Source organism: Molothrus aeneus, chromosome 11 (assembly GCF_037042795.1).
Source record: "Molothrus aeneus isolate 106 chromosome 11, BPBGC_Maene_1.0, whole genome shotgun sequence".
NCBI classification, from domain to species: Eukaryota; Metazoa; Chordata; class Aves; order Passeriformes; family Icteridae; genus Molothrus; species Molothrus aeneus.
In genome coordinates, this window is record NC_089656.1 from 1,491,102 (window position 1) to 1,563,190 (window position 72,089).

At 45.1% G+C, this 72,089-nt stretch overlaps 1 protein-coding gene and 1 pseudogene across 1 annotated transcript; one reads left to right on the plus strand and one right to left on the minus strand.

Annotated features, from left to right (window-relative positions):
• The first annotated feature begins 10,042 nt into the window (after positions 1–10,042).
• On the plus strand, positions 10,043–39,207 carry CDH5 (cadherin 5). Its single transcript, XM_066557652.1, has 12 exons — positions 10,043–10,154; positions 26,040–26,241; positions 28,455–28,743; positions 28,831–28,947; positions 29,628–29,792; positions 30,180–30,367; positions 32,072–32,325; positions 32,908–33,050; positions 33,599–33,723; positions 35,160–35,268; positions 35,546–35,791; positions 36,566–39,207. The coding sequence occupies exons 1-12, from the start codon at positions 10,129–10,131 to the stop codon at positions 37,057–37,059; spliced, it is 2,358 nt and encodes a 785-aa protein (XP_066413749.1). The 5' UTR covers positions 10,043–10,128; the 3' UTR covers positions 37,060–39,207.
• Positions 39,208–55,978: 16,771 nt separating this feature from the next.
• On the minus strand, positions 55,979–58,872 carry LOC136561414 (pre-mRNA-splicing factor SLU7 pseudogene; annotated as a pseudogene).
• Positions 58,873–72,089: the final 13,217 nt, after the last annotated feature.

The following is a 72,089-nucleotide window of genomic DNA, read 5'->3' on the forward strand; positions in this document are numbered from 1 at the left end:
GTGGCTACAGTTGCTCTTCATTTTCCTTTACTTCCAGGCTGTCAAATCAAAATATTACTACTCCTAATAGTAGTAGTAATAATAACAATAATAATAATAAAAACTTTCACATATAATTCAAGACACCTGCACGGGTCAATTACCACTAAAGAAGTACAATTATATGTTGAATAATAATAATAATAATAATAATAATAATAATAATAATAATAATAATAATAATAATAATAATAATAATAATAATAATAATAATTAATAATAATAATAATAATAATAATGATAATAATGATAATAATAATAGTAAAGTGTAAGATTTGCACAACTGTTGTTGACAGCTTTGGTGAAAGCTGTTTATATTTGCATGTGTATAATAATCAGAGATCAAGTCTGCTCCAATGAAGTGATTTATCATAAGAAACCTGACTTTGTTACAAGCTTTCCTGTAGTGTATTAAATACCTCAGCCTGCCCACAAATGCAGCCATTGGATACCCATCCTGTTAGTCTCAATGGGACTGTGAAAACAAATCCCCTTTTTGTAATGATTGCAATTTTTTTTTCCCCTCCAGGTAAGACAGGACAGAAAATCTTTGCTGTGACAGGCAGAGAGTGCTTGTGAAACAAACACACCCTGATGTGAACACACACGGATGTGCTCCTCTATTTTAGCAGCAGAAAAGCTGTCCCTTGTTGGGCATCCTCCAGACAGTGAAATCCCACTGCACTGACACTCTCTGGGCCCACACTCTGGATTTTCTCCCCACACCCAGTTGGAAGAGCCACCAAAGAGCATCCCCCAGCCAAGAGCACATTCCAGGCTGCTGATTCACAGCATCCTCTGCCATTTTGAAATGTGCTGGGGTTTAACGCTCATATTTCAGCCCTCATGTGCTCTCGTTTGCTGTGTGCAGCCCTGGCTGTGCTACACCCCACAGGGTGGTGGGAATGTCTCCTTTTCCATGCCAGCCTCCCCAGGGCAGCCTCTGAAGATGTGAGGGAAGCACGTAGAAGGCATTTCCCATTGTGTTGCCGCGCACCTGCAGTTGCCGGCCAAGGTCACGAGAGGAAACAACAAAATCCTTCCAGAGAGCCCCTTCCTTTGTCATCTGAACACGGGCAGGAAACACTGGAAGTGTCTTAAGAAAGTTTTTCTAATGAGCTCTCAGCCCAGCCTTGCAGAGGCCAAAGCCAGACGATCCTTGCAGGTCCCTTCCAGCTGAAATCGCCTATTCTACCCTGGCCTGCTTTGAGGAAAAAGAGCACCAGGACCTGGTATTTCACACCAAAATCCACATCCTCATGTTCACAGGGATTCCTGAGCTTCAGAGCACAGGAACAGCCACAAAACCTGGGTTTGAGGGAAGGGCAGGGCCAAGGTCTGGGCAGAGCTGCTCTGGCTGAGCCGCCCCATCCGCCTGAACTCAGGTCCTGCTGCTCTGGTTTAACCTCAGGAGCCCTTCAGAGGAGGCTCAGAGTTATTCTGCAGTATAAATAGTATTAATTACCACTCCTTTTATTTCATAGGTACTCAAAGCCCATTAAAAATACTGCAGTCAGTGTGCAAATAATATATAAAAGGTGGGGGGTTTTGAAAAGCAAGTGTTTTAAAATAATGCTTTCTCTTCAAAACAGAATATTAAAGTTAAATCAGCATCATTTCCTGCTGCATTAAGCTGGGGACAAGTCAAAATGGCTGCAAGTCTGTTTGAAGTAATTCATAAACATTTCTCTTTCCTCTTTTTTACTGTAAATACATCATTATAGAATAAGTTAATTTTGCTACATACTTTTTCAGGAGCAGTCAGGAAGACAGATCCTAACAGAACTGTTCATGCACAATCCTTGCAAACTAGCAAGATCAATCATTTTCCTTTTCTCTGAATTTCCAAAATTAATGTAAATCCTGAGAAGTCAAGGCAAGGATTTAACTGCATTAAATTTTTCATTGTGCTTTTAAATATACATGTTCTCTCCTTTGAGATCCTGTTTGGATGTAAGGAACCAGCTCTCATTCTTTTTAATCTCTGTGAAAGTGCACAGGGATGGGCACAGCATAAGCATTTGTACGGTCAAGATGAAATATCAGCAAAAGAAAACTGTCCAGGGCAGATATATTTCAGTATGAATCATTAGTTCCTAAAGCTTGCATTTTTTCATTATTCATTCCCCCTTTTTCATCCTCTATAACTCCCTCAGTTTGCAGAGCTGCAGTGAGATCCTCACAGCTCTCAGTGCTGGGGGTAGCAGCCCCCACACCTCAAACTGAGCAATTCACAGGTAAACAGAAGATTAAAAATTATTTTTCCAATGCACTGCAAAGATCAGTCACTGAAATTTGGCATTTTATAGACTGAACCCTCCAAGGTCTGTGACTGCTTTCCCTATTTGCAGGGTACGTCCTCATGCCAAAATTCCAAACTACAATACCCAAACCCAAACACTCAGATTTCCATCTGATTTGCACTGCCCCTGTGCTTGAAAGCTAGGAAGCTATTGATGCAATTATAAACACAGCACTAAAAATCAAATGCTTTTTTATCAGTTCTGGGGAAAGCCTGAAACTTTTATATTCTGCATTCCAGTGCAACAGCTAAATTCAGAGCAGCACAAATCAGAGCAGCCTCACTGCAGAGGAGCCATCAGAGCCTGCAGAGTTTAAATAAAGGCAAAGCCTGCCTGCTGTAGCCTGCACACAGATGGCTGGGGGCAGAAATCCATCCTGACTGGTTTCCAAGCCATTAGGAGCTCTCTCTCACATCCACTCAGTGGCTAAAGAGGCACAGAGCCCACTGCAGCACAGGGACAACGCACAGGGGGTGGCACTGGGACTCCTAAACCATCTGCACTTGCACAGGGCTTGGCAGCAGGAGCAGGACTGGCAGCCTGGGCCTGGGGTGTGATAAAGGGAGGGTAATAAATGAGTAAAAGTCACTGAACCAATTTACAAGACATTAGTGCCTTGGCTCTCACACTGCAGCCCTCGGCAAGGATTCATCCAGAGCAGCTCTCTCCACTCTGCTTTTGGCAAGTGCTCAGCTCCTCCAACAGCTCTGGAGAAGGCACATGGCCTCCAACAGCTGTGGAGAAGGCACATGGCCTCCTTCCCTCACCCCATGGGCCTTTGGGCAACACAAACCCAACTGGAAGCCCCTGGGATGGGGTGGCAGCAGCCTGGGAGTGGGGCCTGTGTGAGGCTGTGCAGCCTCACGGGGTCTGTGCCCAGCCCAGCCCAGCTCCCAGGTGGGTCACAGGGCATCCCTGCCACTCCCAGCCAGGAAACATCGGGAGCACAGGGCAGAGAGAGCTGGGCACAGCCAGGGGACACCGGCTGGGCTGGCACAGCGGGCAGGCAGGGCCATGGCTGTGGCACAGGAGAGACTGAGTGTGAGTGAGAGTGTGAGTGTGAGTGAGTGTGTGAGTGAGTGTGTGAGTGTGTGTGTGTGTGTGTGTGTGTGTGTGTGTGTGTGTGTGTGTGTGTGAGTGTGTGTGTGTGAGTGTGAGTGTGTGGGTGTGAGTGTGAGTGTGTGTGTGAGTGTGTGTGTGAGTGTGTGTGTGAGTGTGTGTTAGTGTGTGTGCGAGTGAGTGTCTGTGTGTGTGTGTGTGTTTTTGTGTGCTTGTGTTTTTGTGTTTGTATATTTGTGTGTGTTTGTGTTTTGTGTGTTTTGTGTGTTTTGTGTGTTTGTGTGTTTGTGTGTTTGTGTGTGTTTGTGTGTTTGTGCGTTTGTGTGTTTGTGTTTGTTTGTGTGGTTTTGTGTGTTTGTGTGTTTTTGTGTGGTTCTGTGTTTGTGTTTGTATGTTTGTGTGTGTTTGTGCGTTTGTGTGGTTTTGTGTGTTTGTGGTTTTGTGTTTGTATGTTTGTGTGGGTTTTGTGTTTGTGTGTTTGTGTTTTGTGTGGTTCTGTGTGTTTGTGTGTTTGTGTGTTTGTGTGTTTGTATGTTTGTGTGTGTTTGTGTTTTGTGTGGTTCTGTGTGTTTTGTGTGTTTGTGTGTGTTTGTGTGTGTTTGTGTGTTTGTGTGTGTTTGTGTTTGTGTGTTTTTGTGGTTTTGTGCGTTTGTGTGGTTTTGTGTGTTTGTGGTTTTGTGTTTGTATGTTTGTGTGGGTTTTGTGTTTGTGTGTTTGTGTTTTGTGTGGTTCTGTGCGTTTGTGTGTTTGTGTGTTTGTGTGTTTGTATGTTTGTGTGTGTTTTGTGTGTTTGTGTGTTTGTGTGTTTGTGTGTTCTGTGTTCCCCAGCACAGCCAGAGAGCTCCAGCCCCGTATGGCCACACCAGGGGAGGAGGGAGAGCTGTGAGCAGGACACACCAGGGTCGGTGCCATGACTTCCCTTGCAATGCACACATGGAGATTGGATCACCTGGGCTGGGGCAGCTCACAGTGAGGAAAACCCTGAGACTTGAGGGGCATCAAGGAAAGCGTTTGAGATATGGGTCATGTCACATCCTGTAAACACCACTTCCCTTCAGGAACTGTTCATGGGCACTCACTGAGCAAAGCCCCAGCAAGCCACGTCCCTTCTCTGGCCCTTTACAAGGGGACACAGCTCAGAGGGAGGGACAGTGGGGTGAGCAACAGCCCTGACAGCAAACCCAGCAAAGTGTGTGACCTGCCTGTTGTGGCACCCTGCTCTTTTCACCCCACTACTGTAAAATCTTCCTCTCAAGATAAAACTGCCTCTGCACTTGAGTAGCCACATGAATCCCAGCACAGCAGAGCTATTTGTGTGCCACAGCTTTTGGGATGACAGCTCTCCTCTGCCTGGAATTGTTATTTACTATATAGGTTGCAGTTCAAGCAATAATCTGACTTTTTATGTCCCCTGAAACTCTCATAGAACAGTGAGAGGCATAAAAATTAGGTCTCAGACTTCTTTGAAAGAAAAATCAACATTATTTCAACCAGTTAAAAATCTTTTTCTGTTTTAGAGCTCTCTAGCAGACATTTAGCAGCAGGACAATCAAAGAGCCAAAACTGCTGAGTGCAGGGACCTCTGCCCCTGCTCACCCCAGTGCTGAAGCCAGGAGCTTGCAGGCTGAGCCATGGATGGGCAGAATGCCATGGGAAAGCCAGGGCCAGGATGGGCAAACAGTTGTGTGAACAGTGCAGGAAGCAAAGGGAAGAGGCCATCAAACTCCTGGTTCTGTCTGATCCCCCACAGCCAGGACATGAACTCAGGGTTTGGAGCAGCCCCAGGTGGGGCTCACAGAGGGAAACCTCAGCAGCTCCTGCTGCCCCAGGAGCTCCACACCATCCCCTGCACACTCTGACTCTGGGGCAATTCAAATTAATGCCACAGACAGAAGAATGTTTGCACTGCAGACTTCACCAAAAATTAAGATGGATGGATGTTCCTCTGCTTTCAGATCTTGTATAGCAGAGAGAACCTCTTCTACACCAAAAGATGAGCCTCCCATTTCCACCAGCAGTCAGAGCTGAAAGCTGGGCTGCTTCAACAACCAAACAACAGAGTTCATGAATGGAAGGTGACAATTTTCATTTAGGAACAGATTGCCATGGTTTGGGTTTCTATTTTAAGGGCCATTCCAATTAAAGCAGGAATATTCTTCAGATGAAGAAAAAAATCACTGAAATGAAGATTGTTTATCAAAAACATTTGTGGAAAACTTTTTATCAGTTTCACATCTCTACACTTGACCTGCCCTTCCCACTGGAATCCTGTGTAAAGGTTGGTGTTATCCAGTGTGAGCCTGCAGCCCTGTTGTTCCAACCCCCTGAGGATTGTGCCTTCAGTGAGCACATCAAAGGGATCCCTGATTCCTTCCTTCAGTTCAGGGCTGACACAGTTCCATTTTATGGCTCCTGCTCAGGCTGTTACACAGTGTTAGTGCAATATGGGTGCATTCTGTACCATCTATCCTTTCCTGGCATTTCCAAACAAGGCAACAACATCATTTGGGACCATTCTCTGCTGACCATTTTCAGAAAAACCCCTGTAGTCATTAGTCTTTATGAAGCCAGAGGTCTCATTAAGGAGCAGGGGACTGACCCTTCCAGGAGAGATCTGCTGCAGTGAAATGATTGTGTTACAGCCAGAACAGTGCTCTGGAAAACAGCTCAGCAGATGCTATCATGCCTCCCCAGCAAGCACCCAATTCCACCAGCTTTAACTGAAATTCCTCAGCAGTTTTTGTTTTGTTTTGTGGGGTTTTTTTTTTCAATACACTTTAAATTAAAAACAAATCAGAGCTACATTGTTTTTTTTTAATAAACCTGACAAGAGGAAGCTGAGTCAGAGTGGCTCCAGGATGCACACCTCAGGCTGTGACAGAAAGGAAACCAGTGACCAAGTGGAAATGACTAAGAGCACACTGCACTGCCCTGATTAAAGGCCCAGAAATAATAACACAACGTGCTGCAGAGATTATGCCTTCCACACAGAGCAGGAATTGTTCTTTTTTAACCTTCAGGTAATGGTCCTTCCAGAGAGGCTGCAGACAACCATCAGATAGAATTGCACATTTCAGATGGGAGGGATTTTGCACTGATTAGCTGTGCTGCTGGAAATTAGCATTTGGGGTTTGTTTTTATAACTGAAGGAAAGCCTCTGCTCTCCCCTACCCTATCTCCTGGTCTAACTGGTCAGAAAAATCCTGGCACAGTGTCACAGTGGGCCTGCATTCCCAGCCTTGGCACAGCTTCCCTTGCACAGTGCCTGTAGCATTTGGGTTTAGCAGGACAGACTACTAAACCTAACTTTTATAAACTGTTACAAAAGCATTCTTGGGCTGTACTGGCAAGGGTAAAGCCCTTCCCTAGTGAGAGTCAGATAGAAGGATGAGAATTAAAATATTATTAGTTGCAGCTGTTTCAATAGCTGTCTCTGCTTTTGATGATTGTGCTTATCAAGAAGGGCTTATTTATCGTATGGAATTTCACCATAACTGCAATTACTGGTGAAGAAAAGGAAACCTCTCACTTAGTGAAAAGTACAGGGCTGCTTTATCCACTTTGCTGGGACTCATGCTGGTTAGGAAAGCAATGAACTTGTTCCTACAACTATGTTTTCCATGAATTCTTTGAGGAGAACTTTCCAGAGCACTGATCAGATGAGACAGTGAACAAACAACACAGCACAGAGCTGAAACCAGCTGCAGCCACCAGTCAGCCTGCCCTGCTGGGAACACAGCAGGCAGAGGAACTGGAGCTCCTGATCACCAGATCAACCTCCTCAGCAACAGATGAAATCTAATTCTGAAGAAAGGTGCTTTAATCTCACATTCATTCTGTGCACTTACCAACCCAGTAACTTACACCAACCCCCCGGGTGCCTGTGCACAGTGAGCACAGTCAGACTGAGCAGATTTCATGTGCTGAGTGAGGGCTGTGTTTCTGCCCATTATAACACATTATTCCTCTCAGCAGTAGCAAGATGACAGTTATTACTTCAGATTCCCAGGAATGTCAAATTCAAACTATGCACAAGCACCTGTAAAGCAAAGTTGAGCTCTACCCCATCATTCAAGAGAGGAAGGACTATTTTAAACTTTACTAGTCTGGCAAATTGCTCAGACTGCATTTCAATAACACAGGCTGAACTCAAGAGTTTCACAGAAAGAGATGCTGATCTGAACCAGACATATCTGACCCAGGTGCCACAGAGCCCCAGAGCAGCAGCTAATGAACAACTGTGGGAAAAGCACTGGAAAGAAGCAAATGATCCAGTCAGGGCAGCTGGATATAACATGGAAGAAAACTCATCCAGCAGAGCTGAACAGAAAAGGGCCTGATGTCATTTGGAGACAGGAAAGGCAGGAAAACACCATGAAATGACAAGTAAAAAATTGCCACTCCTTTTGCTCTGCCACCATCTCCATCCACGAGGCACACAGACATTGCCTGCTAATTCATTTTTCACCTGTTGCCTTCTATTCCACCAGCTGGATTGTTAAATAATATTTCATACCCAAAATGACACAACTAAAAGGTAATTATACCTGCCAATGTGGTCTGATCATGCAAAGGATTTTTCTCATTAGCAGAACTGAGTGTGAATTAATAATATTTTTGAAACATTACCCTCTGGATTGCAAAAACATGAGCCACCAAGGAATTGTTCCAGTCTTATGATTTGGCCACAATGATAAAGTCTGAAAGTCTAAGATCTACAAGAAATCCTGTTTGCCAGCATTTAAAACTTTCACATGGGGCCTTTCACTGCCTGAGAGGGACAGCAGGGCAAATGTGTGGGACCAAGCAGGGGGCACAGGGCACTCTGAACCATCAGCTCTGCTGCTGGTGGGAGAGGGCTGCAAGAATTGGCTCTGCTTTCCATGAAATCTCAGTGGACCTTTCCTCATAGCCAGAAAGGAAACCTAAAGAGCCAGTTCAGCACAGATGAGATCTATAAAGCATCATGGGAAGGTTAGAGATGGTAAATCAGGTCTCTAAAATTTCAGTGGAAGAATCTTCCTCTTAAACTTACAAAAGGTTTTCAGTTTTCTATCAGGCTCTGGAGCAGAGCACTTGAAAAGTCCTTCAGAAACTTTCTCTCTTCTTACCTTGAACTTTTTGGGGGAGATGAAGCAAATCAGATAATAGGAAGGTAATTTAGCAGGCATTGAAACAGACCTTGACAACCTGAGCTGGGGCCTCAGGGCACACAGAGAGAACCCTGGGGTCTCCTCTTTTCCCTCTGAGCAGGGGGATGAGTCCCTTCCCTCCTCCTTTCCTGAATGTCCCCTCAGTCCCAGCCCCACACGGGGACAGCAGAGGCACAAGGGGCTGGAAATGCAGCTGGAGCCACTTGCAAGGGCAAATCCTTAATCTGGACCCCCTGTCTGCTGTGGGCACCAGGTTATCAGGGAGCTGCATCCTGACCAGAGAGCTAAAAACCCCTATCAGCATCTCCTCTCCCAGCAGTGGAGCACAGCTCCTATCAGCTCCTCTCCCAGCAGTGACACAGCTTCTTTAACAGCTCATTTTCCTGCAAGGAAACTGGACTCTCTGAGCTCCTTGCATAAGAATTTGAAAAATGTCTCCTTTTTTTAAAATAATTAAAGTAACAAATTCCTTCAGGAGCCATTCATCTTCACTGCTGTACACCATGACAAAGTGAGACAATCTGACCAACCTCAGCCTTCTGGCAAGGCAGGAAATCAATCCCACCACCTGTGCTGGACTGTAATGACAAATAGGGGCAAGAGAGTATTTAACTGTGGAATGATATTAAAAATTTAATTCAATAATTAAAATTATTGAAGTCATACTTAAGATACATTGAACATTTGCCTACATTTATTATAAGTGGTTCCAAAGAGTGTGTTTTGAGTAAGCCCTGCACTTCTCAGTTTTCTTCTGCATTATTTAGTGAAAAAAATCCTCTTTCATTTGTAGTGCACAATGCCAAGAGCTACACCCTTGTGCTCAGTTTAACACTGCAGCTTCCCCTCCTGAGTGCCCTGAGTGGTCTCCAGACTTAGAACTCAGCATAATCAAGATGCTATGAACATTTTCTCCTTCTGAAAGGCCTACCTACACTGCCTTGCTCCTCAGGTCTTCACTTTACCTGTGAAAAACACTGTGACATTTCATCTTTACACCCAGCATGGGCAGAGCTTAGCAGGAGCCCAGTCTCATTAACAGGAGGGCTCTACCCTTTTTTGGTTTCCAGGTATAAAAATTCTTCTAGGTAGGACACTTCCAAACAGCTTTGATAGTCCTGTTTGTGCAAAGCAGGCATAGTCTGTGCTGATCAAGTGTCAGTCACCAAAAGTTCCTCTCAGATATCTTCTAGCTGCTAAAACACTCTCTAAAACAACAGCAAATAACAGACCAACACTGGTGTTTCTCTCATAGCCAGTTTCCTTTTATTCAGTTCCCTCATAGAGTCAGCAACAAATAAGTAGATAGAGCAATAATAATGCTAAGTTTATCTTGTTTCCTCCACTCCCTCTTCTCCCTGGGTTACTAAGGCTTGGAACAATAACAGGATGCCGGGATGCAGGATGGGAAAGGCTGACTCCCAGCTGGAAAACCTTGGAGACTGGAGAGCTGAACACTCCCAGTATTGCTTCACAAAAAGAGAACTGGATTTTTCTATTTGATTTTCATTTTTTGTATTGTGCTTCACATTTTGGGATTCTGTTGGGTTCAGTTTGCCTGATTTGGTACCAGAATGAAGCTTGGCCACCTTGGACTCGGGTAAGAGACAAATGTTATTTTCTGTCCTTCAGCCATCAAGTTCATTTCAAAGGGTTTTTTACCTCCACCCAGATTATTTTCTAATGTCTTAAATAAGTTAAGAAATATCAGCAAATGGGCTATGAATTTTATACATATCCACCAAATCCTTTGGGTCTTACACAGATGGCACCCACGCCAAGTTAAGTACAAACAGCAGAGCTGTTACCAATTGACACTGGAAGAGGAAAATCTCTGGCTTTGTTGGGCTATACCATAATATTCCCAGATTATTTAAAATATATATATATATATATATACACATTTCATGGGGTTTTGGGTATTGCTTTGTACTATTGAGATCACGTTGCCAATGTTCATCCATAATGGAAAAGAGGTGGAGATTGTGCTGCCAATTGCACCTGTGAAGGCTTTAGGAAGGCATTTCCCTCCTGGTGTGGACAGGTGCAGCTCCAGGGCTGCTTGCAGTGAGCAGAGGTGCACTGGGCTGGGATTTGATGCAAATGTTTTATTGAAGTGGATTTGGGGTCTGTCTGTAAGGTGGGTGGCTTTCCTGTGCCCAGGGCCAAGAGGCGACAGCCACCGTGTGCTCTGGCCAGCTCTGGCATATCTGTTTAAAACTGAGAGGGGAGTTCATGCAAACCCAGATGCAGATGTGGTCTCCTAATTCCCAAGTTTAAAGTGTCCCAGGTACTTGAACACCCTAACTCTGGAGTGCCAGGTTTTACAGACCTTGTTCTAAAAGACCAGCAATTCTTATTCCAGAGGTTCCTTGATCTCAGTGGTTCAAAAAGACCCATCTTTTTTCTGATGGGTTATTTTATGAGCAGTGGCTCGACAGAAAAAGTTGTTTGAAAAGGCTTTTATCTTGTCCTAGAGCAGGTGTAGCAGGTCCCTGAACTAACAAGCTCGCTGTGCAGCTTGCAGAGACAAAGCATTTATGCATAAGAGATGAAGTGATAGTGGTTTTTCTGTAAGAAATCCATTCTGCAATAGTGGGACTGTCAGTGTGCACAGCACCTCACCATGCTGGCTGTCACACTGTAATAAAGATTAAAGAAGGAAAGAGATGCAAGGAAAAGAAATACGGAAGAAGATGAATTTCTGTGAGAAAATCTCTTCCATTCTTAGCTCCCAAAACCATTCCCAGCTGGCTGTTTCTGCAGTTAACAAAGGTAGAGTTAATCAATGTGTCCCTGCCTCCTGTGAATATAAATCATTAGATCAGCATTTGTAAAAGCACACAGTATTATAGATGTTCATGCAGGAAAATATATTAGACAAAAGCAAGGATGCTCCAAAGATTTACAAAAGCTTCTCATCTTAGGTTAATTGGTGCCTGGTAACAACAACCCATATACCAGAAACAAATCACAGAAATGCTGACTTGAAATTTATCTCTGGTATCTCCAGGAGCTGTTTTATCCTTAAACAAAGGGTGACCCACAGGAGAAAAGGACACAGGATGCATTTAGCATAGGAAAACCTTAGAATGGTACAGTGTGCTAGAGAGAAAAATGGGAATTTACAAGTAATAAAACAAATTAATTTGAAAGCAAAGCATAAACTCAATTAAAAAATCATTCCTGCATTGCCCACAAAGCCACAAACCTGGGTTATTTTTCAGACTGCTACAGCTGCACTGCAATGCAAGAGGAAGCATTTCCCAAAGCCCTGCTCTTTAACAGAAGACCATAAGAGTGTTCTTTAAGCATTTTTAAAAACTGAAATTGAGTCCCTGAGCAAGGTGCAGCTCACAAGATGTGGGGCACACAGGCAGGGCAGAGTTAACAGCTCTGCTGCCAGCTTTGCCTCACATCCTGCCTTGCTGAGGAAACTGCTCTAAAAACAGGATAGAGGTAAAAATCACAGGGCATGGCTCAGAAACTGCTCTGATTTACAGCACTGGTGGAAAAAAGGACTTCACCGTCCCTCCATAAATTAATTAATTCAATTAATATTTCCAACTCAAAATAGAAAAAAATTTCATAAAACTCTCTTTTCTTGTCCGGATATGTGTCTACAGAACTACAGGCTTAAATCAGGCCAGAAAATAATTTTTGTTTTTTAAAAGAGCAAAGGTTCACATAATCAAGATAACTGATGATTTCTGGCAGCTGAGCTTTCTGTAAGGAATCTTCATTGCATTTCCATCATAGTTGCAGGTTTTGCTCAGATTCTACAAGTTTAATTCAGAGGTTCCAATGTTAGTGCCAAGAAGAAAATAAGAGCTTCCCTTTGTGAGGAATTTGTTGGGTATGAAATTACTTTGGTGTCTTTTTCTTTTATTTTTTTTTTTACAAATGGGTTTCCCTTGTTATCCTTGTGAGTTTACAAACTGAAATCCCTCCGAGTTCTGGGGTGAGTGCTTTCCCCTGCTCCCCTGAGCACAGCAGACAGGGATTGTTGGAGCTTGGCTGGCACAGAGGCGCCCAGCTCACGCTCACCAGAGCAGCTCCCACAGGCCCTGGGGAGCTGCAGGAGAGCAGAGCCTGGGCAGCAGAGCTGGGCACTCCTTTGGGCCATGATAAAAGGCTTTTGTGGGCTTCCCCTCAGGGCTCTGCTCTGCCCAGGGCCGTGCAGGTGTAGCAAACACAGAAACCCAGCACTGGTGTCCCTGTCACGGCCAGGAGCCACCAGCTGTGCTGCTGAGGAGCTTCCAGGGACCCCTGCAAACCAGGGGTCTCACCAAGAAATGCTGGGGATAAACCTGTGCAAAATGCAGGCATGGTTTGGAGATGAAGGCACTGCCACCACTCCAGGACAGTGCTCCAGGAGGGACCCAGGCAGCCCCACTGCCACCCCAGGCTGTCCCTGCTGGGGCTGCAGCCCCTCCCCAGCTCCAGGACCCAACAGCACCCACCACACACCCTGTGCCAGAGCAGGATTCCTTCCCAGCCCCAGCCCAGCTCTGCCAGGGCAGTCTCATTCCATAAAGCCATTTATTCCCATGCAGGAGCACAGAACAGCCCCAGCTGCTGCCTCCAGGAGGGATCCCAGCCAAGGAACCCCAGGGCTTTATCCCCTCCCAGTCCAAGGGTGCCCAAGCCTGGCTGTGCCTGCTGAGCCCTGGGCTCCTGCTGCCTCAGCTCCCTGTGCCCTCTGCTGGGGCTCCCACATCCCCAGGGCTCCACCTGAGCTACCCCAGAGGCTGCACAGAATGAATTCCTCACCACACCCCTCACCACTGCACCTCCTGAATGCTGCAGCGAGCCTGGCCTTGGAATATGAAAAATCAATAATAAATTGTGAAGAAGCTGTTTGCAGTTCTTGAGTGCAGGAATACAAATTAGCCCCTTTCATTTGATTTTCACTCATCTGCATCAGAATTTCAGATCTGTCAAGAATAGAACTGGCTGTATTTTGAATACAAGCTTTTGCTGAATATGTTAAGTTCTGTCATCTCCTGGAAGGGAAGTTGTTTGTGCCATGATCTGTGCCTGTGCTGCTGCACACATCTGTTGGGCAGGCAGGGGGATTTGGGGCCCAGCCCTCCCATTCACAGGACCTGGAGCAGCTCAAGACCTGGGATTTCCAGGGCTGGCAAAGACAGGAGAAGGGCACAAGGGAAACCTATCCCTCCATGGCACTGCCCACACTCCAGTTTTGGTGCTCTGAGAATAGACCAGGGGTCAAGAGGTGAGCAGACTCTGGAAGACTTTTCTCCAGACAAGTATTTTTGCGTGAGAGCAAAACTCTTACAATAGATTAGCAGCTGCATTTGAAACCTTTATCACGTATTAGCCACAAAAGTCCAGAAGTTATAGTGAAAAATGACAGATATTTTAAAGAAAAGCCAGCACAAACTAGGGAATTGGCACAGGTACTTTCCCAAAGAGCAGCAGAGAGAAAAGAGTGTTCTGCCCCAGCATTGCTACCTGAACTGCAAGGACTTACAGAGCACCATTGTAGTTAGAGGTAGACAAAAAGGCAAAAATGTTTTCAATTCCTCATTTTCAAAACCCAAAGAGGTCACTTTTATTGTCCCCTTCTGTTCCTGTGCACTTTCCCCAGCATCCTGTGGCACAGCTCGAGGCAGCAGAGGCCTCTGTTTGTGCCAGATCTGTTACAAAGGCACAAAGCAGCAGTGCCACCTCTGCCTTTGTCCTTTCCCTGCATCCCCTCCCTCCCAGCCCCACCTGCAGGGTGTCCCTGACCCCTGGCAGAGCTCAGCAGGGCCAGGGGGGCTCTTGCAGCACACAGGGCCCTTGGCCTCATTGTGCAGGACAGTGGGAAGGGAAATTCCACTTCCACCAAATTCCTTCTCCTGCCTTTGTCCACGTTTCTAATCCATGCTCTGGTAGCTCCAGTCTTCCTGTTCCCCTTCCTTTGGTGATGCTATCTGCTGTGAATCTGTGCCCTGGGAACCCTCAAGGAGCACAAAGCCTCCTTCCAGGGTCTGGCCTGAGGAGACCAAGGGCTGCTGCTGCTGTCCTGCCAGTGATAGGAAATCCTGCCATTGATGGGAAAGGCTCCTGGGATGGGCTCAGCTCCCTCAGCAGAATCCCCCTGGCACAGGACTTTAGTTGGCTTCTCCATTCTGTTATGGGATGGTCCCTGCCTCTACCTCCAGCCCTAGACCTGAATTCATTCCTTGTTTTCTCTTTCTGGCTTTTGCTGTCATTACCCTTCAGATATAAATGGTCTGCAAGAGAATCAGTTTACTCGTGACTTGGTGAGCTTAAAGGCCTTTTCCAACTTTAACAATTCTGTGATTCTATGTCAGGATTAGGCCAAGCAATCAATATTAATAATAATGTATCAGAGTTTTCAACACCCCCTCTAGGAGCCCAAAGCTACAATGGATTTGTGTATATTGGCTGCTTGCTCAGTGCTGGTAATTTGGGGGGTTAGGCTCTCATTAAAGCTTAAACAATGATGGCACATTTTAGTTCCATTCAGACCTTACCCAGCACACAAATGAACAAGGGAGGGCAGAGAGCTGGAATGCTTTTTGCTGGGGGTTCATTTTACAAAGAGAGAAATGGGAACTCCACAGGGACAGAGCTATCCCAGAGCTCCATCCTCTGCAGCCCCATCTCACAAACACCTTTGCTTTGCACCCTGGGTTTGCCAGCAGCAGCTTTGCTAAAAGCTTAGGATTAGAACAGATCCTGAATTACTGAGCTGCACTTGGACATGACTTCAGTCCCAAACAGGAAGGAAGGGACACATTTCTCTGTGGAATATATTTTCTCTTTTCCCTGCTGTAAAGTGATGAGCTGCATCACCTGCCAAATTTGGACTGACCTGCAGCTTCTTCAGATGAGGAGAAAGGGTTTATTCACTCCAGAAGGGCTTTCCAGTGGCTGTGATCAGAACGTGAGCTGTGGCAGAAATAAATGTTCCACTTACACAGCCTCTGAAAAGTTCCACCTCAGCTTAAGAAAAATCTCTGTTAAATCATAACCACTCCCACATAGAAACAAATCCACACAGAAGAGAGTCACACAACTTACAACAGCTTTCCTCACCTCTTTAAGCTTCCCTGTGTCTGGGGCCTGTATTTTCAGGCTCTCCAGCTTTCTTTTATCAGCACATTAAAGAGGAAATTTGCTGCCCCAGCTTTATTTTGATTTAAAGATGGAATTTTCCTGACAAGAGCTAAGCTGTAACTAAAACTATTGGAAGACTCATTGTAAATTCCCAAAAGCAGTAAAAATATCATTTGCATCATCTCATAACACATGGAGATAATACAATGGAAGTGTTCCAGGAAAGGACTGTAACTATAGGGATGGACATAAAAGGTCTCAAAGTTAATTAAGCCTGGTCTACAATCTGCTGGATCTGCTGGATAAGGACAGGAAATTGAGAAGAATGAACTGACATTTGAATGAGACATTCTAAAAAGGGAGAAAAATACAGAACACTAAACAAAATCTATCCAGACACACCCTGTTTTTTTGGCCTCTTGCCCAGACAGAAAACAAGAGATTTATGTATATGTGCATGCTTTCTTTATCTGCCACAATGCTAATTTTCAGAGGAAATACTGATGCATTCAGCTACCCCAGAGAACACTCTGGACAAAGGAATGAGCACACACAGGCAGCTGAGCAGGGTTTCTCTGCTGCAGATTAGGGCAGTGAATGTCACTTATGGACCTGGGGACGATGCTCCTGTGCCACACAGCTACTCCTGCTCCTGAGCTTTTGTTAAAGAAAAACAGGGGAAAAAATCTTACCTGCTCTTAACACAGCTACATTGTACTTTCTAAAACATCGTATTTATTGCAAGTGGTTCCTCAAAGGAGAGGGACTTTTCCTTAATGAGGGAGGCTCAGCTGGAGATCTCTGCTAGGAGGCCTCTCTGATATTAAGGATTTATGTGGAAGCAAAGGGGAAATGGAGAAAGCTCTTCAATACATTATTCTTATTTGTACCTTGTATTCTTTCAGCTTGGCCAAACTCTGGAACACCCAGTGGCAGCTTCAGCCAAGCTCTGTAGAGCTGAGCCAAGCAGGGGAAGCACCAAAGCAGAGCCAGTCTGAAAGGTGCACACCATTAATGTAGGGAGCAAAGCTGGTCAGAGAGGCTGGAGAAATCTTTGCAGTGATCCCAAACACCTCCAAGATGCCCAAACTATTCCATTTCTGCACTGGAATGAGCAAATAATTTTTGGAGGATTCTCTTGTCCTCCTGCTCCCCCAAAATCAAACAGCATCAGAGGGGGGATGCTGGGGATGAGGGGGGCTCAGGGAGACTCCTCCACCTTCATCCCACTGAGCCACCTCAGTTTGGGATGAGCGAGAGGAAATTGGCTCAGAGGAAGCAAGGGAAGAACTGGATCTACAGCCAGGGAAATGTGTCAGTGAGCCTGGAGCCCCTGCCCAGGGGGAGTAAACCTGAGCACCCCTGGAATCTGCTCTGGGATGCAAGGGAGGGAATGAGTTCTTTGCCTGTCTGCAACACTGGCACTTCATCACTGTTTTCAACATCTGCCTTTATCAATAATTCATCCAGATGGGAGGTATCTTCCTCTTTATCTTGGAGGAGGAATTCAGAGGGGGAAATGTCTGCAGTTCCAAACTATGCATGCAGGGTGATCCCACCCATCTTATCAGCTCACTTCAGAGCAGAAGGGCTGCACTTAACCCAGAGTTAACCCCCACAATGGCTCTGGCTTCAAAAGCACTTGACAACTGTCACCACAAGACATGCGGCCAAGAGCAAATTTTCTGTCATTTGATTGTTTGTTTCACCCTTGCAACATCTGCCAAGTAAATAAATCAGAGCAGTCATAGGTATTGTGGGATTTCTGATTGTGATAAATGGAATGCTCTAAGCCAGAGAGCACAGAATGTGAGTGACAGTGATGATGAGGTGAGAACATTCTGTGCCAAGCCCCAGACTCTGCCTGTGGGTTTGAGCACATCCCCTAACACCAGAACACCCCTGCTCTCACTCAGCCCTCACAAACCTGCTCCCAGGGACCAGAGGCTGTAAAAAGCTACAGCAGAGTAGGTTGGGACCTTAAACTCCATGGGATTAATGCTGTCAACAACTGAGGGAAAGCCAAAATTTTCTGTTTATGATGATGTTTTTATTTGCTATGAAACAAAATCAAAAATTGGTTTAATAATTTAATCACAAATATTTCAGCAGCTGTGTTTATACTGGGCACTGTGCTTAAGCACATTTTACCTCTTGTGACATATTTGTAATGAAGTAAAAGGCTTTGTGCATGGGCAGACTGGACAATACCACTTCTTTAAAGGACTCTAATCCATTTTGGGAGTACTTCAGGGAAAGTAAAGCATTATGTGCCTATAGGAGAAAGAGTCAGAAGCCTCAAGCAGCCCCAGAACATTTCAGTGCTTCATGCTTTGTATGTGCTCCCTTTCAAACTGGTTCTCATCAGCTCTCAAGTGTCTCTACAGCTTCTGTGCTGACATCCAACATGATCATGGACAATGAGCAAAGCAGGGATTCTGCCCCTGCAGGAGACAGACCTGCCTGGAGTGGGGAGTGAGGAAGGCTGTGAGTTGCTAAAGCTCCCCTCAGACTGAGTGTGCCTCTGACACACCCTCACCTCTGCTTCTCTTCTGGCCACAAGGTCAGCAGATTTACCAAGATGGGATTTCTTGCTGGACATACCAGGATGGTCACAGAAAAACAGTCATTCCCTAAAACAACAATTAGCTGCATCACCAATCTGATGAGAAGGAAATCTGTACTGTCACTGCTCATTTTAGTGACTCCAAAGCATTGTTTTATCTCCATCACATCTGTCATCCACAGCAAACAACCCTCAGTTCAAGAGAGCACTGTTCAATAATAGAAGTCATTCAAGAATTATTAATTTATCCAGTCCAAAAATAGTCCCTCCTTAAGGTCCATGAACAGTCCAGTAACTGAAACATTAACATATATTTAATTTGCTTCTCAGTTACCAGGTTTACAAGAAAGAAACTCAGCTAAAAACCAGATTACTACAGATTGACAGGAAAATTATTTGATTCAAAATGAGAATAGGAATCAAAGCTTGTGCACGTGACCTGGAGGAGCAGCCCCTGTGGGGTGGCTCATTTTCCTGGGTAAGATTTTTGACATAACACAGAAAGATAAGTCCTAGATTTTCTTGACCTATGTGGAAGTTGCACAATTTTGTACAGATTCTCCAGGTCTTCTTTTATTAGATCATGTAAGGGATCCATTTCCACAAACAGAAGAGTTTCAGATCCCCAGACATATTTAAATTAACACTATCCACAAAAGGCTACAGGTACCAAAACAATGCAGGACAAGCAAGCACAATCTATCAGCCCATCTCTCCCAAATATCCCCAGGAACAGAGATTCTTTGAGGTTTTCTTGAATTCTAACAGAAGCCAATTTCAGAGCTGACTCTGAGCTGTGCAGGTGTTATGTAAAGGAAATCAAGATCTAAGCCAAGCAAATGTGTGTTTGTGAACAGGAAACTGAATCTGGACCTACACCAGAAACACACATTCAATAAATAATTGTTTCCATTCTTTATCAGATACAAATCAGACAGGAGCACAGACAGCATTTTTCTCTCAAAAAACTGCAAAATATGCTTTTGAAAGTTTTTAATGAAAGTTTTAATTTTAAGAAAATGCATATTAAGACAAAGTTAGCTAGAAATTGAGAGAAACCAGCAGAGGTTAAAAATCCTTGCACCTTTGAGATTTTGGGCCTTGGTGCTTCACTGTCTGGCAGGACCCTCCCAACTCACTCAGATTTATCAGCAAGGAGCAAAAGGGATCTTCCTCCCTCACTCTTTCTGTTTACCACCAAAATCTTCCTGGACCATGCATTTCTGATCCTCAGCTCTCACTCTGCCTCCTCTCAGGATTCCCTGCAGCACTTTGGACCAGCAGTCACTCACTGAATGCAGGCAGGGCTGTCAGGATCTCTGGAAGGGCTCCTGGGAAGATCCATTTTTGCTGCTCACCCATCTTTGGGGCTGTCACTCACTAACTTGGAGAGTGGCTTTGCTTCTTTGAAAAGAAAAAGAAAAGAAAAAGAAAAAAGAAAAGGAGGATAAAAATAAGAGGAAAAAGTTGAAAAAAACCCACCAAACCAGGGTCTTGCCTCCCTCATTTTCTTCCCAGTTCTGTATTTGAGCTAACAGAAAGACTTGGAGCACAATTTGACTGCCTGCTGTCCACCAAGACAATAAACATTCAATGTATACAAAGCAAATATTTACAGGTCTTTTATAGTCAAATTTCTTCATTTCCAAAAGAGAAATCTGTCTTAGCTGAGGACTCCATCCACCCAATGAGGTGAAGTTGTATTTTGCATCATCCAGGAGAAACTTTCTGGTGAACAGACAGGGAAAAACAATCATTAATAAATTCCCCCCAGGCCTACCAGAAACTTGAAGCTCAAATCACAAAGCCATTTCAGATTAGAATTAATTCTCCTTTTGCCTGGAAAGAAAACATGAGGAGCCCAAAGGAGAAGTGCTGAATTATGTCCTCACCTGTGTTTATACCCTGCTGCAGCACCAACACCAAGAACTGAGCAGCGCCAAATGCAGCACGAGTGCTCTCACAACACTGATATTTTTAAAGAAACAAGTTTGCTTAAGATATTGCTCAAGTGTCTGTTCATTCAAAGGTACTATCCCAAGTAGAAAATGTCATTTTTCCAATCAGTTTTCAGGCAGGCATTTGCACTCCAGATTGTTTAGTCATCACAGTGGCTGTTTACTTCAAGGTACCATCATTGCATACAAAATGGCATTTTAGAACCAGTTCCAGGCAGGCATTTGCATTCCAGGCTGTTTAATCATCAGTGGAAATCACTTCTCACATGCACAGAATCGACACAAGGACAATCAAAACTCAGCCCCAGGTAGTCAGGCACTGCTGAAATCAGCTCAAGAACCTGGAAAGGAACAAGCAGCAGAGTGTTCCCAGGAAAGAGCACTGCTGTGCCTTGCTGGGACATGTGACAGACACAGAAACACCGAGTTCTGCCCCGCCACACGGTACAGCCAAAAATGGGAAAAAAACCAAACAAACCAACCAAAAAAAAAAAACAACTAAAAAAAACTAAAAAAAGAGATTCCTCTGAGTCAAAACTGCACAATTTCCTTAGGCAGCTGTTCTCAGTGTCACTGGGGTTTGAGGACCTCCCCAGTTCCTGCTGTCACCGGGTGCCCTCAGCTCCTGTCCCACAGGAGCCCCAGCAGCAGCAGCACAGAGGGGAACGGGAGCAGAGGTAACAACACAGGGGGGACACAGTGGGGACACAGTGGGGACACAGTGGGGACACAGTGGGGATACAGCGGGGATACAGCTGGGGACACAGTGGGGACACAGGTGGGGACACAGTGGGGACACAGTGGGGATACAGCGGGGATACAGCAGGGGACACAGTGGGGACACAGGTGGGGACACAGTGGGGACACAGTGGGGATACAGTGGGGATGCAGTGGGGACACAGTGGGGATACAGCTGGGACACAGTGGGGATACAGTGGGGATACAGCTGGGACACAGTGGGGACACAGTGGGGATACAGCTGGGACACAGTGGGGATGCAGTGGGGACACAGCTGGGACACAGCTGGGAAACAGTGGGGATGCAGTGGGGATACAGTGGGGATGCAGTGGGGACACAGTGGGGATACAGTGGGGATACAGCTGGGACACAGTGGGGATACAGTGGGGATACAGTGGGGACACAGTGGGGATACAGTGGGGATACAGCTGGGACACAGTGGGGACACAGTGGGGACACAGTGGGGATACAGTGGGGATGCAGTGGGGACACAGTGGGGTCACATCTGAGGGCACAGCTGGGAACACGTCCTGCTGCTGCCCTGGGAGCTGGGCAGAGCCATGGGCAGCAGTTCTGAGCTGAGGGACAGCAGAACCTGAGGGCGTTGTCACTCTGGTCCCTGCCAGGACACCCCAAACACATCTCAGTGCTCTGGGCTCCAGTGCCCTTCTGGAGCAGACAATGGTTTGTATCTGCCTGCAGGGCTGTCAGAGACATGAGGAGCTTTATCAGCCCAGGTTTGCACAGCCCTCTGTGGCCCCTGAGAGGCTGCATTAAGTATTGCTCAGGCTATTTTCTTTGAATGATGTTCTGTCTGCTCACCAAAACTACAGCACTGCAATGGAAAAAGATAATTTATCCCCTCCTGTGTTTGGTGTGTTTACTTTCTGTTCCTTAGGTCTTGCTGCAGTCACATATTTACTTTTAGTCTTACCCATCCTATAGATGAGAAATTGAAGTTCAAATGGATTCTGTAGGGCCAGGCTATTCAGAGTCATTCTATTCCCTGAGACCAGGCCAGGTTCTGCTCTCTGTATCTGCCATGGTTTCATTGAGCACAGCAATTTTAGAGGTGTTTAGATAGTGTATCAAAGTATATTTTTTCCATCTGAAAAATAATTTTTCAGTGCCGTTTGCTCCAAGAAAAACTAATTTTTTTTGTATGGGGTTTTTCATTTTCATTTAGATGAATCATTTAGATTCTTACTGGAATCATTCAGATTCCAGTAAGAATCTAAATCATTCAGATTCAAGTAAGAGAAAATAAGCTTTTGTTTCCAGCCTTTCTCGCAATCAGTAATGCAAATTATCTCAACAACACAGACATGACCCTTTTAAAATGTGTTGGATTTCTTGTGTATTCGTATATCTCGTGCCACTTTTAGCAAATTTCTCTCTCAGAATGTTCATTATCACCACTCTGCCTTATCCATTTGGGGTTTTTTGGATGCTGAAAAATTCTCAAAGATAAGCATAAGGTTTTAGTATGATTGACCAGGAAAATAAATAATTTCAGAGGCAACTGTCCCTCATGTCCTAAAATCTCTGAACAGAAACTGATTTAACTTTTGTTTAACATACAAGCATAGAACAAATTTATTTGCCAGCTAAACTACTAACCTTGCATAAGGATTGATACACACTTTTAGAGTTAGAAGTAAACTAGGTGAGAGGCAAGTAGCTGAAAAAAAACCCACAAATGTTCATAAGAATATTTCATCCAATGTGTTTTCATTATGTGGAGACTGTATTTATATCAGCTGTTCATCACCTTTACAGTTGATTACTTGCCAAAACAACCTGTAAAATGCAAACTTTTAATTAGTACAGTATTGTCTGTATCTCCACCCAACATTTTTAAATAATTACTCCCAGTCGGGAAGAAGAAACTGCACTATATGAGTCATGTGTCACACAAATCACTTTGAATACCAGAATTTCTCAGTTAACTGTCTATAGTACCCTGCAGACCAAGAGTTATTTGTTAAAATAATTCAACACATAAAATGAATAATATGGGTGGGAGAACTCATCATTTGCTGGAAGAAAATTTAAGAGCACAGCAAGAAACTCAGCTGCTTGAATAAACCACTCCCTGCTAACTTTTAGGAACATTTATGGTGCCTGATTAGACTAAAAGAAGCTGGAGCTGTTGGGCTAATGAGCCAGGGACAGAGGGATAAGGGGGCTGTGGGGGCAGAGCAGGGCAGGGACTCTGCAGCATCCCAGACATCCACCTGCATCCCCACCCGGCTGCAGACTGGGGGGTCCTTGCTGCCAGGGGTGCACCTGATCCCCATCCCTCAGTCCTGGCTGCCCAGCAGACACAGAAGAAAGGAAAAGCTGATCCCTACAGGAAAAAAAAAAAAAAAAGGGAAAGCTGATCCTACCTGTTAACAACCCCTGTTATCCCTCAGAAATGTTCTTGCTGCTGGCTCCGTGGGAATGCTCAGGCATGGCAATGTCCCCTTCTGCTGCTGCCTCTGCACTCTGGGTGAGAGCTGCTGGGAAGGGAAACTGTCACGGCCAGAAAAGAGCATTTAGCACAGCTTGTCAGGAGCTGCAGCCAGGGAAAGTGCCCTTCCCACAGGAGTGAGCCCCATGGCAGCACTGCCCACACTGCCCTGTGTGTGCTGCCAGCGAAGGGCATTCCTGAGCATGGTGAGGGACTCAGGGACAACAGCAAGGGCTGCCACGTGGAAAATGGGCATGGTGCCCTGGGGAAGGTGTGCTCAGGGTCACCTGTCCTGGGGAAGGTGTCCTCAGGGTCAGCCTGTCCTGGGGAAGGTGTGCTCAGGGTCACCTGTCCTGGGGAAAGTGTCCTCAGGGTCAGCCTGTCCTGGGGAAGGTGTGCTCAGGGTCACCTGTCCTGGGGAAGGTGTGCTCAGGGTCACCTGTCCTGGGGAAAGTATCCTCAGGGTCACCTGTCCTGGGGAAAGTATCCTCAGGGTCACCTGTCCTGGGGAAGGTGTCCTCAGGGTCAGCCTGTCCTGGGGAAGGTGTGCTCAGGGTCACCTGTCCTGGGGAAGGTGTGCTCAGGGTCACCTGTCCTGGGGAAGGTGTCCTCAGGGTCAGCCTGTCCTGGGGAAGGTGTGCTCAGGGTCAGCCTGTCCTGGGGAAAGTGTCCTCAGGGTCAGCCTGTCCTATGGGGCAAGGCACTCCCATGTCCCTGGAGAAGAGCAAGCAAAGAGCTCCAGAGTGCGCTGTCATTTTCCCAAAATGAGCAGCTTCAAAGTTGCCAAAGGTGAAGCAGAGGTCAGTTTTTGCAAGAGGCTCTCCCACCTCAGTCTGTGTTTGAGCTGCAGTGCCAGAGGGCAGCCAGGGACCTCCACACCGCTGCCAAAGGAACAATCCACTTCCCAGGGGGGTTGACAAATATGAACAAGGAATCCATTAATCAGGAGTTAAAGGAATTGAAGCCTCCTTAAAATCTACAAACACAAAGATGGACATGCTGAGTGAAAGGGGCAGCTAAATTTCAGCTGAAATGCACATTCATGTAAAGAGATTCAGTCAGCACTTTCTGTTTTAAAACTTCCAGGCAGCAGCTCAGCACTACAGGAGAGCTCCACTCAGCAGAGGAACCAGAGAAAAAGGCTCTTTAAACACTTCAGTCTGCTCTTTGGCCAAACTACAGCCTGTGCTGGTTGGCATTGGCCAATGGCTTCCTTTGGTTATTGTGTTTTGTAATTTTATGGCTAGAAGTCAGACTTACACAATCACAGCAGAATCATATCGCTGCCTTCCAGTTTCCTGTTGTAAAATGTCCATCTACACAAATAAAGTATAGAAAAACTACTAAATTATACTCATTTTTTCTAAAAATATTCAAAGTCAAGCTAAGGGCATAGAATAGAAAAAACTAGCTAAATCAAAAGGCTTTGTTTGAATCCAGAAAACTGTATCAAACACAGCTTATCTACCAAAAAGCAAATTCAAAGGCTCCTTCTTCACTTCCTACCCAGCCACAAAGGAGGAACATTCCTCAGGTTATGTACAACAATGTGAGGGAGAGAAAAGTACAGCAGAGAAACATTTCATGATAAATAAAATCTTTTTAACTGACATTGATGCTGCACCATGGGATAACACTGATTGCCTGGTTACCAGAGAGTAATTTTGGAAACGTCTCAGCACCTTCCTGATGAAAATATTAATTTAATCTCACATCCAGCAGCCTGTGTGATGTCAACTTCTCATCACAATTAGTGGGTTTATTTTTGATGTGCATGCTGACAGCTCCTAAAAGCTAATGGAAAGTCATTTACGTGCAATTTAAAGTCTGATTACTTGAGTGTTAAAGTTCCCTGACAGTCCTTTATATTGGGAATGGGAAATTTAGGAAGAAAATGAATCAGCTTTGAATCAGATAACATTAAAATAATTCCTCTGATTTGAAAGTCAGGCCTAAAGTTTGCTAATATTAACACAGGATGCAAAAATTTGGTTTCACCTGAAAATCATTTCACAAATTATCATTTTGCAGATGTTAAAGTCAGGGAATAGGGGATAAAGGAACTTTATGTGAGTCTCCAAAAGCTTCAGAAGACAAGGAGTTGAATCAATAGATGAGCCCTTAAAGAAAGATAATTTGCTGTATTGTACTTGGAATTGATTGAAAATTTCACACTAATAACGTTTTCCACCAAAAGAAACCCCAGATTTTATTCTAAATCAATCTTTTCCATAGGAACATATTGACTACAGCATATTTTGTCTCGGGGCATGTCAAAACACTGCATTTGGGTTTGTCAGGCCTGAACACTCCATTTCCAGTGGAGCTGAGCTGTGGTGCCAGGCTGGCCTGGCCCTGGGCACCATGGGGAGCTCAGCCCTGAATGTGCTCTCAGAGCAATGACAGTCACCAGGGGGATGCTGCCTCTGACACCAGCATTCAAAGCTCACTTTCTATTTAATTGAAATACTTTGTGTTGTTTTTTTACAGTTTTCATCCAGCTAAAACTATTTTATAGAAGGAAGAAGCCTTCAAATTTTGGTGCTGAGGCAAATGAACAGAAACAAAGTGATCAGACAGAAGGAATGTCCATTTGCACTTCCACGTGTGCTCCCTCTACTGACTCTGATTCTGTTGTAATTTATATTTTTGCATTTCTATGTTACTTTCTAGGCTACAGAAGAAGATGAGCCACCTTATTCTACTTTTCTCATTGTTCTTGGCCCCAGCATTTGCTGATGGAAGAAGTCAGAAATCGACCCAAAACCTTTGTTCAAATGATGTCAGCCACAAACGCCAGAAGAGAGACTGGATATGGAACCAATTGCACATCCAAGAAGAGCTTGATACACCTTTGCCACACCATGTTGGCAAGGTAAGCAGCAACCTGTGAGCAATTACTAAAAATAGCAAATGAGGATCTTGAAAAGCAGTATTTGTTTGCAGTCTAGGCAGGAGAAATGAAAAGGAAATAGAAATGGGACTTAATACTTACATATTAACATGTTAAAATCTTCAAAATGTGGGCAAAGAGTAAGTGAAGAACAGTGCCATAGGAATTTTAATTCCTTTGAAAAATACAAGTAAATGTAAGGGAATAGCAGGTCTGGAGATTCCAAATGCAGGAACAGCCACATCACCTGCAGGTGCAGAGTTGGGAAGGAAGTCTGCTGACTGATGTATGTCAGGATTTTCCTGGCAGCACAAGATTCTTTCAGGAACCTCAGAGATCAGCAAATAAAAATAAAAATCAGCAAATAAAAAAAGCCAACAGTTTACATCTCTCAGCTTGTACTCAAAACACGAGTGCTACGTTTCGAAATACCGTTACACAATCAAAAATGTTGTTGCACAAAGCGAAAGCAAAGAATTTTTAAAAATACTCACGAGCATTGACCTGGTTGCAAACTCATGTTCCTCAGGGCAGTGCTCATAAAAGCCAATCATCCCCTGCACAAGCCCAGGGAAGGTTCTCCCATGCAGCCTCTCAAAGGGATGCACAGTGGCACTGCAGATGGATGCAGCTGAGCGTTCCCTGCCCTGTGCAGCACTCACATCTGTCAGGGCTGTCCCAGCAGCGTCCAACAGGCCCTGCTGGCTGCTCTGGGCTGCCAAAAAAGCACCACAGAGAAAGCACAGAGCCACAGGGTCCTCTCAGCTCCCACGGGGCATCTCTGCCTCCTTTCAGACCAACTCAGCCCCAGACTGAGGAGCAGCTTCTATTCCTGGAGCTGTCCTAAATGAGAGTAATTCTCTCATTTTGTCCAGCTCTGGGGTGTTTCAGCAGCACAATCTCCTGAAGGCTCCTGCAGCACTGAGCCCTTGATTAACCCTTCAAAGAAAGGTCCCAGCAGCAGCGAGGCAGGGCTGAGGGACAGCTGCAGGAGTTTGCTGGCACATCTGGATTTTATCTTGCACCACTCAGTGCTTTCCTTTTGTCCTCAGCACCAGAAAAGGCATTCTGAGAGGTTTATGCTTTTTACACTGAATAGGTACAAAAAAATCAAGAAAGAAGGCACAGACTATCCCATCTTTGAGACAAGGGTGGGGTTATCTCTCACGTGGCATCTCCAGAGTTGTGAGCTGCTCTCCAGCAGTCCCAGCTGCCAGAAGCATGATTAAGGAATGAGGGGTGGAAATATTAATGACACATTTCAAAAGAGAAAACTGAAATTCAAACAACGCTCAACAGTAAATGACAACTACAGGATAAATCAAATCCTGAACACCCAACAGGTGACATTTATAATAACATCAGTAACAAAAGGATGGAAATACTTGGTCAAACCCAGCAATCCTTGATAATTAGCTGGCTGAAATAAGAATACTGAAATAGTGCATGGAAAATTGGGATTTAAATCTTCTAGCAGTGTCCCTGTATGTGTGAGGGTATAGAAAGGGAAGTATCATTATGTTATCTGCAGATCAACTAGCGTGCAAAAGCATTTAGAATTGGATTAAATTATATTTTAAAACTGATTAATGCTCATTCCTCTTCTCTGCTTATGACCTTAAATTTTTAAATCTACAGGGTAGAAATGTAACCTTCCTATCATACCATGAGCCTAAAAACTGCCTATTAAGGGATTGTATGTGACTGAGCACAAGAAAGCTGTCAGCTGTGGCAGGAATTCTGCTAAATGCTAAGGAATAGAGGCTAATGCTGAATAATGTCAGGAGCTGTGAATACAGATTTCATCCTGTAATCCTGTGAAACTGAGCAAAAAACCCTGGCAGGTCCAGAAAGTTGCAAACAAAAGTAACTCAGACTGAAGGTGTCTCATGTTATTTCAGACATAATGCAGTTAATTATTTGTAAGTGTTGGCTGCATGAACAATTTAGACCTTTAGGAAATATGAGGTATGATTTAAAAAAAGATTTGTTTTGTATAAGCAAGGAAGTGTGGGTGCAAGGGTGCAAGTGTCATCCCACAAGCCCAGCTGCTGCTGTGGTGCTGCTCAGTGCTGTCCCAGCTGACGGCAAACGTCCTGAGGGTTCCCAGGGGTGAGGAATTCCTGGCTGTGTGAATCCTCCAGGACACTCTGCTGCACCCAGCTTTATCCCCCTGAATGACTCTTTGCTCCCAGATCACATCCAGCGTGAGGAACAAGAACGCCAAGTACATCATCGAGGGCGAATTCGCCAACACCATCTTCAAGGTGGAGGAGACCAGCGGGGACGTGTACGCCTTCGAGAGGCTGGACAGGGAGAAGAAGGCAGAGTATGAGCTGACAGCCCTGATCATCGACAGGACAAACAACAGGTCCCTGGAGCGCCCCTCCAGATTCATCATCAAGGTGTACGACATCAACGACAACGCCCCCGTGTTCGTACACAAGGTGTTCAATGGCTCTGTCCCAGAAATGTCACCAGTGGGTATGTCCTCCAGCACTCACCTCCCCTCACGGCTGGCCTTGAAAAGCACCACTTATATTAATATGCACCTTGACAATCCTTCTCTAGGAACCTCAGTCACCAAAGTGACAGCTGTAGATGCTGACGACCCCACAGTGTCGGGTCATGCCACCGTGACCTACGAAGTCACCAGAGGAGGGGAATATTTCACCATTGATGACTCTGGTAAGTCAGACACATGAATGTCCTTACACTTTGTCTATACCCTACCCTTTGAAGAAAACACATGTTTAAGGCTTTCTCATTCTGGAAAAGAGGAATAATCATTCAAAAATATCATTTTAAACACGATTAAAAAGGTTTTTCATTCACACTCCACAATGCCACTGTCTGCATCCAGAAATGAACTCATAAAACCAGGATATCAGCTGCCATGAACACAATAAGGAGATAAAGATCATTTTTTCCCACCTTTGGAAAGATTAACCAGGAGCTGAGTTCATGTTTTCAGTTTAGCATAGATACTGTTCCAGTGACCAAACATGAAAAGGGAATACACAAATTCCAAAGCAGCATTCAGTAACCAATAATCATTTGCTTTCCTAAACTTCCTTGCTTAAATTTCCCAGTTTTAAAACCAATGTCCGTATCTCTTGTAACCACACTAGAGCAAAGAAAGCAGGTAAAAAGGTTAAAGATCCATTAAAAGGAATATTCTGCATGAGCTCTCCTAAACCTTCCATCTCGAAGAAAAATTTCTAACATTTCTTGAAAAATACCACTGTAAGATTGGTACTTAAAGCTGAATGTGTGGAGATAAAAAAAGATAAAAATTTGCCACCAAAATTGAAGAGATGTTGGACGTGCTGCAAAATCTAATTGTATCCAATATTATTTTTTCACAGGTGTGATTTATACAAAAGAGCCTAATTTAGACAGAGAGACCAAATCCACGTATGAGATTGTTGTTCAAGCCAAAGATGCACCGGGTTTCTCTGGGGATTCCAGCACAGCCACGGTGATCATCGCTTTGTCCGACATCAACGACAACTCCCCAGAGTTCAAACACTGTGAGTGCCCCCAGCCCTGAGCCACCCTGCAGCCAAAGGCTGCCACAGCACAGCCAGCTCAGCTCACGGTCCTGCACAACTCAGCTTTCCTTAAAAATGGCCAAAACACCTTTACATGTTCAGAAGCTCTTCTGTGTTTCAGCCAGAGCCACTTTTCCTGGGGAATGCACACCTAGAGCTGAAAACAAAAATCAGTATTAATTTCATCCCTTTGCTAAAGATCTTGACAATTTGGGGTATTATTTATGCTTTCACATGTCTTAGAGATATACAATGCTAAATTCTCAATGAAATATTTTTATGTGCATCTGTCAAGTAAGAACAATTTTAACTGAGTCCTAACTTCCATGTACACACTCCTTATGTATTTCTCTTTTTTTTTAACAGCATCATTTCACTTTAAAGTTCCTGAAAACGTTTCAGTAGGAGGAGAAGTTGGCAGAGTCAAAGTAGAAGATATTGACGAACCACAGCACAGAAATACAAGATACAGCTTTATCCAAGGAGAGTTCAGGGACACCTTTGACATTGTAGCAAATCCATACACAAATGAAGGAATCATTAGGCCGAAGAAGGTACTTTTCCCCATAACAAAGATGATTCTTGTGGTTTTCCATGTGTAACAAGTGATATTTTTGGTTTAGGACTAGCAGCAGGAAAAAACAGAAACACATGAAAGTCAGCATGAAATATATTGATCCTGAGCACCAGCTCTCTGAGCTCTGGATGAAGAAGAGCTGGTGATTTCAAGTCCTTTTCAACCTCCAGACCTGAAAAACTCCAGAATTACTGCAGAGGGCAGTGGGGGCTGTGTCAGATATTTAGGTTAGGTGCTTTGGGTTCCTCTCAAACTTCAGGCGGTTGGATGCTTCAAAGAAACAGGGATTTAAGAGTTGAACCAAATGGCCAAGTCAAAGAATCCTTCCCTTCTGAAGCCCACCTGAAACCAAAGCAGAAAATGTGATCTCCTTTCTAAAGTCTCTTTGCAGTTTGGCATTTGCTCCAATTCGAGCCACAGATCCCTCGCTTTCCTCAGGGTGAGGAAAAAGCTTTTTTTTAAAGAGCTTCCCCACTAATTTCTTATGTCTTTAAGACTCTCCAAAGCCTTTATTAGGGTCTGTTCTTTGTTTTTTTAAATTCTGAAACCCACATGATTTGTACCGAGGGACTGCTGCAGAGCATTGCCAAACCAAGACTTCATTGATTTCATTGACTTGCTGCTTAAAAAAAAAAGAGGAGAAAGGACTATAAATCAGCTCCTGTAATCCTCAGATCGACAGGAATGTGTTTTTCCCTTCCAAATGCCTCTCTGTAACTGCTAAGACTAGAAATGTCATTAAGAAGAGAAAACTTTCAGGAAAAACAGTACCAAGGATTTCAAGACTGGCAGTAAAATCCTTGGCTGCAGTCACACTGGGTATGAGCAGCTCTCCTTCACCAGGTGCAGCTCTTCCCCAGCTTCCCAGGAGCTGGGGAATGCAGTGCCTGCCCAGAGGAGGAGCAGTCACAGACCCCACACACCCTCCCTGAGGGATTTGGAACCAGCTTTTCCTCCAGCACAAGTGGGCAAAGTTCACCCTGTTTCCAATGTGATTTTGGCTGTGCACACATCATAATTTTAAATACACAGCTATGTGAGATAAAATGTCAGCTGCTGGATAAGTCCCATCACTTCCCCTTGCAATGTCTGCCCAAAAAGGAAAACAAGAGTCACCATAACTGCTGTGAGAATCTCAGGTGGTAGAACAAAGGAAACTTTGAAAGGATCATTTCTTACTGCCCAAGCTCCTGGCCTTCCTCCCATTGTGTGATTCCTTTTTTAGTCTCAGGCAACTGGAAAAACAGGGAAGAGGATGTCATTTCTCACTGAATGCCTCAGCTGTCAGCCAGTGCAGATCTGCAGTCTGCCTTGAGTGTCTTCAGAACACAAAGCACAGCCAAGAGGAGAATCTCTTCCCCAGCCTTTGGGGGACAGGAGCTCACCAAGTTTGGTGGTTACAGCATTATAAAAAGACAATTTTTATAGAACGAAAGAACATTATTTTGCTGAACTTAAACTACTGGATGAATCTGTCCCACAGCAGAGGTACCTTGAGCCACGCTATGATAGAGAAGTTCAGCTGGGAAATGCTCTCCCATGGGTCCAGCCAAGATAAAATTTGGTAACATTGCCAAACATGAATGAAAGCACAGATCTTAAAACTGCACAGAGAGCCAGTGGAAAGTTTGCTTAGACATCACCAGTGAAAGAATATCTGTAACTGTCTTTTTGTTTTTAGCCCCTGGACTTCGAAGCAGTGTCAGAGTACAGGTTTAGCATCGAGGCCACCGACCCCACCGTGAACCTGCGGCACTTCAAGCCCGGCAATCCCCGGAGCGTCGCGAGCGTCGTCATCGAGGTGACGGACGTGGACGAGCCCCCTGTCTTCAGGAGACTCCCCTACGAGTTCAAGGTGAGGGAAAACCACGCAGAGGTGAAAACTCTCGGCTCAGTTCACGCCGAGGACCCCGACGCAGCTAAACGGAAAATCAGGTAAGACAACGCCAGCTTTAGCAATTCTACTTGAAAGTGCAGAATCCATTAAGAGCACCAAGAATTTGACAAAGAACCCAGACTTTGGCCCTATGTTTTTAGAATCTGCCTGCCAAACAAAACAAAAGATAATCCAATTTAATTTTTCCAGCACTGCAGCCATGGATATATATGCTCACCAAAAGTTGAACATAAATTTCATCTACCCATGTCATTACCACATGGACTTACTGATAAAACATTTGCACATTTAGAGAAAAAAATATAAACTTGGATATTTTTCCATGGTTATAATTTATTGTTTGTTTTTTTTTTTTATTGCAAGAGCTCTCTCAATCATATGTTTAGAGAAGAAAATAGACTTCTGAAAGAGCAAATTACAATAATACAGAAACTCTTCCCACAGATGTATTTCACTCTCAGAGCTTGCATAGTTTTAGGGCAATATTGTCAGCCCTCCTGTTCAAGATATTAATGTAATTTGTCACACAAGAAATCTCTGACCTTCCTCTGAGAAGAAATGAAATGAAACACAGCATTACCAGCTATGCATTGACATATCTTGTTTTAAACAAAATCCAGATATATTCAGCGTAGAGCAAATCCTAATGGAGACTACGTCAGGGTATCCAATACCGGAGTTATTCAACTTCCCAAGCCTCTGGACAGAGAATTCAGCTCCTCATACAACATCACTGTGGCAGCTGTGGAGATCCTTGAAGATGGTGAGTGCCACCCATTTCCCAGTCTGAAAGAAACCCGGGTACACCTTTCCAGCAGGGCTGTCAAAAAGGAAAGGCACAACCTGATAGCATGTTCCTGCTGAGCCAGGAATGAAAGGAGTGCTTCAGGGTTTGCATCATCATCTTCCCAATCAAACAAGTCCCTACAAATAGGTCAGACATCATTTTAAGATTTGACCCCTGGCTTTGCTCAGCTCCAGGGAGTGGGGCAGGCCAGTCCCAGCTTGGTTTGATATTTCACAATATAGACATGTTCTGTGCCTGCTGCTTTAGTGCCAGAGAACAATGCTCAGTCCATCAGCATGCAGTGGGAAGAACCAGGAAAGCCATAATCTACTGTCATTTTCCTCCTGAAAAATCCTTGATGATTTAACCACTACAAGAGGTTTTAGGAAAATATCTAAATCTCACAGGGAAAGTTTCAGTTATGATGGAGCTAGAAAATGTTCATTATGTGGGAGGCACAGAAGGAGGCACAAGGTGTGGTGTGGGGACTCTGGGCTGTGAGCTGTGCCCTGCTGTCATTCCAGGCCGCCTTTCTGACAGAGAGTCCCATGCCCACGTGCACGTCATCGTGGATGATGTCAATGACAATGCTCCAGAGCTTGTTTCTCCTGAGGAACCCCGAGTGTGTGAAAATGCTGCACCTGGAAAGGTGAGACAGGGAGAGCATTTCCCTGAAACCTGAATTACTGCTTGTCAGCTCAAATAAAAGATGTCTTTTAATAAAAGTGAGTCTCAGTTTCCATGCCAAAACACCCGATTATTTCACTGATTTCCAAAACATCAGGAATATCTCTTGAGGATATTGCACTGTTGGAATATTGACTTTTATCTGCTTGCACACATGGGCTGCACAGCTCCTCTCCCCCCAGGCTCTCACATCTGTGTATTGACAGCTGAGCCATGAAGGACAGTCAAGCTTTGCACAGCAGGAATCAACAACTCAGTTCTATCACACAGATGCTTGAATGTGATACTGAGGAGGAAACCATTTCAAACTAGTAAGAGAAACATTGCTGCATGGAACGTTATTTTGTAGTCACAGAGCGCACGGATCTGCACATCCAAATTGTTACTACTTGGCACAGCGTTGGTATTTTGGATTTATATGTTTGGTCTCAGACACAACTGTTCAGCCCATACTGTAATATTTGTTTGATTAAGACAATTTGAGTCAAGGCTTAGGGGAGGTACCAGTTTAGTGTATTTAAGATGGAGAAGAGAACTGGAGGCACAAAAGGGAAAGATCATGGGCTGAGATAAGAACAACTTACTGGAAACAGCAATGAGATAAGAAAATGAACAGTAATAGCAACAATACAAATAACAGAAATATATATATAGAAAAAAATAGAGAGAGTGCAGAGCAGCCACACCACCCAACATGCTCCCTCTGGCTCAGCACCAGCATTATCCCACCACTCCCTCCACCACACCTGCTCAGACAGAAGGAGTTCCTTCTCCAGGAAGAGAGTCCCTTTCCTCTCCCAGAAATTACTTGAGGTGCTCAAGAAAAACCACTGTGCTCCCTCCCAGCTACTGGAAAAAAATTAACTCTTTCCTGGCCAGAACCAGGACAGTTCCACTGCCTGAACTATCTGATAGAACACACAAGGTATTAATTTCACCTTTAGTTTAATTTATAAAATACCTTTGGGATATAACCAGACACATTTTTTGTATTTTATATATCTAATGTACATCAGGTTGAAGATTTCAAAATCCAAGCATGTCCTTCAGGCATGTCAGTCTCAAAGGCATTCCAGGAATGACAGTCACACCTCAGAGTAGGCTGAGGACTTCAGAAGACACCATCTTAGACACTTCAACAAGCCATCTGTCTTTAAAAATGAGGCTTTTTTCATGCTTTCATTAGACACAATTTGAAGAGGAAAAACTGGTCTTTTTGAAGACCCACAAAGAAAAAACTGAAACTGAAAAAACTTGAAAAGGAGCATCCTGAGGTGTCTGTGTCCTGCCCTGAAACTGAAGGGTTACACAGGACACACAGCCCAGCTCAAACACCCCACATGCTTTATCACTGGAGGCCATGTACACTGAAAACTGTGACCTCTTCCATCCTTGCAGGTGATTGTCAGGATTTCAGCTGTTGACAAGGATGAAACATCTCCCAGAGGCTTCTTCAGATACTCGCTGGCCACAGAAGACAGCAACTTCTCCCTGATTGAGAACTACGGTAGTGTATCCCTGCAATGCCTTCCTCAGCTGCCAGAGCAGGACCCCAGGGCTCAGGGAACAAAAGCTGCAGCACTGACCTGTGGCTGGTCTAGCTGAGCTAAGTTACTCTATTTTAAAAGGCTCAACATACTAAAAAAAAAGTATGTTTGATGAAACCAAAGTTTCACTGGGTTCCCAAAAGGCTGGCACTGTCTAAGGGGAAGAGGCTGACTGGTAATGTGTGAGGACAATCTGGTGGAGATTATCACCTAATGGGGTGTCCTTTCTTCTTCCAGACAACACGGCTAACATCACTGTCAAATACGGGCAGTTCAATCGGGAACTTGCCAAATTCCACTACCTGCCTGTGCTCATCTCAGACAATGGTGACCCTGACCTCACCAGCACAAACACCCTGCTCATCAGTGTCTGCAAGTGCAACGAGAAAGGCAACTTCACCTTCTGTGAGGAGAGGGCAAAGCAGGTTGGAGTCAGCATACAAGCACTGGTGGCAATTTTTATCTGCATCTTCACAATCATTGGTGAGTATCTGACTTTTGGAATGTTCTCTGCAGCACAGTGTGAGGATGTTTTGTTCTTTCTTTAGCTGAGATCTACAAAAGCTGTGTGGCTATGAAATGGTCACAAAGCCAGGAATGCTGTACCTATTTGATTCATCTCATGTGCTCTTCCTCTCTGGCCTGTTTGAACAGCTTCAGCTGCAAAGCTGCTCACTCCTCTAGACAGGCTATTGCACACATGTATAATATACTTGATTTACTGGTACCAGCCTCATACACAGCTATAAAACAGGAAATTTGGGCTGGGGCAATAACAACAGGATTCCTGGTTCCTGTGGCAGGAACTAGTCTGGAAACCCTTGAAGCAGTACAGTGAACATAAATACATTTATAACAAATCAGCAGACCAGTACCTGTTTGCTGCATTTGAAATCTATCAGAGAAGGCTGAGCACCTTTTCCTTGCCTGAGAACTGGCCTGTTTTACAAGTACCACATAAGCAGCATCTGTTGCTTGGCATTAAGAGTTCAAGGCAGGTGTTGATTCAATGACCTTGTGACACCATGCACTTGTACTTGTGATTCCAGCTCAAGAGTCAGGGGAACAACCTCTGTCCAGACTGAACTCCTTCAACAAATCCTTAAATAGAAATTTTTTAAATAAATACATGTTAAAAAAACACTCAAAAAAAAAAAAAAAACCAAAAACTTCAGACTACGTTCCATATCTTAAATGCAATTTGTTTTAGTGCCTTACTTCGCTATTCACACGCGCTCATCTAAGCTTCCTTTGCAGTGATTGCGTTGCTGATTCTGCTGAGAAGGAGGCACAAGAAGGACCTGAGTGGGCTGGGGAGGAGCGTGGCAGAGATCCACGAGCAGCTGGTGACCTACGACGAGGAGGGCGGCGGTGAGATGGACACCACCAGCTACGACGTGTCCGTGCTCAACTCCGTCCGCAAGAACGGCCTCAAGGCAGAGCCCGCTCCCTCTCCCTATGCACAGGTCCAGAAACCTCCTGGGAACATCACCCCTGGAGCTGGGGGCATGGAGATGATGATTGAGGTGAAGAAGGATGAGGCTGACAATGACAGGGATTTGCTGCCCTACGACACCCTGCACATCTACGGCTACGAAGGCGCCGAGTCCATCGCGGAGTCCCTCAGCTCCCTGGGCTCGGGCTCCTCAGACTCAGACATTGACTATGACTTTCTCAATGACTGGGGACCCAGGTTCAAGATGTTAGCTGAGCTGTATGGATCAGAACCAAGTGAAGATTTTGTGTATTAAGCTCAAACTAGCCATGAGTTTTCTCCCTCTTGCTACAGATAGACACCAGAGACTGCCAGTGGCCAAAGAGGAACTCACAGCTCTTCCCTCAAGGATTTCAAACAGGCATGGAAAAAACCTGCAGTAGCATTAAAAAGACACACAGAGATCACCTATATTAACTTCCCCCAGCCCTACTGTCCTCACTAACAATCATTTTTTGCCCCAAAATTCCTGCTCACTGATCTGCTCAAGTCTTCCAGAACACACCTCCTCGCCCCCTCTTCCCCACTTCTCCAGGTTTTGTCCCCAGTTTCTCCCTCAATCCTCTCCTCCTGTATTGTTTCCATCCACATGCATCCAAGGTCACCCTCCACTGGGACAGAGAGCTCAGTGCCATTGGGAATGGATGTTTGAGCCCCCCTGGATCTCCAGCTGGCTGCTTTGCCTGCCCCTCTTGCAACATCTTTATTGATATTCCACACTTATGCTCACCCAGCAGAAGAGAGGAGGAACATATGGTCTATCACTTAGTATTAGAAATTATTCCATCACTTTCAAAAAGAAGCATTGTTTTTTCCTTATTTCCCTTCTATTAATTATTTTTGCTTTATAGTTTTCTACTACATCTACGAGTTACTCAAGATAAAATTAGACAGGATTTTTAGACACACAATCTGGTTTCATCTGTCATTTTTAACAGCCTGATGACAATTTCAGGCACATTTCTGGCATGCTAGAATTTGCTCTAGCTAGCAGCAAAATTGTTTTTTCTCTCTGTAAATAGGATCTCAGTGTTACTCAATGGAACATGTCCTGCAGGGCAGGAAATGTGGAGATCAGGGGAATGTCAAGACTCCAACACTGTAAATCTCTCTAGATGGAAATACAGGTCTCTCTAGATTTCTAAAGAGGTTGAATAGGGGGTTTATTCAATATTATTAAAGCAATAGCATTTTTTCAGGGACAAAAAAAAGAAGGGCCTCATTACTGTGAAACTGTTGTGCTTTTTTTCTAAGCAGGTACTGTAAAAGGAGTTTTTTCCACCTAGGAAAATACTGTAGACTCCCATACCAAGATGCTACACACCAACACACTGGGCTGCTTAAAAGCACCACAAATGTAAGGCAGGTTTGGAGCTGCAGCCACCATGTCTCTGGAAAGGGACTGTGCTCAGCTTCCACCTGTGAAGAGCCACAGAATGACCAGAATGAAACTTCCCACACTGGAAGGGACCCAGCCAAACACCTTTTGGGAAAAGCGGGTCCCTTGGGACCATGGCCTGTCTCTGGCTTCCAGCACTGCAGAGTCCTGAGTCCTGTTGCCTCCAACAGGAACAGAGCCCTACTACACAGATCCTCCACTGTGCAGGGTCTGTGCTGGAGCTGTATGTATTAGTTTAGTTGATTTGATTATTTAAATCTGGTAGCTAACCAAATAATACTAAATCCTTTTTTTTTTTCCTTAAACAAGTATAGTGGAACCTCACAAATTTGCTTTTTACTTGTTCACATCATCTCCAATTCACACTATTCACATTCCCTTCCCCTGAAAGGTTTCCTTGGCAGGAAATAACAATGCACAACCATGGTCTCACACTGCTCCTCACTGCTGTAAAAAGTCCAATGCAATACTTGGCTGGACATTAATACAACATCAACAATGTAATCACTCAAATTTTCAAATATGAACTAAAGGAAAACTGAGGAGAATTCTGTCCATTGGGCAAATCAGCCTTAGAACCTATCCTTTGTTTTTAAAAAGTACATTTTGGGGTGACTGCCTTGGTTTTATTTTGAATGGGCTCATTGTGTTTTGTTTTATCCAGCCAGCAGTATTGCTCTAGGGGTTCCACATATTTGTGTATTATAAAGAATGCTAACTAATAACACTTACAGTTTAAGGGTTTTGTCAGTACCTGTGGTATTGGCTATCAGCAGGTAAAGTTAGTTAGGAAATTATTTAGTGCAGTAGGTCAAGTACTTTGGTAGGTATCAGCCAGATTCTGTTACTTGGAATTGCTGTTTTTAAGTCTGATTTTTTTTTTAAAGTTATTTTAAGGAACACTGTATCCATTTCCAATGTATATGATGTTTGCACTGGACATTTTCTTTTTATACTCCTGTACTGTATTATGTTGTTTTTTTACTACATAAAAGCCAATCTCAAGTTTGGGTTTTCTGTGCATTAACGAGCTCCACTCAGCAGACAACATCAGGGTTTGTGCCACAGTGAGCCCAGCCATGAACACCCCCCAAGGGAGCCCAGCCTAGGCACTAACTCACCCAAGCCCTCTCTGTAGAGGCATTTTCCCCCTCTCCTGGCACAGCTGCTGGCACAGAACAGCCCCAGCAGGGCAGGCTGGACCTGTGGGACCCTGCAGGCCCCATCCCAGCCCCAGCAGAGCTTTGGGGTGCCAGCAGCCCGGAATCAGCGTGGCCAGGAGCCGCCCCGAGCCCCTGCCCTGCTCTCCTGCCCCGTGTGAGCGGCTGACACAGCCCCGGAGCAGGGCAGCCCCAGGGGATTTGGGACCGGGATCAACGGGGCCGAGCCTGCCCGGCCCCCTCCCTGTCCTGCTGCCCCAGACTGCAGCAGGGTGCAGAACCTCTGCAGAACCTGAACAGAACCTGAACAGAACCTCTGCAGAACCTGAACAGAACCTGTGCAGAACCTGAACCTGTGCAGAACCTGAGCAGAACCTCTGCAGAACCTGAACCTGTGTAGAACCTCTGCAGAACCTGAACAGAACCTGTGCAGAACCTGAACCTGTGCAGAACCTGTGCACAACCTGTGCAGAACCTGAACAGAACCTCTGCAGAACCTGAACAGAACCTGTGCAGAACCTGAACCTGTGCAGAACCTGTGCAGAACCTGAGCAGAACCTCTGCAGAACCTGAACCTGTGTAGAACCTCTGCAGAACCTGAACAGAACCTGTGCAGAACCTGAACCTGTGCAGAACCTGTGCAGAACCTGTGCAGAACCTGAACAGAACCTCTGCAGAACCTGAACAGAACCTGTGCAGAACCTGAGCAGAACCTGAACAGAACCTCTGCAGAACCTGAACAGAACCTGTGCAGAACCTGTGCAGAACCTGTGCAGAACCTGTGCAGAACCAGAACAGAACCTGTGCAGAACCTGAGCAGAACCTGAACAGAACCTGTGCAGAACCTGTGCAGAACCTGTGCAGAACCTGAAGAGAACCTGAACCTGAGCAGAACCTGAACAGAACCTGTGCAGAACCTGTGCAGAACCTGTGCAGAACCTGAGCAGAACCTGAGCAGAACCTCTGCAGAACCTGAACAGAACCTCTGCAGAACCTGAGCAGAACCTCTGCAGAACCTGTGCAGAACCTGAGCAGAACCTGAACAGAACCTGTACAGAACCTGAACCTGTGCAGAACCTGAACAGAACCTGTGCAGAACCTGAACCTGTGCAGAACCTGTGCAGAACCTGAACAGAACCTCTGCAGAACCTGAAGAGAACCTGTGCAGAACCTGAACCTGAACAGAACCTGTACAGAACCTGAACCTGAGCAGAACCTGTGCAGAACCTGAACAGAACCTGTGCAGAACCTGAACCTGAGCAGAACCTGTGCAGAACCTGAACCTGAACAGAACCTGTGCAGAACCTGAACAGAACCTCTGCAGAACCTGAACCTGAGCAGAACCTGTGCAGAACCTGAACCTGAACAGAACCTGTACAGAACCTGAACCTGAGCAGAACCTGTGCAGAACCTGAACCTGAGCAGAACCTGTGCAGAACCTGAACAGAACCTGTGCAGAACCTGAAGAGAACCTGTGCAGAACCTGTGCAGAACCTGTGCAGAACCTGTGCAGAACCTGAACAGAACCTGTGCAGAACCTCTGCAGAACCTGTGCAGAACCTGTGCAGAACCTGAACAGAACCTCTGCAGAACCTGAACAGAACCTGAGCAGAACCTGTGCAGAACCTGAACCTGTGCAGAACCTGAACAGAACCTCTGCAGAACCTGAACAGAACCTGAGCAGAACCTCAACCTGTGCAGAACCTGAACCTGTACAGAACCTGAACCTGTGCAGAACACTCTGGGGCACAGAAGACCCTCCAGCTTCCTCAGGACAGACACAACACATCGGTGCCAGAAATTAAAATCACCCCTAAATTTGCAGCTTTAGGCAGAACAGCTCCCCACCTTCTCTTTTTGCTGCTGCTAATGACTACCCCAGTATATTCCCAAGATTAATCTAGGGCTTTACAAAAGATCACATCCATTTTCCCCAGATAGGGCACTTATAATTTACAGAGCCCGGAATAAAGCAAAAAAGTTCAATTCCTTCACTGCTAATTGCCATGAGCAAACACCAGATCAAACACACTTTAGCACAAGTTGTATTAAAAACACAATAGATGTGCTAATTATCTTATAATGAAATGCATTTTTCCATAGAAAGAATTTGATTAAACAGCTACTTACAACTTGTGGGAGAGAATCTCACAAAGGTTTTCATTATTCATTTAATTAATATGCACTTTAATCTCTTATCCCTAAAAATATATCATAAATTATTGTTTTATTACATTCAGATCCAGAAGTTCATGCCATTTAATAAAGTGTTTTTTACTCCCACCCCATTAGAACTTTTTATGAAGCAATGGCTTGTGATGAGAATCCTTGATATGTATCAAAGCAGCCATGAAAAGCTGTTTGAATGCGAACACCTGGCACACAGTGGCACATCCCAGGTAGGGCAGGTGAGCCAAGGTCCCCTTATCAAGGCAAATTTACACCAGTCAGAGAAAGAAAGAAAGAACAATTCTATGATTTATTATCCCATTGCAGTCCAGTGCTGCTGCAACAGCAAACCCAATGAAAACAGAAGGATTGGTTACCAGAGGAAAATCAAATAACCATTTCTGAGCTCTTTTTCTTCAAGTGCATTCTTCCTTTCCTCCTTTCAGCCCCAAGGGCTTGGGAGAGCCCCAGGAGGGCCCAGCCAGGCTGGCAGTGACCCCTGCCCTGCCCAGGAGTTGTCACCCTGCCAGGGCTGCCTGCAAAGCCTCCCTTGCTTTCTGGAGCTCAGGGTTCAGGGTACAGATCCACCTCTATACATTTATTTTACATCTTTTCACTCCCTAGCATATGTCACATGCAGGGAAAATGCTCTGGTGGCAGTAAATATGGTGATGTACTCTCTTATTTGGCCAGAACTAATAGTTACACTCATTATATTTCATGTGGGGTTAGGACTAAAATAAATAATCTCCATCCTCTCTGACCTATTCTCCCCTTTTTTTTTTAACAAATGTTTCAAGTTTGAGAGAGTAAGAAATAAAACTCTTCACAAACTTTCTGGGATTAAATACATCACCAAGGTGATATCTTTCTCATTGAAATCTTCCCATTTCACAATCTTAGTGTACCACAAGTCATGAAGTCCTACCAGGAAATGAATAAGAGTCTGATCAGATCACAGTGGAAGATTTAGATTGAATCTTGTCCATAGAAAAAACACAACAGAAAATAAAACACCAAAGACATTCTTTCAGGCTGCATCAGAAAATAAGGAAAATAAAACAATACCAGAAAAATGCTTTTATGAGCAATAAACATGCACAGATCTTTGCTGACCTCTCTCACCTTCCTGACTTTGTTCCTGCCTGACCTAAAGGAAAAGGGAAAACCAGCAGTTCCTTCCACTTATCCTCAGTGAGGAGCTGTCCCACCTGCTTCCCCTCAAGACTGCCTCAATTCGTCCAGTTAACCCCTTCATCAATGCCACAATCAGTCAGAAATTTCTGCAATTCTTTAATTCCTCATTAAAAAAGGAAAACCAGAGCTCTGGGTGAAGGCACCAGAACAAAGCAGGACAGAGCTCCTGGGCGGACACATCCAGCAAACACAACCCCAGTGAGGTTTGCCAAGAGGTCAGAAACAGCTGGGCTGCAAATGGTCCCAGGAGCTCTGGTGGCAGCCCCAGGAGCCCAAAGCCTGGCCTGCAATGCTGCTCCAAAGCAGAGCATCCCCACATGGGGAGGGCCAAAGGCAGCCCCAGGAGCCCCCTCTGCTCTGCGCCACGGATGGGGACAGTGCTGGCACCACGAACTGCCCTGCACTGGGCACTGCAAAGACCCTGAAACATGAACTGCCCTGCACTGGGCACTGCAAAGAGCCTGAAACATGAACTGCCCTGCACTGCACAAAGAGCCTAAACACGAACTGCCCTGCACTGGGCACTGCAAAGAGCCTGAAACATGAACTGCCCTGCACTGGGCACTGCAAAGAGCCTAAACATGAACTGCCCTGCACTGGGACGCTGCAAAGAGCCTGAAACATGAACTGCCCTGCACTGGGCACTGCAAAGAGCCTAAACACAAACTGCCCTGCAATGGGCACTGCAAAGAGCCTGAAACATGAACTGCCCTGCACTGGGACACTGCAAAGAGCCTGAAACATGAACTGCCCTGCACTGGGCACTGCAAAGAGCCTGAAACATGAACTGCCCTGCACTGGGCACTGCAAAGAGCCTAAACATGAACTGCCCTGCAATGGGCACTGCAAAGAGCCTGAAACATGAACTGCCCTGCACTGGGCACTGCAAAGAGCCTGAAACATGAACTGACCTGCACTGGGACACTGCAAAGAGCCTGAAACATGAACTGCCCTGCACTGGGCACTGCAAAGAGCCTGAAACATGAACTGACCTGCACTGGGACACTGCAAAGAGCCTAAACACGAACTGCCCTGCACTGGGCACTGCAAAGAGCCTGAAACATGAACTGACCTGCACTGCACAAAGAGCCTGAAACATGAACTGCCCTGCACTGGGCACTGCAAAGAGCCTGAAACATGAACTGACCTGCACTGCACAAAGAGCCTGAAACATGAACTGACCTGCACTGGGACACTGCAAAGAGCCTGAACACGAACTGACCTGCACATGGAGCCCGAAACACGAACTGCCCTGCACTGGGCACTGCAAAGAGCCTAAACACAATTCCCAGCTCCAGCGTTCAAAAATGGCTTTTCTAAACAGCTGTCCAGGCTTCCCTCTTGCCTCCCCCCCCTAAAATTCAGAGCAAACCCCAAAATGTCAAAGGCCTGAGCTGCACTTGGTGTGTCCCACAGCACTGATGTGTGGAACCCCTGGCACTTCAGGGAACCTGAGCCTTGTCCCTGCTCTCAGCACCGATACACTGCCCTTTATCCGGTGATCCCGATCCCGGCCCCAGGACACTCCCTGTTCCCCATGTCCTGCTCTCAGCATCAGGACACTGCCCTCTATCCCGTGTCCCTGCCCTCGGACCCGGGACACTGCCCTTTAATCCGTATCTCTGCTCCCGGGACACTGCTCTCTATTCTTTATCCCTGCCCCCCGCACACTGCCCTTTATTCCCTTTTTTCCCTTTTCCCTTTTTCCTGTTTTATCCCGACCCGATCCGCGGCCCCGCCGCAGCAGCGCGGGCTGCAGTGACCGCCGGCGGCCGCCAGGTGGTGCCCGAGGGCAGCGCTGGGCACGGCCGAGCTGGGGCTGCCCGATGGATCCCCCATGGAATCCCCATGGATCCCGATGGATCCCGATGGATGCCCGATGGATCTCCCATGGATCCCCAATGGATTCCTGATGGATCCCCCATGGATCCCGCATTGATTCACGATGGATCCCCCATGGATCCCAATGGATTCCGATTGATGCCCGATGGATCTCCCATGGATCCCCAATGGATTCCTGATGGATCCCCCATGGATCCCGCATTGATTCACGATGGATCCCCCATGGAATCCCCATGGATCCCCCATGGATTCCCCATGGATCCCCCATGGATCCCCCATGGATTCCTGAATGGAATCCTCATGGATAAACAATAAAACCCCCATGGATTCCCGATGGATTCACAATGGATTCCTGATAAATCCCCCATGGATTCCTGATGGATTCCTGATGAATCCCCCATGGATCCCGCATTGATTCACGATGGATCCCCCATGGAATCCCCATGGATCCCCCATGGATTCCCCATGGATCCCTAATGGAATCCCCATGGATACACGATAAAACTCCCATGGATTCCCGATGGATTTCTGATGGAATCCCCATGGATTCACAATAAATCCCCCATGGATTTCTGATGGAATCCCCATGGATTCACAATAAATCCCCCATGGATTTCCAATGTATCTCCCATGGATCGCAATGGATCCCCCATGGATTCCCAATGGATTCCCCATGGATTCCCAATGGATTCCTAATGGAATCCCCATGGATCCCCATGGATTCCTGATGGAATCCTGATAGATTCACGATAAATCCCCCATGGATTTCTGATGGAATCCCCATGGATTCACAATAAATCCCCCATGGATTCACAATGTATCCCCCATGGATTCCCAATGGATCCCCAATGGATCCCCCATGGATCCCCGGTGGACCCCTCAGGAATCCCCAATGGAGCCCTCATGGATCCCCCATGGATGCCTGCTGCATTCCCACTGCTGCCCACTCCCCTCCCCTGTGTGCCACCTCACACCGACCATGGTCAGTGAAATCAGTGATGCCCCAAAGGTCATTCCATCCATTCATTCTTTAGCGCTGACTCCACAAGAATTCCCAGACATTTGTGGAAGCCAGGGAGGCTGCAAGGCTTGGATTTCTGCAGGAAAAGGCAGTGATTCGTTCAGGCAGCAGTTCTGGAGGGCATGGAGGGCAAGGAAGGGCTCTGGGGAGGAGGATGCCATCTCCAGATGCCTCCTTCAATCAGCCTCAATCCAGACCATCCTCCCTGGGGCACGTTGGCCTGTTTGCCAGGAGGAGTCAGCACCAAATCCTGCTGCTTTGTCACAAGACACTGCACTCTGGTTTGGGTGATTTGGAAATAGGATGTCCAACCCCATTTCTCTAGAACATTCTCTTTCCAAACCAAACTACAACTACTGAACAGGATTTTCTGAAGCAACACCAAATAATTTTTATCTTCAGTGACTCTTGGTTCTGTTTTACCATGAATGAGAACATTTGTTTACAAGCACACACCTTATCCACTAGTTACAATTCATTAATTATTTCTATGTTATAACCATGCAGCAAAACTTTCCCAAGTAGCCACAGAAACAAACCAGTAACAAAAATGTACCAGGAACCTTTCAGTGATCACCTAAAAGTTGGAAGCATTCACAGAAATCCTGTCACACAATTACAGATTAGTAACTGCCTGCAAATCAAAGACTTCTTGCAAGTGGATCCAGTTCAGCAAGTCAATCAGCCTCCATCCTCTCTCCTGCCCCTCCTCTGCACAGATTCCTGCAGATCCAGCAGCTCTGCCAAGAGAGAGCACAGTGGGAGAGGCTGGCTCTGCCTTTGGGATCCACATCACCTGCAGATCATCAGGACCAACTGCAGCTGGTCAGCCACAAAGAACAACAGCAAACACCCAGGTCAGCCTAAGATCTGTTTGTGACATTTCACTGGGCTAAGATAAGGACAAAGGTGACAAATTAAGTGTTTGTGCACACTGACAACATGTCCCAAACAGCCCTGGACTGCAAGCAGGATGCAAAGGGAGGAGGAAAGAGAAACAGCAGCAGGTGAATTTAAAATGTTATTTCTCCCTCTGATCCAAAAATTCTGCTGTACACAGTAGCAAATTCCCTGTGAGCAGAGCCAGCCTGGAGGGACACAGCTGCCCCATTGCTCACAGCAGCTGAGCCACCTCAGCCTGCTCAGCCCACACCTCTGCTGCCCCACAGACCCCATCCTGCCCCCACAGAGTGTCCAGGGCCTGGTGACCAGCACCCTGACCAGATCCCACCCTGCCAGCTCCCACCCTGACCCAATCCCACCCTGCCCAGCTCCCACCCTGCCAGATCCCACCCTGCCAGCTCCCACCCTGCCAGCTCCCACCCTGACCCAATCCCACCCTGCCAGATCCCACCCTGCCCAGCTCCCACCCTGACCCAATCCCACCCTGACCCAATCCCACCCTGCCAGCTCCCACCCTGCCCAGATCCCACCCTGCCCAGATCCCACCCTGTCAGATCCCACCCTGCCAGATCCCACCCTGCCCCAATCCCACCCTGCCAGCTCCCACCCTGCCCAGATCCCACCCTGACCCAATCCCACCCTGTCAGATCCCACCCTGCCAGATCCCACCCCGCCCAGATCCCACCCTGCCAGCTCCCACCCTGCCCAGATCCCACCCTGTCAGATCCCACCCTGACCAGATCCCACCCTGACCCAATCCCACCCTGCCCAGCTCCCACCCTGCCCAGCTCCCACCCTGACCCAATCCCACCCTGCCAGCTCCCACCCTGACCAGATCCCACCCTGCCAGCTCCCACCCTGACCCAATCCCACCCTGCCAGCTCCCACCCTGCCAGCTCCCACCCTGACCAGATCCCACCCTGCCAGGTCCCCTCTCCAAAGGAGCAGCTGCCAGCAGTGAGGGTCCCCCCAGAGCTGCTGTCCTGGCACAGTGACAGCACAGGTGACACCTCCAGCCTGGCCAGCAGGTCCTGCTGGCAGCCTGGGCTTGCTCCAAGGCCACCAAGGGCAGGTTCTCTGCACACACTCCCTGCAGCTGGGCTTTGCCATGCCTTGGAGCACAGCCTTGCTGGCTGAGGAATTCCTGCTGGAGCAGGAGGGAGGATGGATAATGATGGATGATGTGGGTGTGTGACACAGCTGGGGAGGACAAGAAGCTATCCTGTGTATCACCAGCTGGAAAAGAGCCATCCACATGGACACTGAAAGTGCCCAAATGTCACTGCTGGCTGCTCCAGCTCTGGGGCTGGGTGGGCTCCCACTCCTGCAGCAATTTGCCCTTGCAGACACAAGCAGGGCCCTGCTCTCTGTGGAATTCCGAGCCTGGGAATGACCTGAGCTCTGCAATTGCAGCCAGGTGAGGACCCAGAGCAGCAAAACCCAAAGCCTTTGTGACCAGTGCAGCCAGGACAAGGCTCAGATGGCCATGGCCAGTCCTGCTAGAACTCAACAGCAAGAGCCAGCATCAGCAGGAGCCAGGCTAGCAGGGATCCACCACAAAACTCAACTGTGGGGAAAAGCTGGCACCAAGGAACACACCTGGAAAGCCAAGGGATAAACACTGGGCAGTGAGAAATGCCAGGTGGCATGCTGGCAAAAAAAACCATTTTGTCACTCTGTTTACTTGGCAGTGCCCACTGTCAGCAGCCTGAGAAATCCCAACTTGAAGAGCCTCAGATCTGCCCCTCAGGGCCTGCCTGGATCTGGCAAAACTGCTGCTCAAGCCAGGCAGAGAAATCACTTGGAGGAGGTGCAAAGCATTAAACCCTCCCTGAAGGGCCATGAAAGAACAGCCAGCCCCTCTTCTTCCTTCACTGGAAGAGCTTTGAGTTAGCTGGAAACATTAGTGATTCTCTTCAATCCTGGTAAAACCATCTCCACAATTAATTCCTTCCTATAAATAGGTGATTAAGCATTAACCCTAATCAGAATTGGGCTTCTTGGATTTCATCACCATCTCTGGATTTTTGTGCACAGTTGTCACAGCAGGCCCCTGGCCAGGTAATAATCAGCATAGACTCCATGATTCACAGAAGGCTGATCAATCCCTTTATTATATATCATTATTAAGAAACCCATTGCTTCTATAGGCAGTTACAATACACCTGGACCTAACTGGTCCTTCAATCAAAACCCATCACCATTGGCTAATTAAGAAGCCACCCTTTGGTAAACAAATCTCCATAACACATTCCACATGTGCACAACACCAGGTGTTGAGGTAAGAATTGTTTCTCATTCTTTTCTCTGCTCTTCTGACAGCCTTTCCCAGAACAATGCCTGGGGAAGTTGTGTTTCTGTGACCAGAGAGCTGCTGCCACCCACCCCGAGCCAAGCACTTGGGCAGGGCTGTGTGTGACCCCTCTGCTGTCACATCAGTCCCTCCTGAGGGCAGTGGAAGCACACACAGCCTTCCAGGAGAGGGGATCTGGCAGAACATTAACTGGTGACCAAACTGACTATGCCAAGCTGGTCACCTTTGGTATTTTAGGAGGCAATTAGGCCCTATGAACACCATGCACTAAGGAAGCCTGCTGGCAAGAGCAGAGCTCAGGGCCTGTACCCTCACTGGGACACAGACTTCCTTCCCATCTCAGGTACATCATGGAGGCCAATTTTTGCTTTTTCACATCAAGTCTTCAAAGTGGGATTCCCTTCTGAAAGGCCCTTCCCCTTCCTGTGCCACAGGAGCCACACAGACACACTGCAAGGCTTTGTTAACACACACCAATGCATCCTGAATAAGGAATTTCTCTTACATTTACTCATTTTACAGATGAAATTTTTAGTACCACTCATCATTTTAAAGCAATTTCCAGGCGCAAGAGAATTTTGCAAAAGATCTACAAAAATCTGTAAGTAAGACATGCTCCCCTGCCCATATTTACAGCTCTGCATGGCATGTACAGCATTATTCCACTGCAATTAACAGAGAACCTGCAGCACCTCACAGGTCCCTGTGACCAAGGGTGAGGGGTAACACTTCACATCAGGGAGTGTTAAAACAAGGCAGTCAAACACACATCTGGAAGTTAAAATTACTGTCTTAGGCATTTATAATCCATGACATAGCCACAAAGAGTATTTACAGCAGAAAACACTGGTGGGAAATAAAGTGTTATTTTTATGAAATGCTAAACATATGAACAACACACCTCATGTGGCTCTGTATGGGATTGAAAAATATTTACTTTTAGTCAAGGGATCCAAGTTTCAGTGCCTTTTCACTCCTCTGATTCTGCCTCTAAGAATTATGTTTATCTTTGCCATTTGTAGTACTCACATCAGACCTTTAGTGCAGCTGCCCAAATCAGCCTTTTTCAAACCACAATAAATAACCAACTCTCACCTGTTTTTCTTGTATAACTAAGACTATATTTTTTTTAATTTCTACCCACCTCTGATGTTCTCAGTCACCAGGTTCAGAGGCCTTCTGTGATTTTCCTGTCCTCCTCTGAGCACAGCACAAGTACTTCATCCTGCAGGAATAAGTCTCTTAGTGAACTCAAAAATATGTGTTGGCTACTGGTGTTCAGATGCAAGGACAGTCTGCAAGGAGTCCACATGGCCACAGGCCTCTGGAATAAATACAAATATATAAATATAGAACTCTACACAGCTCTGATCTGAACAGGGCTCCACCATTAGGAGAGCACAGTTTCACATCAAGATGTTTGGACAAATGTTGAATCACAGCACAGCACATTGCAAGCAACAAATGAAGATCTAAAAGCTGAGTTATAGGGCCCTGAAGATGGGTTAGACCCAGAAATGCTGGTGGAAGCTGAATTACAGAGATCCTGCTGTATGGAGCTCTGCTGGGCAAGCAGTTCCAGTCCTTTCAAGAATGCTTTGCTGCAATGGGAACAGCCTGAGCTGCAATAGCAGGTTTGCAACACAGAGAACATTACAGCAGCTGATCTTATTCCTTCCAATAAACTCATTTCAAAAGATTTTTTTCTGCTGATCCATATCATTTGCCCTCATCTCTAGAGAGAACAAATGCCTTTTTTCTGCCATTTTCAGTTAGCTGTGATTTTCAGATTCAGCTTGGAGGAGCTTCATTCAATATCAAATAAGTTTTTTTTCACATATTTCATTTATTTGAAGAAACTGAAGGTTTCTGACTGAATGCTGTGCATGGGATTGCACTGCACCTAGGAAACTCTTCCCTTGCTAAGTATCAAAAAGCTGCAACATTTACCCTACCAAGGAGCCTGAGAAAATGGAACTCTCACCAGATATTTCCACAGAAGCAGCCAAAGGAAGGAAGAAGTCAGAATGAGTGGGGGGCATCAAGAGAAACACATTTCCCAGCCATGACATCAGGTAGTGGTGTGAGAAACAATGCTCACTTTTAAAATTTCAAAGGTTTATTAGACCTTAACAAAAATACAACAAAAGGACTGAATAAGGAAAAATGACAGCAGTGAGAGCATGGAATAAAGCACCATGTGCTCATCTACAAAATGGATGTGATGTCTTGTGAAGGCTGACCTAGAACAGAGACTAGACAGAGCTAAAGAATAAAGTAGGGATTTATTAAGAGGCCTCAATGGATCCACCTTGGGCAGCACAACCCAAAATAGCCACAAAAATGGACAACCGGGCATGGGGTCCCTCACTTTTATAAGTTTTGGTCCATTTGCATATTGGAGCTAACTGTCCAAGTACAGCTTTATCCATGAAGTCCCATCCTTCTTGTTTTTCTCTCTTCATTCTGCTGTTGTTTGTGCTCTTGGGCCTGAGGCCTGGACTGGCTGTCCTTGGTCCCCAGCCAGAGCAGGAATTGTTTTGTCTCCCTACTCTGTGCAGAGAGCACACCATCCCCTAATATGAAACCTAGACTAACACACTAAAGCAGAACAGGATCTGAAAAATAGAAAAGCTAAAACCTGAGGCATCAGATGCCCCACCTTTTATACCTCTAGCTCCTCCTAAAGTCTTGTCAGTCGACTCCTTCCTTGCTGTCCAGGGGTGGGATCACTTTCCTACACCTTGATTTGAGGTCAGGTGTTACCATAGTAACAAACCAACCCTCCCCAAATGCCTCTGTGCGCCCAGGGCCATCCCATGATAGCAATGCAAGGGGGAGGACACAGTAACACAACTGTACATCTACAAAACTTCTCTTAGCATACATATAATGTTCACCCCTTAATTGTGAGAGCCAACCACCTCATTACACATCTATAACAGTGGGAAGACAAAAAAGAGTGAGAGTCCTCTCTTCTTAGAGCACAGTTTGTGCTTGCTCAGTTTGGAGTTTGTTATCCTTATCCCACCTTCCCAAACTGGGAACTGTTCCCTCCACACAAACCCCCAGCACCTTTCTCTGCCCTTACACCCCCAACTTTGCCAAACAAGAGCCCAAATCCCTCTTCTTGGACTCTACCCATCCCAATGAACATCATCATGTTCCTATCTGAATTAATTAAATCTGCTCTGTTTTTCTACATTCTACAGAAAGAGACACTCCCTGCAGCTGAAAAATGGCAGCAGAGCCACAGGAAACCCTGCCCTCTTTGGCCACATCAGAGCCCCAGAGTCAGTGACAGCAGCACCTGACCAGAGCCTCCCAGCACAGATCTGACCTGCAGAGAGCAGAGCTTTTCAGTGTCCATCAGCTTTAATGTTCCACTGGACTCATCTTCGAAGGCAAGGCATGATCCAAGCCAATTTGTATTCAAACCTTCCCAACTGTCTGCATTTATCCCCAGCCTCTTAATACCATGTTTCAGTATTAAGACATTTTGTTTTATCCCATCTCTAGCTACAGCTGTTCTAGGATTCTGATTTTTCTCACAAGTAATCCTGTTTTTCACCTAACAGCCTAGAGCTCTATCAAAAAAAAAAGGTGGATTATCAGCTCAACTAATTGCTTATTTTTAATAAAGCATTCTAAAACATAAGTGATGATTGTGGAGCTCTATATATACCTAAGGACTAAGTAAGGTCAAATCACTTGAATTTTTCTTGACTTAGCAAATACAGCAAAAATACATTATTCATATAGTAGGTTGTCTCGTGTCTTGACACACTTTTTTTTTTCATTAGCAATTAATTTCACTCAATGGCAGGAAGACAATTTTCATAAACTGATCACTTCAGTGAGGATTTCTCCATGAATTAATGGGGCTTAGCGGTCTTTATATAATAAAACTTGAAAAATTGAATGTCAAACACAAACGTGTACCTTTCCTGTGCCTTGTGTAAGCTTCTAAAACCATGGGCAATCCCACATAACAATGCCTGGTTTCCCTCTCTCTGGTGCCCATTTCAAGGCCTCCCAGGGAAGCACTTCCCAAATCCAAGTGCAATTCCCAAACCCAAGTCCATGTTCAGAGCCCCTTGAGGGTGGGTGCACTCTGTAAATAGATCTCTTCACAGCAGCACTAATCCTTTCCCAGCAATAAATTCCCCTTCTTTTCTCCCAACCCCCACAGGGCTGTGTCTGCACCATTTAAATGCAGCTGAATTTTGGTCTCCAGCGAGGGTAAGATCCACACCCAGCCCCTCAAGTGGGGCAGCTAAAGGGAAAAGAAAGGAAGAACGTGTACAGAAAGACATAAGTGCGTGGAACACGTTTTCATTTTGCTGCCAGTTTGTCGTAGACAGGTAGAAGAATTATAAAAGAGAGACCTTATGAAATCAGGCCTCACTCTGCTAAAATTGACACAACTGGCCTGGCATTTCTTCTAAGCGTAGCTAACAAGCAATTTGCAAGTTCCCATGTGAAGCTATTTTGTGAATAAGAAGTTCCTTTAAAACAAAAATCTGTTCTGAGCGTGAAAAACAAATTCATCTGTGTAAACAATAAGATTTGGCCCACAAGAATCCACAAAGGAAAAATGTTAACATATGTAGAGAGAGAAAATTTGAAAGACATATACAACAGCCCTTACTGGCCAATGAACTGAGTTTCACTGTATTGCTGACCAGTTAGGTTTAACACAGTCCCTTCTGATATTTCCTACAAATATGAGCTTTGTGAATAAGAATTGGCTTTCTGCATGTAGAAAATGGAGTCTCGGCTGATTTATTCCAACACATGGTGACCTCAAAGACGTGATTGATGTGAGAAGAATAGCCTGTCGTGAAAGAAGAAGGTGAAATGAGCCAAGCTGACCACAGGACTGGGCAGCAAGATGGGATTTAGAGATGGAATATACAAAGTGGGAAAGGAAGATTGCAGCCAGCCACGAGCATGGCCAAGCATGGTCTGTGTCTGCAGAGAGACCAGACACAGCACACGAACACAACCACTGCAGCACTGCTGGCTGCAGGACCAGCACAAACAGAGATTCAAGCAGAGAATTTACACAGTAGCAAAAGGCTACAGCTATGGTCAGCCACGGGATCGGCACAGAAAAGCAAAGTCAAGAGGCAGCCGGGGGAGCAGAACCCGGGCAGCGAGTGCACGGGGCCACAGACGGCGTGGGATGCACGGAAACCAACATAACTGCTGGGGGAAAGCACAAAGAACAAAACTGTGAATCACAGATTGCAAACACGGTCCTGAACCATGGAGGATACGCGGCCAAAAGAGCCACGGAAGGTGAGGCAGCCTAAGAGCTGCCCAGGAGAGAGGGGCCCTGTGAGTCATAGGGACAACAGCTCAAGAGCAGTGGTGAGTGAACAGTCAAGAACCAGAAAGTACATCTGCTAAGGTGTGGGGAAACAAGTCTCAGAATAGAACTGTGAGAAATGACTGATCATCTTTTAAAATTTTATTAAGCTCTAACAAAAATTATGACAAAAGAACTAAATAAGGAAAAATTACAGTGCTGGGAGCCCCCGTGACTACCAGCCACATCCTCATCTTCAAGATGGATGCTCTGCCTTTTATACTTCTAGCTCCTCCTAAAGCCTTGTCAGTTGGCTCCTTCCTTGCCATCCAGGGGTGGAGATCACTTCCTTACATCTTGGTTGGAGGTCAGGTGTTACTATAGTACCAGGCCAACCCTCCTAAATGCCCTGAGTACCAAGGCCATTCCATGATAACAATGCAGGGGGGAGGACATATTACAGTAACTATACATCTACAAAACTTCTCTTAACATACACCTAATGTTCACCCCTTAATTGTGAGGGCCAACCACCTCATTACTCATCTATAACAGAACCGTGATGTGGAAATGGCGCATGGGAGCAGCAACCGTGCAGAAACATGCATGTCACGGAATGAAAGCCAAACTCTGAGTTAAAAGAGGCAAAATATGTTGGGAGAAGGAGAGAGAAAGTATGGTGAGTATGTGCTGATACCTTTGTTACTGTGTTGTGTGGTCCAGGGGCTGGTTCCTGATTTGGCTAATGTATTTATGTAACATGAGCCTACACTGGTCCCAGGACAGTGCCTGTGTGTGTGTCCCTGCGTGCAGATGCTCGGGAGTGCACAGCCCCTGTGTCAGTCATTTTCCCTCCTATCCCAGGGCCAGACACGGTGGTAGGGGCGGTGGGACTCAAACCTCGTGGAGAAACAAAGAACCAGGAGCCTGGAGCCAGAACTTAGTTGTGTGCTCTTGCAAAATTACCTCTGGTGTGATTAAGTTACCCCCCCAGAAGGGGTGGACAGGCGGCACAGGCCCGGCCAGCTGCCGCTCTCTGGGGACCTGGGTGACTGTGGGGGGAAGCATGGCAGCCATCTGAGCAGGTCTCGTCCTCCAGCAGAACTTGTAAACTGCAGGACTGGCAGAGGCCAGACAGTATTTTAGTAGCAAAGCTCCTTTCCAGACCCAGAGGCTCCCCTTGGTCAGCACTCCCCCATGGAATTCACAGACTCCAGAGCAGAAGAGGAGAGCCACGGGCTCTTTGTGCCTTTCCAGCGTTCTCTATGTTTGTCTTTTGGTATTTTTCCCGCTATGGTGGGCAGTTTTTAGGGTTTGTTTTTATTGCCTTTTCCCCTCCTCTTTTTCAACTGCAAGTGTTTTGGGGGGGGAACAGAGGTGCAGCGGTGCAGGACGGAGCCAGGGAGTTTTCCCTTCCCTAGCTGGCAGCAGCAGTGGCACAGGGCAGCTCAGCTCCCCTTCCCCCTCTTTGGGGCAGCACCTGCCCATCACTTGGGACTGGCTGATCTGTATTTAATTGCTGTTCATCTATGACACCTGTTGTAGCTATGGGGGGGCGCAGCAGGCCTCTCCCCACCCTGCCCCAGCATGTGGCTTGGCCACTGCAGCTCTGCTCCATTTTTTTTTGGTTTTTTTTCATGAGACACAAACTGGTTTAATTAAAACTGTAAAGGAAAACAATATGCAGGAATAAAAACTCCAGATACATAGCACTTATTAATTATGAAGCTGTTGCTGATCTTGGAAAAGCATTTGAGAATCCATGACCAAATATTCAGCCTTAAATTCTGAGGGAAAGGGAGGGAACAGCCATGACCTACCAAGTCCTTGCACACACTACTGCACATAAAACTGTACTACTTGATATACTTTTCCATGACCTTTTGTGAATCTCTGATCTTAGAGTATCATTGATGAATCTTTTGTCCTTTTTTGTCTTGTCTATCCCCTTGGCACAGTTCTTGAACACAACATTATCATCATCCCACTTCCTTTTAACTTTGAAGTTTGCCTGAGGCTGTGCTGGCCCAGTAAGGTTCAGCAATGTGTTACCACTCAGGATGTTCTCCATCCAAATTCTTTCTTCTTTGGCCTTTTGTGCTTGTTCCTTTGGAGCTTGTTCTTCAGCTCGTTCTCTCTTGATTTTTTCCAGTTCAGCCAGAAGAGCTGCAGTGTCATCACCATCACTGTCTTCCAAGTCCTCATATTCATCATTTTCATCACTTCATCATCTTCATCAGTAAGAGGATCATCTGCATCAAGATTTGCTGCAGGAATTTGGTCTAGCCGAGGCTTCTTAGACACAGAAGTTGATGTTGTATGTTCTCTAGTTGGTTTGTCTCTGTTCTTTTCTCTTGCAGCAACTCATTCTCTCTCCTCTTCTGTTGGCTCCCTGGCTTCATATTGGCTGTTGTATGGTCTCTTCCTCTCATCTAACTGCATGATTTCTTTGATGTGGAGAAGTCAAGCCTCTTCAGCATTTAGAGCCATTTTTAGTTTTTCTTGCTTCTTTTTCTCTTCACCCTCAGTGTCAGAATTTGAGGTCTTCTTGTGCTTCTTTTTTTTTCTCTTTCTGTTTCTCTTGGTGGATCTCCATCGGTGTTTTGGGTTTTGTCATGTGTTCCTCCTCCTCCTCAGGCTGCTCTTCCATTAAACTTGCCTCTGTATTAGCAATTTCTTTCCCAGCTTCTCCTATACAGTAGGAGTATTTGATAAAGGAGTGACAACACTTGTAACCCCACTTGCCTTCTTTCTGGTACAAACCCAAAATGCATGTATGGATGATCTTCACATCCTCTTCATATTTAAAACAAGCAATAGCTTTCTGCTGTCCTTTGATGACCGTTCCATGCCTAGAATACTCCACATAATCTTCTGTTTGAGCTAGCAGCACTTCATCTGGGGAGGAGGGGGGCATCTAAATGTTCTTGTCCTCCATACTTCTCTAGGATGCTTGCTTTCTTTCTTTCTGCTGAGCCTTGAAATCTTCGTTTTTTACCTTGGAAGATTTATAAAGAAGCTCTAATTTTGTAGGGTCCACTTGAAGATGAACTTCAGAGCCTTTGTCTTAAACTCCCAGGCAAACAGCAGAGTCAGTGCCATGGAAATGGTATCGGCTGTGTAGCAAACAAAGTTGTCACCTGCATAACCAACTTCATCTGGATTCTTGCCTGTATTGGCTTAAGAGTTCTCCCTCATGGCTCTTGTTTTGGGATCATAATAAGCAGAGGTTGGATCCAGATTCCTCAAGTATTTAGCAGTATCTTCCCAAATATGTAAATTTCAGACTGTGATGCATCTTTTAGAGTCAAAGTTCTGCCCAGGCATATCAATGTCTATTATATGCCTGGGCATATCATCTGTTTATTTGTTTTCATCTGTTTATTTGCCTTCATCTTTACCATTATGATCCCTTTCTGTCTGTGAATTTGATTCCTCTTCTCCCCACTGGTGTCTTGGGGACTTCACTTGCCCCAGCTTCCCTGATGCCAACTCCTCCTGAAGCTTCTGGGCTTTCAGTGTACATTTGGCCAAATCAACCCTGGAATATTCCTCAACAATTTTCATGTGCTCCTCTGGGTCATAACCATTCCACCAATCTCGCTTCCCATCATAATCAAACATCAGCTGAGGCTGCACATGTTCATCTGGGGTAATATTCATGTATTTTGCTCCAGCTTTCCTTGGTCTCTCCATGCAGTCTTTCTTTTTGTGTGTCAGTGCCCTGCAGCTCTCACAGGCTGCTTTGCAGTACCTCATGGCCACAGGGTGCTCCTGAACTCCTTATTTATACAATCTCCAGAGGAGTTATACTGCTCCTGCTTCTCTGGCTGAGGTCTCTGCTGCTTTATCGTGGGTCCCTTAGAAGGATCTATGCACCATGAGGAGATGTACTGAGGAATATGAGGGTTGATATCATTTCCTTCTTCATCCACTTCAGCAGGTGCATTTCCTAGTTTTCTCTGCTCTTCTAATTCTTTTTCCTCCAATTTTCCCTCGTCATCTTCTTCAGTTCCTCCAGGCTCACATCATTTCCCCCTCTGTCTCGGTTTGGAAAGATGGGTGTCTGCTAAGGAAGGCAGGAGCCTCCCCTGAAATGGAGAATGTAAACCCTCCTCACCCTTACGAATTACTATAAATTTTAAATTAAGGGGCTCTCAGGCAAAAAATATGGGAGCAGGAAATAACAGTTCTTTAATAGGGAAGAAAATAAAAGGATAAAATAAACAATGCAGTACACTGGAACAACACTGCCAGAGTCAGAACCCAACCTGACACCCTGTGGGTCAGGGTGTGGGCAGCAATCCCATTGGAATTGTGGCTCAGCCCTCCTGCAGTGTCAGGGGTGGTTCTGTTGGAGCAGGGATCCTGTAGAGAAGGATGTATTCTGCCTCCGAAGATCCAGTGGAAGAAGAGACAGCTGCTGTTCCTCTGGGGAATCCTGTGGAGAAGCTGTGCTGGTGTTCCAGAATCTCCAGATTATATCTGGGTAGCAATGCTTGGCTCCTGCCTCTGTGAGTGGAGCATCTCACAATGGAATGCTGTCCTTTTTATCAGCCATGCAGTGACATTCAATAGCCTGTAATCAGCAGATGTCCCCTCCCAAGGGAGGAGGGATTGTGGAAGAGATAAGACAAACTGCCCTCTTGACAAAAGACAACTGCCATACAGATGGTAATGGAATACATCCTGCCTTGCAATCTGGAATGCCCTCCTGCAGTGGGGTGTTCACTACCACACCTGAGGCCATGTTGGGTTTTTCCTGCCAGCCCACAGCACCACCCCGCAATGCCCCACTCCCTGTGTGCCTGCGGCTCTCCTCTTCTCCCAAGATTATTTGCAGCAATTAATTTTAAGTTCTTAACTAAGTCCTCTAACCTTGAACTATCTGCGGGAGTTCTTTAAAGTTTAGAAATCATAAGCTCATGAAAAAAAATTTTTACTGCTGAAGCACACAAAGTCAAGATAGGACCTCACACCCTCTTGGTCAGGATGGTAGCAGCAGTCCCATTCCATGGTGGCTCAGCCCTCCTGCACGGCCAGCTGTGGTTCTGTTGGAGCAGGGATCCTGTAGAAGGGTGTAGTCTTCCTCTGAAGATCCAGTGGAGGCCTAGAAGGGTCTGATCTTCCTCTGGGAAATCCAGAGGGAAAAGCCCAACTGTGGTGTTCCAAACCTCAGATTATACCTGGATAGGAATTCTTGGCTCTTCCCCCTGGGTGGAGCATCTCCCAATGGGACGGTGTAATTTTTATCAGTCATGCAGGGACTCTCAATGGCCCATTAACAGAAGATATCTCCTGGAGGGAGGATGGTCAAGGAAGAGATAAAGAAAACTGCCCCACCTGGTTTTAACAGCTAAAACACTTCCAGACCCATTAACAGGAGCTATCCCCCTGGAGTTATGAGGGATGGGTCATGGAAGAGATAAAGAACATTCCCCCCTGGTTTTAACAGATGGTGATAGAACACATACTTGTGGTTACATCCTGCATTGCAATCTAAGACAGTTGAATATTACTTTTCAACATTGTAAGATGTGTATTTGTTTTCTTGTAAGGGATATGATGACTCCAACTAAAACATCTGTGATGAAACATGACAAACACCTGTTTGTGGATAAAGATGATACAGTGTGTTCACCCTTGATTTTGTCAAAGATTCTATTGCTCCTTACAATCTCTGCTGTTTTATCTTCCATAGATGACACAGAAGAGGCAGTTATGATTCTACATTATGGCTGTTACTGATTGTAAGCTGTTTTAGTGTTTTCCTTTGTTTCATTTTGCTGTCACAGGTACATGACTGTTTAGAAAGGTGCTGTCTCAACTCCCTAAGATGGTTACTGCTGATATATTGATTACATGATGTGAATTTACTGATTTCATAATAGGCATTATTCATAAGATGTTATTATTGTATTTATAACTGGCTTCTTATATGCTTTAACATCTTTGTGTAATTATCTAAAAGACACGTGTCATTTCAGGATTCTTCTTTTTTGTTCTCTAGATGCTTATGCATCTCTCATATCAAGCTAGCTCTCTGGCTAGTCCCTGCACTGGCTCTATGGTTTGACCTAATGCTGTCTCATAATTTTAAGTATTTTTCAGAGTTCCAAGAAAAGGTACCTGAGCTTTGTTGAAAGCCTCCTCCAAACTGCTAGTCTTGTAGTTTGTCCCAGTTATAATTACAGAAGCACTCCAGCAGTTTGCTGTGTTTGAAGCATCTCTATCCTGAAGGAAACTTCAGAGTTATCCAACTACTAGATGGTTTGATTAATCTTTAACTGCAAGGCCTTTACTCATAGCTGTTATTCTTAAGAGCCTTGTTTTAAAATGCATTTAGGGAATTCCCTCCCAGATGGAGCTTGGGCGGTGGCCAGGCCTTGGCTCTACCTGGATGGAGAATTTGCCAAAAAACCCAGATGTTTTCTGCATCAAAACTAGATTCAGGTCTTTGACTTGACAATTTGACCCTTTATATATGACAGCAGAACCTATTTTTAGTGTGAGCTTGGGAATTATTATCTGGAAATAATTATCCAAGCCCTCGCTAAATTGAGGTTTGTCAGCTGTTCGCAGACTCTGGGATGATGGTACAGTATTTCGGAGATTCCTAATTACCTAATTTCACATGTATTATTAATTATGTGTATTATCTGAAATATTCTTAATTGTTGTACCTGACTGATTCCTGATTGCTGTCAGTTTCTTGTTCACAACATGTATTGTTTTGCATTGATATTTCTTCATGCTCATAACCAAAGACATGCACCTCATTTAAAAAAAATTAAAAGAAGGGGAATGTAGTGCCTTAAGAAGATCCAAATAATATAATATGTACATTAGAAATTTAGACAACAAATCATTTTGAATAATGCAATATTTGCATTAGAGATTTGGAATAAAGATCATCAAATCTAAATCCTAATTGAGTGTGCCACAGCTAAGCCTAATTGATTAATTGACTTGAAGAGAGAGTGTGCTTCTGTTTTATCATCAGCAGGTTCAAAGCAGTCACCTGTTCATTCATTCAGACACCAGTTGCCTCTGAAGAAATGAGGCACCGTGGAAAGAGAAATAACCTCATCACCATGCAGCCCTCATGGCCAGAACAGGAACAGAAGTGGGACTGCCAAGTCATGGCTGTGTCTGCAATTTGCCAACAGAGGCAATTTGGCAACAAAAGCCTCTTGGCATCATCATGGTACAGTGCTCCTATGAACCTTCTTCAGTTATTCCCTGTTCCAGGATCCAGGAGGACATTCAGTGATGTCAAAGATCAACATTTCCAGCTAATGAACTTTCTCCTGAGTGTCAACTATTTGGACTTTAAAACAATGGTCATTTATTTCCATTTCCCTGAGAGACATTGGATATTATTCTTTACTTTTCCCATGCTGTGAAACCCTGTGTCAAAGACTTGATAGAATTTGATACATTTTGTTAATTGTCATTGTTTTTTTATGAATCTTATCCCATATCTAATAGATAACCAGTGATAACCTTAATGACATAATACCCTCACAAGAGTGAGCTGTTTTAACATCAGAACATATGAGCCTTTTTTAAATTAACTAACAGGGTGAGATGTCGTAGACAGGTAGAAGAATTATAAAAGAAAGGCCTTACGAAATCAGGCCTCACTCTGCTAAAATTGACACAACTGGCCTGGCATTTCTTCTAAGTGCAGCTCACAAGTAATTTGCAAGTTCCCATATGTCATGGTTTGACACTGGCACAATGCCAGTGCCCCCATGAAGATACCCTCTCCCTGGTAGCTGCTGTGAGATGTGACCTGGAATAAGCAAAGCAGGCTCCTACTTAGGGAAGAAAGAAAACAAAACTTTATTAACTACTCTACAACTACAAATAAAAAGGAACACACACACAGGGAAAATGAAAACCTTACAAATACATTTCCTCCTCCCCCCACCAAATTTCCAACACAATACATCTATTCCTCAAATCACCAACTCTCGGTCCAACACCACCTTTTAGACAATCAATCCTCAGTTCATCAAGAGGAGAGGAGTCCTTCTTGTACCATGGGCTTCCCCCGGAAACACAGCTGAAGCCTCGTGTGTTTCTGTGTCACTCGTGGCACCGCCCGGAGTACATCTGCCGTCGTGACCTCTTCCTTTCATGTCCAGTGCTCTCACCACTGAACACGGACCAGAACTGCTTCTAGGGTTGTCTTTTAAGGATGCTCTGTCCCGATCCAAAAAAGGCACAGTCTCTCCTTTGGGACACCTGTCCCCCCCATATTTTTTCACCCCCTGGGGCTGAGGGGCATCAACACTGAACCCTCTTGGTTCTGAGGCCATTGCCTCCCCCTAGAATGCAGTCTCTGTGTCACAAGGAACATGGGTCTGTCCATGGCTGTACAAAAAGAGTCCAGCAAAAGCCACTCCATCATCTCTTCCCACTAGGATTCTTCTCTGTTCTTCCACTACTTCTCACTCGCCCAGACTTCTCTCACACTTGCACACCATATGAAACTATTTTGTGAATGAGAAGTTCCTTTAACGCAACAATCTATTCTGAGGGTGAAAAACAAATTCATCTGTGTAAACAATAAGATTGTCCCATGAGAACCCACAAAGGAAAAATGTTAACAAATCTAGAGAGAGAAAATTTGATAGACATATACAACAGCCCTTACTGGCCAATGAACTGAGTTTCACTGTATTGCTGACCAGTTAGGTTTAACACCAATTAGCCCTGATATTTCCTACAAATATGAGCTTTGTGAATAAAGAATTGGCTTTCTGCATGTAGAAAATGGAGTCTTGGCCGATTTATTCCAACACCAGTTCACACTGTCAGATACAAAGTGATTTTGAAAGCAGTAGAGAAGCAGTGTAATAACAGCATCCTCAGCATGGCTCCCAAATCCATTCCTGGCAGCCCCACGGGTTCTGCACATTGATCATTGCAGCCAAAGCTGCACTTAGCTCCAGACCAAACACCATCAGGAGGCAGGGATGGTAAATAATGTGTTTCCCCAGGGCTTTTGACTGAATATATGATCATTTCATACCCTGAGAAACAGCCACCCACACAGCAAACTGTCAGCTGCACTCTCCCTGCATCACCTGGGGCTCAACTCAGCCCCAGAGAACCAGCATCAGTCAGGGGAATGAGGACCTTGGTGCCCCAGCAGCAGCACAGTTTGAGGGTTCCCTGCTGGGCTCTGGGCAGTGCTGGCTCCCAGTCCGTGTTTATTTTCCAGGAGATCCACAAGCAGGAGCCATGCTCACTCTGCTGTGGCACTGCAAGCAATGTTAACGTGTTCAACATAAACAAGGCCTTCTCACCTTTTTAAAGCATGCTCCAACTCTCTTCATGCACCTCTTCTTCCTCAAGAACAGCTTCTCTACAAATACACAGAGAGTTTTTTTAATTTTCACTTGAATATCAAGGCCCAACATTGAATTTTTTATCAGTATTTGCCAAGCCAGGTGCATGTGTCAGCTGGCTTTGGCTTCCATGCTGCCAAAGAACCAGGCAGCATCAGAGGGGTGATATCAACTGTTCCTGGACAGCTCCCATGGGAACATCCCCCAATTCAATCTCACATTTCAGAGCAGAGGGGAGACATATTCATTTTAAAGTCTGATCACTGGAAACTGGCTGGAAAAACTGACATTGCACCCCCTGCATTCATGTTCTTAGTATTTGCTGTATTCATAAGAGAAACAAGGTATTTTCCTTGCCAGGACAGCAAATGCATCTGGAATTTATAAATCCACATGTTCTCTCTCCTTTTTAAAACTTGGGCATTTAAACCAAATATTTCTGGTGGTAAAACATGCTACAATTGCTCAATAGATATTTACATTGTATTTCAAAATCTGACAATAGAGATCATGTAGAATCATTTTTGTATTTTTATATATATATATATATATATATATATATATATATATATATATATATGAATAAATGTTTTCAGTTCTAAGATTTAATAGCTACATGGTTTTGATCTTGACCCTTACTCACTACTAAAAAAAATGTGTTATCAAACCTTTGGCCACAGATATTACTTTGAAGATGGACCTGCAATGAATTTATTACATATAAAATGCCCAAGTCAACATTGTTTAAATAACTTCTCCAGATCCAAACTGTTACTGGTGGCACCAGCAATCCAAGTGCCCCAGAATTAGCAAGACTTGACCTCCTTATTATATTCCAGCACCTGAAAATTGCATGGGATTTTTTCTTTGTTATTTTTTAAGGCTCTCAAGCTCATTCCCAGAGTCTCAGGCAGTATCTGGAAGCAGAAAGCAGCACAGGTTGAGTGCTTTTCCTCTGCAGTGATGGGTTGAGTAAAGGTGACTTTCAGAGATAGTAAAATGAGCTCTGAATGTTTTATTAGCAGAAGCAAGGACTACTGTGAGATCGTTTTAGATGAGCATGGAAGTCAGCTGCTCATACTATATTTTATTTAGTTTTGTTCCTTTTGCATGCTCTTATTCTTAAGCAGATCTTCACCTGCTGGAAGAGATCCAGGTAGGGCATTGGAATCAAATTCATGTTACAGTGCAAAAACATGAGCAAATGTCATATTTCTGGGGACTTCTGAGCACATCAACACTGGATAACATCCTTGTTTCTCATGCTGGATGATCCAAAAGGAGCAATACACTCATTGGGACAACAGCTTTTTTTCCCTAAGACACTTACATTGTTGTGTAGCAGACCCGAAAAACTGTTGGGGGGTGTGGGTGTGGGTGTGGGTGTGGGTATGGGTGTGTGTATATAAAATTTAGATAAAATTTCAAAAAGAAGGTAATATTTTAACAAGTCATAACAGCAAGACTCAATTCTGAAGCTTCTTAGGGTAAAGTGAATACTTTAGTATTTAACAGATGCTCATTTGGGACACTTTGTAGACCTTGGGAATGGTTTATTTGTTAGAGATCTGAAGCAAAGTAGCCTCAGAACTCATGGATGAGAATCTGGACATTGTGTTCATGCTATACTTTAATACTTAATGACAGATAGTTAATGATAAGAACTTTTAACAACCAGAATAAAGGAGCCTCTAAAATATAACCTATTCCAAATAATAAAGTAAAAAGCATACACAGGAATCAAAATGAAATATAAAAACAAAGCAAAAGAGAACAAACAAACAAAAAACAAAGGAAAAAAAACCACAGCAAAAACTCTCCAAAACCAAATTTGGTCCCTTTTCAAGCTAATAACTAAACAAATTAAAAAAAAAAATTAAAATCTGGTTGCCGTTTACTTTCCCCATCCCCTGTTTGACATTCAGCACATTTTCAGTTAAGCTTGGACCAAATCTGTGTTAGTAAGAAGGGCAAGCTCCTCTGTCCACCTTGTGCTGTAAAATAATGAAAGCAAGAGCAGCAGAGACACATCTCCAGTGCATCTCCATGCTCCAGTGTTTGTACCATTCAATTGTTTCTATGTGGCTTCTGATAAAAGTCAATTGTCCTTTTAAGTACTAAGAAACAAAAAAGCGGCTGTCCTAACTACAAATCACCAGCTCAAGGAGCCTGTGCCCTCCTTCCCCTTCAATTCTTTCTCTTTTCCCAGCTACTCCATCATCATTTCCCTCTGCAGACAGCTGTGCTGGCTCTGGCTCAGTTCTACCTTAGAGTGCTCAATTCACAACTGCTCCTTTAGAATCTTACCAGCAATTTTGGGAACATCATGTTCTGTCCCAAGCCTACACAAAGGCTGACCAGAAATTGTTGCAGTCTGAGGGCTGAAGCACCCCAGCCCCTCTGAATTGATTTTGGTATCTCTTTACCAGTTTGTGCCACCCTGTTTGCTCTTCCCACTGCATTAAACACTTGCCCAGGCTGTCCAAGTTTTACCCCAAACCCCAGCACAACCTTTTTGTGATGCAAACCTCTGGATCTGCTCCTTCTCCTTTGCTTTGCTCTGTTCCTTCTGTCCCCAAGCCTGCCTTGCATTTCCCTGCAAAGGAGTTGCACAAGGCACCTGAGTGGCCTGGTTTCCACCTCTCCACATCATTTATCACAATGCTCCTCTCTCCTAGCACATGAACTCCTCTGCTCTTCAGGTTTTAAACTAATTGCCAGACTGCTTATCCTACTGCACATTTATTCCCACAGGGCAAAGCTGTTAAACAAAAGAATAGGTTATACCTTTACTTTAACCATTATTAAATAGTTTATAAAAATACATGTCTCGTTTCAGGAGTGGTGCCAGTCTGTCAGGAAACCTGGAGGACGCTGATTTTTTTTTTTTTCATGTTTCATATAAAATCTGTCTGTATTTGCATCATTCCCTGTCCAAGTTCTTTTCTGTCACTGGTTTCTGCATCTCATGGCAGTTCCTCTGGGGCAGGAGCCTCCCAGGGCCTTATTCTCCCCTTCCTTTTGCCAGTCCAATGCCATTTAAACCAAGCTGGGGTTGCACAAGGGTTTCACGAGCCCTAAGGTTCCTCCCCAAGCATTTTGATCTCCAGTCTGCATCTCTTCCTTACTACCATGAAAAAGTTCACAGCTCCAGTGAGGAACTTTGCACCTCTGCTTATTTATAACTTTTTACCACCTTCAGAGGCTCTGCAGATTCACAAACACTTCATAAATAACTAGTAATAAAGTGGAGAGATACTGACTTGTGCATTCACTGGTAAAACACAAACCATGAATTATGGGGTTTGTACTTCAAGGTGAATGAAGTATTTCTTGTTAGCACACAATGGTGTCAGAGAGATAAAATCAATGCTGGGTCACAATTACATTTTGGGCTGCTGCCATGCTGCCTTTTCCTCACTTGTGCTTTTGGTTTAGGTGAACAAAGGCATGGCTGGATTCTCATTCTTGCCTGCACTAACAGCACTTCAGGGCTGTCTTCTCTGCCCTCTATCAAAAGCCTCTTTTAAAAACCATCCTGAGAGTAAATGACAAATACTTCAATCCAGTGTAAAAAAATAAGAACTAAATCATAAAACTGCCAACCTCTACGAGGGTTACACTGACCGGCAATCTTTTAAATAGTCAATAAACTACTCTGCAGTGTGGAGCTTCCTATCATTTCCCTTTTCTTTGCTCCTTCTGACATCTGATGCACACACTCAGCTCTGCCAATACAGGATGGGGACTCTGCACCAAAAAAACAGATTTTAAGCCTGGTCTCCCCAGGGCCATGGATACCCCTAACCTTAGGAACAGGTGTATCCATGTTTCATGGGATACAGGCAGCTCTGATCAGCCAAACCTAGAATTTCCAGCACCAAGTGCAAGACCCATGTCAAAGAGTGGACCTACAACATACAAAAGGGTTTAACCATTCTGACATGCAGATTTACTGTTATGGCTGGTGGTAGTGCTGTTACCTAATTTTAAATGCTGTATATGACATAATTCAGTATTTCTTTCTATATATTTAGGTATATTTATAGTTCTGTATCTCTGGGGACACATTTGTTACTATTTGTTAGTAATCCATTGGCCATCCTTAATTCTGAAAGTGCCATTAGCCTTTATAACAAATTCATTCAAGGACCCATGGAAATAAACCCTGAGACTCTACATTCACCATCAGGTGATCTAAAGTCTTTGAAAGGTCAACACAAAATAAATTGCATAATTAGCTATAAATTTAATTAAGGAGTCAGAGAATGAGAGGGAAAAGAACACTGAGATGAAATTTTCCATTCTACATCCTTAAAAACTGGCATCAGGAAGATTGAATGCATTTAGGGGAAATATTGGATTTTCAATAACAATCTTGGACCACATTATTTCTTACCATATATACAGATATTTTTAAAAAATAGGCATTGACAGTATAACTCACCATCTTCCTCAAAAGTCTGCAAGCAAGTGAATAAATAAGAAACTAAATCTGGCCCCAGAGCCCAAGAGCATCTTTTGTTCCAGAGAATAGGACAGTTGGCAAGCTAAAAATCAGGAAAACAGCCTCTGAGAATTTGGGCATGACATAAAATTCCTACAGAATCCTTTCCTGCCATGGCAGTTACAGCAAGAGAGCCTCTTCATTCCAGGCATCATTCCTTTACATGGCAGGTAAAACAACACAACTTCTGCCTTTGGGTCTTCAGGCTGCTGTGAAATATTTGTTACTGATATGTTTCATCTGTATTAATAATTAAAAATTATTTTTCCTCTTGACAGATTTTTATGCCTAAAGAACAAAACCACTTGATTTAAAAGTCTAGAAAATATTATTCAAAATAAATTTACCTGTCTTATAAATGCCAGCTGAAAAATGTTCTACAGTAAATGTATATCTTTAAAATTCCACCCTTTCCATTAAAATAGCTTCCAGCAAGGAGGAAATTCCTTTGTTAGTAATTCTACTATAAATCCAAACTCAGAAAGTATTTAAAACCTGGCAAACATCTGTTTGTTTGAGTTTTTTCAGAAAATTTGAAAACTTTTCCTTCAAAGAACTCTTCTTATTACATTTCAGGACCCAGGGAGCCATGAAAGCACCAAATTCTTCCCCCACCAACCTCCAGAGCCCCTTTCCCTGATTTCTTTTGCTCTCAGCAGCAGGCACAGTTTCACTGAGCCACCTCCACCACACCGTGGAGACTCAGGCAAGGAATTCCCTGAGCCCAGGGCCTGGTGTAATCAGCTTTTCCACAGTGCCAGAGCACTGGCAATGCCCATCCTGGTGTAATCAGCTTTTCCACAGTGCCAGAGCACTGGCAATGCCCAGGGCCTGGTGTAATCAGCCTTTCCACAGTGCCAGAGCACTGGCAATGCCCATCCTGGTGTAATCAGCTTTTCCACAGTGCCAGAGCACTGGCAATGCCCATCCTGGTGTAATCAGCCTTTCCACAGTGCCAGAGCACTGGCAATGCCCATCCTGGTGTAATCAGCTTTTCCAGCAGTGCCAGAGCACTGGCAATGCCCATCCTGGTGCAATCAGCTTTTCCACGGTGCCAGAGCACTGGCAATGCCCATCCTGGTGCAATCAGCTTTTCCAGCAGTGCCAGAGCACTGGCAATGCCCAGGGCCTGGTGTAATCAGCCTTTCCACAGTGCCAGAGCACTGGCAATGCCCATCCTGGTGCAATCAGCTTTTCCACAGTGCCAGAGCACTGGCAATGCCCATCCTGGTGTAATCAGCCTTTCCACAGTCCCAGAGCACTGGCAATGCCCATCCTGGTGTAATCAGCTTTTCCAGCAGTGCCAGAGCACTGGCAATGCCCAGCCTGGTGTAATCAGCCTTTCCACAGTGCCAGAGCACTGGCAATGCCCAGCCTGGTGCAATCAGCCTTTCCACAGTGCCAGAGCACTGGCAATGCCCATCCTGGTGTAATCAGCCTTTCCACAGTGCCAGAGCACTGGCAATGCCCAGCCTGGTGTAATCAGCCTTTCCACAGTGCCAGAGCACTGGCAATGCCCAGGGCCTGGTGTAATCAGCTTTTCCAGCAGTACCAGAGCACTGGCAATGCCCAGCACAGGGCAGGATGAGCTGGCCCGAGGTGACACGAGGGCAGAAAGCTCTGCAGACACCACAGCAGTGATGAAATCTCACTGCCTCCAGATTTTCCATGTAGAAAAGACTTTCCTGTTCCCATAATCGATTTTGCTCATTTTGAGGTGTTTTATCTATGACTAATTGTATAATCCAATTGACATTTATTTCATCACCACCTTTTCCACAAAGCAAAAAAAAGATGTAGTGAACAGTATCCCTCAAACATCTCGCTATGAATACAAAAAAATTCTCAGTAAAAAGTGATCTCATTATCGCAAGAAAATTTATTTTGCCTTACAAAAATTGGCTACCAGACTGCAGCTTCCACTCAGCCCCAAGGATCCCAAAGCAAGTCCCAGGAAATGGGAAGCTGAGCTGAGGTCTGTCACTGTGCTGACGGCAGCTTTATAATGAAGTCCCTTGATGGAGAAAATGTAATATCATCCTAGAATAGAATTATCTGTCTGTGGGTTTTTTCCTTATCAGTAAACTGGGCAACAGCCACTGTGGACAGCAACTCTATGCAGCTCCATCCATACAGAATACCATTCCAAACTTCACCTAAATGTGCTTCGGCTCCCCATCAGTCACACTCCCCCTTTCTGTATACTGGGAAAACATGAGAAGATGGCAGAATTCAGACTGGAACCACTCAGGTTCACAGAGGCACTGCCGTGGTCTCACCTGCTCTGTGATGCCCCAAGAAGGAAAAACTAACCCAAAGTCAATAGATAGGAGCAGCAGGAATACTGAATAGTTCTTATTTTTGTTCCAGCTCTCCCAAATACCATCCATAAGCAAACTCCTATGTGTTAAATAATTTATTTTTGACAAGTTTTCTTTAATACAAATCTGTTTTACCAAAACAGAAAAGCAGATGCTACCAGAAGAAACAACTAATGATGTAAATTTCTTACAGCATGCCCATGCCACAACACAGCAGTGCTGCACTGGCTGTGCAAACACGAGTCTGGCCCGAGCCACACTCCACAGTCAGGTTCCACTCAGCATGAGGAGCAAAACAGGAAAGTCTAAAAGCTGAAAAACACACAGGAAAAAGGGTAAAAAACGACCCCATCTCCATGCATGTGATACAGATTTGGAAATCAGTGGGGTGAGCAAAGCCCACACCATTCCACTCCACTGCAGCTGGGCACAGGGACTACTGCTGGTTCCAGAGGTTCCCATTTGTGAGACTGTCCAAATTTCCCCTCATCTGCCTCACGATCGTCATTTGGGGACCACTGAAGAGAAAGACCCCCCTGTCTTAAATCTCTGGCTCTGCAGGAGAAAGTTACACACACCATGGGCCCCGAGACCTGAGAGCATTGCTAAGCCATTGTTTTCACAGGTGTATTTATTGTATGCCACACTGAGCTCAATGAAGGACATTCTGCCCTTTTTGCAACAATAGCTCTGGGATTTTTCCCCACCTCTTGGCCTGGCCACACTTCTCCTGAGTTCTGGGTGGTCCCCTGCAGAAGACCCCTCTCACTCCTTTGCAACCACTGTGACAAACTGAGATGTAAGAAGCCTCTTCACCAAAGAAAAACCAAGACATGAAACCCCTATGTGAGAAGGCTCCCTCTCACACTTTCCAAGGACTGGGACTGAAACCCCCATCCCAGGGGAGGTGTGTGGGGGAGGCAAGCTGACCAAAGCAAGATGGATGTTGCAGGTGTGAGCAGTGGACCAAGAAGACAATGGCTCTCGCCCACTGCTGAGAACATGGACTGTGTGTACCCTTTTCTAAACACCATTCTTTCCCCTGAAGATACAATAAACTACCTTTGATTTGGTTGCAAAATTCATTCATCTACCCCCATCAGAAAAGAGTATAACTAGAGTCCAGATGGAGTGCACCTGTGAGATCTCCCCAGACATGATCTGATGGAGTCCATTGGCTGGACATCAAAGGACTTTGCTGTTCTGTTTGATAGCTATGCACCTTTCTTTTTTTTTTTTTCCTCCTCCCTCTTTTCCTTATTTTTCCCTTTTTCCCCAATTCCTCCCCCAACGCATTTTGCTGTGGTTATTTCAATAAAGGTGCATTTGTTTTGATTATCATTGCAAAGTCCCTTGTACCATGTTGGTTTTTGCACCCTGAGATCCCCCACAAACCATCACGAAAGCCATCAGTGAGGACAGCTCATGACACCATTACCTGTGGGGATGTTCCTGCAGGCTCTGATGGATCCTGTTGGGCACGGTGCTCTCTGACCCAGAAACAAATGTTCTCTATCTCAGAAGCAGTTGCAGCTCCTACTGTAGCAAAAGGACAAGACTCTCACAGAAGGGGCTCTAAATCCAAGCTGAGAGATTTCTTCAGAACTGCAAACATTGAGCAATTTCCCTGCATCCAAAGTCAGTAACTAAGGCACATCCCACGATTTGTGAGCTTATTTAATTGTCTGAGCATGGATATCTCAGTCAAACTCAAGACCCCAAGTCTGTCAGGACTAAACTTCATCTGATACTGTGAGTAAATGTGAGGTGCCATTGA

What these genes read in the sequence shown, in the direction of transcription:
- CDH5 (XM_066557652.1), top strand. Translation starts at nt 10,129, where the DNA reads ATGAAGCTTGGCCACCTTGGACTCGG. An exon ending in CTTGGCCACCTTGGACTCGG is followed by an intron (nt 10,155 to 26,039) that starts GTAAGAGACAAA and finishes GTTACTTTCTAG; the next exon opens with GCTACAGAAGAAGATGAGCC. An exon ending in AAAATGCTGCACCTGGAAAG is followed by an intron (nt 33,724 to 35,159) that starts GTGAGACAGGGA and finishes CCATCCTTGCAG; the next exon opens with GTGATTGTCAGGATTTCAGC.